This window comes from Eumetopias jubatus, unplaced genomic scaffold (assembly GCF_037043125.1).
Source record: "Eumetopias jubatus isolate StellerSeaLion01/CBP00866 unplaced genomic scaffold, mEumJub1_p1.0 scaffold_1, whole genome shotgun sequence".
Taxonomy (NCBI): domain Eukaryota; kingdom Metazoa; phylum Chordata; class Mammalia; order Carnivora; family Otariidae; genus Eumetopias; species Eumetopias jubatus.
In genome coordinates, this window is record NW_028274807.1 from 208,105,357 (window position 1) to 208,167,113 (window position 61,757).

At 39.9% G+C, this 61,757-nt stretch overlaps 1 protein-coding gene across 1 annotated transcript; it reads left to right on the top strand.

Moving 5' to 3' along the window:
- Window positions 1-19,983: 19,983 nt before the first annotated feature.
- Window positions 19,984-59,281, top strand: LOC114197730 (adhesion G protein-coupled receptor E2-like). The gene is made up of 16 exons (XM_028088864.2): window positions 19,984-20,102; window positions 21,124-21,174; window positions 21,437-21,559; window positions 23,449-23,604; window positions 29,216-29,262; window positions 29,385-29,462; window positions 29,888-30,065; window positions 36,275-36,382; window positions 36,573-36,796; window positions 36,999-37,178; window positions 46,319-46,554; window positions 52,270-52,336; window positions 52,746-52,837; window positions 53,805-53,973; window positions 54,058-54,168; window positions 59,093-59,281. The coding sequence occupies exons 1-16, from the start codon at window positions 20,072-20,074 to the stop codon at window positions 59,132-59,134; spliced, it is 1,893 nt and encodes a 630-aa protein (XP_027944665.1). The 5' UTR covers window positions 19,984-20,071; the 3' UTR covers window positions 59,135-59,281.
- The last annotated feature ends 2,476 nt before the right edge of the window (window positions 59,282-61,757 follow it).

A 61,757-nucleotide genomic window follows, 5' to 3' on the forward strand; every position in this document is an offset into this window, starting at 1 on the left:
TGGAACATTACATCAAAAACTAATGATGTAAAATAAATAAATAAATAAATAAATAAATAAATAAATAAGGTATCAATTTCTTTATTTCTTTTTCAGAAATTTTACTGTTGGTGTATAGAAATCCTACTGATTTTTGTATGTTAATTTTATATCTTGTAACTTTACTGAATTTGCCGATTAGATCTAACAGGTTTTTGGTTGGGCCTAGGATTTTCTATATATAAATTATGCCATCTGCAAATAGAGACAGTTTTACTTCTTCTTTTCCAATTCTGATATACCTCTTATTTCTTTTTTTGCCTGATTTTTCTAGCTAGAACTTCCAGTACTATGTTGAATAGGAGTGGTGATAGTGGACAACCTTGTCTTATTCTTGATTTTAGAAGAAAAGCTTTCAACCTTTCACCACTGAATATAATATTAGCTGTGGACTAGTCATATATGGCCTTTATAATATTGAGATATGTTCCTTCTATGCCCAATTTGTTAAGAGTTTTTATCATAAATGGATGTTGAATTTTGTCAAATCCTTTTTCTGTCTATTGAGATTATCAATGATTCTTTTCTTTCATTTTATTAATGTGTTGTATCACATTGATTTGTGAATGTTGAAACATTCTTTTTTTAAGATTTTATTTATTTATTTTTTTGAGACAGAGCATGAGTGAGGGAGGAGCAGAGGGGAAGAGAGAGAGAGGGAGAAAGAATCTCAAACAGACTCCATGCTGAGCATGGAACCCAATATGGGGCTCGATCTCAGGACCCTGAGATCATGATATGAACTGAAACCAAGAGTCAGATGCTTAACCCACTGAGCCACACAAGTGCCCCTAATGTTGAACCATTCAGGCATCCCAGGAAAAAAATACCACTTGGTTATGTGAATAATCCTTTTAAATGTGCTACTGAATTCAGTGTGCCAGTATTTTTTTAAATTTAATTTTATTTTATTATGTTATGTTAGTCACCATACATCATTAGTTTTTGTTTTGTTTTTTAAGATTTTATTTATTTGACAGAGAGAGACACAGCGAGAGAGGAAACAGTCGGGGGGCGGTGGGAGAGAGAGAAGCAGGCTTCCCGTGGAGCAGGGAGCCCGATGTGGGGCTCGATCCCAGGACCCTGGGATCATGACCTGAGCCCAAAGCAAATGCTTAACTACTGAGCCACCCAGGTGCCCTGCATCATTAGTTTTTGATGTAGTGATCCACGACTCATTGTTTTCTCATGCAGCACTCGGTGTTATATGAAAACAATGTTTGCCAGTATTTTTTAATGCAACTTTATTTTTTTATTTTCTTATTTTAATTTAATTAGCCAACATATAGTACATCATTAGTTTCAGATGTAGAGTTCAGAATTCATCAGTTGCGTATAACATCCAGTGCTCATCACATCACATGCCCTCCTTAATGCTCATCACCCAGTTACCTTATCCTCCCACCCTTTCCCCTCCAACAACCCTCATTGTTTCCTTTAGTTAAGAGTCTCTCATGGTTTGTCTCCTTCTCTGATTTCTTTCCAATCTGTTTTCCCTCCCTTCCCCTATGATTCTCTGCACTATTCCTTATATTCCACATATGGGTGAAACCATATAATAATTGTCTTTCTCTGATTGACTTATTTTGCTCAGCATAATATCCTCCAGTTCCATCCATCTCGATGTCAATGGTAAGTATTCACCCTTTTTGATGGCTGAGTAATATTCCACGGTGTGTGTGTGTGTGTGTGTGTGTGTGTGTGTGTACACCACATCTTCTTTATCCATTCATCTGTCAATGAATATCTGGGCTTTTCCACAGTTTGGCTATTGTGGACATTGCTGCTATAAACATTGTGGTACAGGTGCCCCTTCATATCACTACATTTGTATCTTTGGGGTAAATACCTAGTAGTGCAATTGCTAGGTCATAGGGTAGCTCTATTTTTAACTTTTGAGGAGTCTCCCTACTGTTTTCCAGAGTGGCTGTACCAGCTTGCATTCCACCGACAGTGTAAGAGGGTTCCCCTTTCTCCACAACCTCTCCAATATTTCTCGTTTTCTGACTTGTTCATTTTAGTCATTGTGACTGGTGTTAAGTGGTATCTCATTGTGGTTTTGATTTTTAATTCCCTGATGCCAAGTGATGTGGAGCATTTTTTTTTCATGTGTCCATTGGCTATTTGGATGTCTTCCTTGGAGAGGTGTCTGTTCATGTCTTCTGCCCATTTCTTGATTGGATTATTTGTTTTTTGGGGTGTTGAGTTTGATAAGTTCTTTATAGATCTTGGATACTAGCCCTTTATCTGATATGTCATTTGCAAATATCTTCTCCCATTCTGTAGGTTGCCTTATAGTTTCATTTACAGTTTCTTTTGCTGTGCAAAAGCTTTTTGTCTTGATAAAGTCCCAATAGTTCATTTTTGTTTTTGTTTCCCTTGCCTTTGGAGATGTGTCTTGAAAGAAGTTGCTGTGGCCAAGGTCGAAGAGGTTGCTGCCTGGGTTCTCCTCTAAGATGTTGATGGATTCCTGTCTCACATTGAGGTCTTTCATCCATTTTGAGTTTATCTTTGTGTATGGTGTAAGGAAATGGTCCAGTTTCATTCTTCTACATGTGGCTGTCCAATTTTCCCAGCACCATTTGTTGAAGAGACTGTCTTTTTTCCATTGGACATTCTTTCCTGCTTTGTCAAAGATTAATTGACCACAGAGTTGAGGGTACATTTCTGGACTTTTTTTATTGAGAACTTTTGCATTTACATTCATCAGGAATATTGACCTATAGTTATAACAAATATTTTTAACAATCAAATGTGTGGGATGCCTGGGTGGCTCAATGGTTAAGCATCTGCCTTCGGCTCAGGTCATGATCCCAGGGTCCTGGGACCAAGCCCCACATCGGGCTCTCTGCTCTGCGGGAAACCTGCTTATCCCTCTCCCACTCCCGCTGCTTGTGTTTCCTCTCTCACTGTGTCTCTCTTTGTCAAATAAATAAATAAAATCTTTTAAAAAAAAATCAGGGAAATTCAAATCAAAACCACATTGAGATACCACCTTACACCAGTTAGAATGGCAAAAATGGATAGGAAAAGAAACAACAAATGCTGGAGAGGTTGTGAAGAAAGGGCAACCCTCTTACACTGTTGGTGGGAATGCAAGTTGGTACAGCCGCTTTGGAAAACAGTGTGGAGCTGCCTCAAAAAATTAAAAATAGAGATACCCTATGACTCAGCAATTGCACTCCTGGGTATTTACCCCAAAGACACAGATGTAGTGAAAAGAAGGGCCACATGCACCCCAATATTCATAGCAGCAATGTCCACAATAGCCAAACTGTGGAAAGAGTTGAGATGCCCTTCAACAGATGAATGGATAAAGAAGATGTGGTCCATATATACAATGGCATATTACTCAACCAGCAGAAAGGATGAATACCCAACTTTTACATCAACATGGATGGGACTGGAGGAGATTATGCTAAGTGAAATAAGTCAAGCAGAGAAGGTCAATTATCATATGGTTTCACTTATTTGTGGAACATAAGGAATAGCAGGGAGGACATTAGGAGAAGGAAGGGAAAAATGAAGGGGGCGGATTTGAGGGAGAGATGAACCAGGAGAGACTATGGACTCTGAGACACAAACTGAGGGTTCTAGAGGGGAGGGGGGAGGGGGATGTGTTAGCCCAGTGATGGGTATTAAGGAGGGCACGTACTGCATGGAGCACTGGGTGTTATACAAATACAATGGATCGTGGATCACCACATCAAAAACTAATGATGTATTGTATCGTGGCTAACATAACATAATAAAATTAAAAAAATAAAAAACTAATGATGTATGGTGACTAACATAATAAAATAAAATTTAAAAAAATCAAATGTGTAGTTATATAATTTGTCAATGAAAAACTATCTTAGGGGCACTTGGGTGGCTCAGTCGTTAAGCATCTGCTTTCGGCTCGGGTCATGATCCCAGTGTCCTGGAATCGAGCCCTGCATCGGGCTCCCTGCTTGGCAGGAAGCCTGCTTCTCCCTCTCCCATTCTCCCTGCTTGTGTTCCCTCTCTCGCTGTGTCTCTATCAAATAAATAAATAAAATCTTTTAAAAAAAACTATTTTAAATAAATCTTTTAAGTCATTTAAGTGGAATATCAATACCAGGTCTATTTATCTTGGGATTATAATTTGGGGACAACTGAAAAATTTTAAAGAACTTCAGAAAAAAGCAAAAATTAATAAAGGTAATGTAGTCTTGGTGACATAATGAAAATAACTAATATTTGCATGATTAACTTTCACAAAGGAAGATATGAAGAATGTTGTTTGTTAGGTATTTCCAGTAGACCATGTAATGGGTTACGTGCTTTATCTGTTTTATCTCATTGAATTCTCCCAACACCCTGGTAAGAATAAGTATTTCCTACATACAATAATCTTTTTTTTTAATTTTATTATGTTATGTTAATCACCATACATTACATCATTAGTTTTTGATGTAGTGTTCCATGATTCATTGTTTGCGTATAACACCCAGTGCTCCATTCAATACATGCCCTCTTTAATACCCACAATAATCTTAAGCAGTGTATGTGCTTGAAATCATATAACTAGTAGCTATAAATTTGTTAGCCTTCCCACCTCAACACATTCTTTTTTGATTGGCGTCACTAGAGTGAAAGCAATGGGGAAAATTAAGAATGAAGATAGCAGGAGGGGAAGAATGAAGGGGAGTAAGTCGGAGGGGGAGACGAACCATGAGAGACGATGGACTCTGAAAAACAAACTGAGGGTTCTAGAGGGGAGGGGGGTGGGGGGATGGGTTAGCCTGGTGATGAGTATTAAAGAGGGCACATTCTGCGTGGAGCACTGGGTGTTATGCACAAACAATGAATCATGGAACACTACATCAAAAACTAATGATGTAATGTATGGTGATTAACATAATAAAAAATTATTTAAAAAAAATGAAGAACATTAAAACATATGGCTCAAATCTCGGGATGTAGAAGGTACTCAGTGATATTAGCCAGGCAGTGATCTTATTCAACAATATGGAACTGCATTATTGGCCAGGGACCAGGAGATTTACTCCTTTTTTTTTCTGGTTCCAAATTCAGTGTTCTTTTTTTTAATTATAATTTTTTATTATGTTATGTTAGTCACAATACAGTACATTATTAGTTTTGATGTAGTGTTCCATGATTCATTGTTTGTGTATAACACCCAGCGCTCCATGCAATACGTGCCCTCCTTAATACCCATCACCGTGCTCACCCACCCCCCACCCCTCTCTAAAACCGTCAGTTAGATTCCCGGAGTTCATAGTCTTCATGGTTCGTCTCCCCGCTGATTCTCCCCTTCCTTTTCCCCTTCCTTCTAATATCCTCCACCCTATTCCTTATATTCCACAAATAACTGAAACTATATGATAATTGTCTTTCTCTGCTTGACTTATTTCGCTTAGCATAATCTGCTCCAGTTCCATTCATGTTGATGCAAATGTTGGGTATTCATCCTTTCTGTTGGCTGAGTAATATTCCACTGTATATATGAACCACATCTTCTTTATTCATTTGTCTGTTGAAGGGCATCTCGGCTCCTTCCACAGTTTGGCTATTGTGGACATTGCTGCTAGGAACACTGAGGTACATACAGCCCTTGTTGTCACTACATCTGTATCTTTGGTGTAAATATCCAATAGTGCAATTGCTGGGTCATACGGTAGTTCTGTTTTTAACTTTTTGAGGAACCTCCACTTAGAAAGACCCTCTAGGAGGCGGAGCAAGATGGCAGAGGAGTAGGAGACCTGGATTTCATCTGGTCCCAGGAATTCAGCTGAATAGGGATCAAACTATTCTGAACACCTACGAACGCAACAGGAGATCAAAGAAAAGAATAGCAACAACTCTCTGAACAGAAAAGCGACCACTTTCTGGAAGGTAGGACGTGTGGAGAAGTGAATCCGAGGTGATATTCGGGAGGATAGACGGCGGCAGAGGGGCCCTCCATCTGCCGCTTCTGGCAAGTGATAGAGCCCTGGAGCACAACATTGGAAATTTTAGAAGTCGGCTCCGCTGAGGGACGTCACTCCAGTGGCTAAGCGGGGGGTGGAAACCTCAAGGGACAGTGTGGCCTCAGGACCCTTGGGGTCGCAGAAAGACTGGGGGTGCCTGAGTGCGGCAGGGCTCCCGGGTATCAGAGCAGGGAAGCCGGCTGCAGAGACGGAGCCGAGGCATGGGCTCTCAGCTTGGGGTTGCCATAAACTGTGATCCGCGGCACAGTTGGGCCACTGCTCCTCCAGCAGGGACCCAAAACGTGGTAGATCCGGGAAGACTCCCCTTCCTCCCCCGGGAGGAGTGGCGCAGGAGCACACCACAGGGATCTGCTGGGTTTAGAGACTCCACACGGGGTTGGGTGCCAGAGATAGAAACGCTCGGTCACAGGCTGTGTGAGCACGGAGTGCGGCCGGAGACCGGGGACACGGGAGTGATTGACTGCTTTTCTCTGGGGGCGCACTGAGGAGCGGGGCCCTGAGTTCCCAGCTCCTCCAGGCGGAGATTGGGAGGCCGCCATTTTCATTCTCATTCTCCAAAACTGTATGGAAAGCTTGCAGGGAACAAAAGCTCCCGAGAGCAAACCCGAGCAGATGATTTAACGCGGCCCCCAACAAGGGCGGGGCAATTCCGCCTCCAGCAAAGGCATTTGGGAACCATGGCAACACGCCCCTCCCCCAGAAGACCAGCAAGAATGGCCTGCCAAGACCAAGTTTACTGAACAATGAGAACGGCAGAACTCCAGAGCTAGGGGAATACTGCACATAGAATTCATGGCTTCTTTACTAAGATTCTTTAGTCTTTCATAGTTAATTTTTTTAACTGTCTTTTTTTTTTGAATTATTCCTTTTTCCCTTTTTAAACCAACATCTTATCAATCCCTTTTTAAAAAAGCTTTTTTATTTTTCATTTTTAGAGTCATATTCTATCCCTTCATAGTAGTTAGCCTTATTTTTGGCAAATATATATAAGTTGTTCTCTCTTTAAAATTTTGAGATACGGTTTCTTCTAACAGATCAAAATATACCCTAAATCTCTAGTGTATGGCTTTGTTCTAGTCTCCTGCCACTTCTTATCTTATCAATTCCTTTTATAAAATCTTTTATATTTCATCTTTACAGTCATATTCCATCGCTTCATTGTATTAACCCTTATTTTTGTACATATATAAGATTTTTCGTCCTTTAAAATTTTAGGAGAAACTTTCTTCTAACAGACAAAAATACACCCCAAATCTAGTGTGTGGCACTGACCTATGCACCAGCCTGACCATATTTGATCATATTCTGTTTTTTTTGTTTTGTTCTGTTTTTGTTTGTTTTTATCTTTTTCTTTCTTCTTTCTTTCCCTTTCTTTTCCCCTGGTTTCAACTCTTCTCTGATTTGTTTAGAGCATATTTTCTGAGGACGTTGTTACCCTGTTAGCATTTTGTTCTCTCATTCATCTACTCTCCTCTGGACAAAATGACAAGAGGGAAAAAATCACATCAACAAAAAGAACAAGAGGCATTACCGACTGCCAGGGACCTACTGAATACGGACATTAGTACAATGTCGGAAATAGATTTCAGAATGATGATTTTAAAGATACTAGCTGGGCTTGAAAAAAGCATGGAGGGGGCAGAGCAAGATGGCAGAGGAGTAGGAGACCTGGCTTTCATCTGGTCTCAGGAATTCAGCTGAATAGGGATCAAACCATTCTGAACACCTACGAACTCAACAGGAGATTGAAGAGGAGAGTAGCAACAACTATCTGAACAGAGAAGCGACCACTTTCTGGAAGGTAGGACGTGCAGAGAAGTGAATCCGAGGCGATATTCGGGAGGATAGACGGCGGGGGAGGGGCATCCACCGGCCGCTTCTGGCAAGTGATAGAGTCGCGCAGCACAAAATCGGAACTGTTAGAAGTCGACTCCGCTGAGGGACGTCACTCCAGTGGCTAAGCAGTGGGTGGAATCCTCCCGGGACAGTGTGGTCTCAGGACCCTCGGGGGCACAGAAAGACCGGGGGTGCCTGAGTGCAGCAGAGCTCCCAGGTATCGGAGCAGGGAAGCCGGCTGCAGAGACGGAGCTGAGGCGCGGGCTCTCAGCTCGGGGTGGTCATAAACTGTGATCCGTGGCCCAGTCGGGCCACTGCTCCTACAGCAGGGACCCAACAGGCGGCAGATCCGGGGAGACTCCCCTTCCTTCCTGGGGAGGAGCGGCGCGGGAACGCACCACAGGGATCTGCTGGGTTTGGAGACTCCACACGGGGTCGGGTGCCAGAGATAGCAACGCTCGGTCACAGGCCGGGTGAGCACGGAGTCCAGCCAGAGACCGGGGAGACGGGATTGACTGCTTTTCTCTGGGGGCACACTGAGGAGCGGGGCCCCGAGTTCTCAGCTCCTCTGGGTGGAGATTGGGAGACCACCATTTTTGCCCTGGTCCTCCAAGGCTGTACGGACAGCTTGCAGGGAACAAAAGCTCCTGAGATCAAACCCGAGCAGCTTGCTTAGCCGGGACCGACAAGGGCGGGGCAATTCAGCCTCCTGGCAAAGACATTTGGAAACCACGGCAACAGGCCCCTCCCCCAGAAGATCAGCACGAACAGCCAGCAAGCCAAGACCAACTTTCCCGATCAAGGAGAACGGGGGAACTCCAGCACTAGGGGAATACTGCATATAGAATTCATGGCTTTTTTTTTACCATGATTCATTAGTTGATCAAAGTTAATTTTTGTTAACTGTTTTTTTTCTTTTTCCCTTTTTCAACCAACATCTTATCAATCTCTTTTTTTAAAAAAAAAAAACATTTTTTATTTTTCATTTTTAGAGTCATAATTTATCCCTTCATAGTAGTTACCCTTATTTTTGGCATGTATATATAAGTTGTTCTCTCTTTAAAATTTTGAGATACAGTTTCTTCTAACAGATCAAAATATACCCTAAATCACTAGTGTATGGCTCTGTTCTAGTCTCCTGCCTGATCACATTCTCTCCCTTTTTTCTTTTTTTTTTTAAATCTACTTTCTTTTTTCAAACAACTTCTTATCTTATCAACTCCTGTTAAAAAATCTTTTATAATTTTCATCTTTACAGTCATCTTCTATCCCTTCATTATATCAACCCTTATTTTGTAGATATATGTCTTTCTTCCTTTAAAATTTTAGGAGGCACTTTTTTCTAACAGACCAAAATACGCCCAAAATCTAGTGTGTGGCACTGATCTATGCACTAGCCTGATCATATTTGATCACATTCTGCTTTTTTTGCATTATTGTGTTTTTGTTTTTATCTTTTTTTCTTTTTTTTTTCTCTTTCTTTTTTCTTTCTTTCCCTTTCTCTTCCCCTGGTTTCAGGTCTTTTCTGATTTGTATGCAGTATATTTGCTGGGGACATTGTAAACCTGTTAGCATTTTGTTCTCATTCATCTATTCTCCTCTGGACAAAAGGACAAGACGAAAAAAATCACCTCAGCAAAAAGAACAAGAGGTAGTACCATCAGCCAGGGACCTACTCAATATGGACATTACTACGATGTCGGACCTAGAGTTCAGAATCATGACTTTAAAGATACTAGCTGGGCTTGAAAAAAGCGTGGAAGTTATTAGAGAAACCCTTTCTGGAGAAATAAAAGAACTAAAATCTAACCAAGTCAAAATCAAAAAGGCTATTGATGAGGTGCAATAAAAAATGGGGGCACTAACTGCTAGGATAAATGAGGCAGAAGAGAGAATCAGTGATATAGAAGACCAAATGATGGAAAGTAAAGAGGCTGAGAAAAAGAGGGAGAAACAACTACAGGATCACGAGGGCAGACTTCGAGAGATAAGTGATACGGTAAGATGAAAGAACATTAGAATAATTGGGATCCCAGAAGAAGAAGAAAGAGCGAGGGGGGCAGAAGGTACATTGGAGCAAATAATAGCAGAGAACTTCCCTAATGTGAGGAAGGAAACAGACATCAAAATCCAGGAGGCACAGAGAACCCCTTTCAAAATCAATAATAATAGGTCAACACCCCGACATCTAATAGTAAAACTTACGAGTCTCAGAGACAAAGAGAAAATCCTGAAAGCAGCTCGGGAGAAGAGATATGTAACCTACAATGTTAAAAATGTTAGATTGGCAAAAGACCTATCCACATAGACCTGGCAGGCCAGAAAGGACTGGCAAGATATCTTCAGAGCACTAAATGAGAAAAATATGCAGCCAAGAATACTATATCCAGCTAGGCTGTCATTGAAAATAGAAGGAGAGATAAAAAGCTTCCAAGACAAACAAAAACTAAAGGAATTTGCAAACACGAAACCAGCCCTCCAAGAAATATTGAAAGGGGTCCTCTAAGCAAAGAGAGAACCTAAAAGCAGCAAAGATCAGAAAGGAATACAGACAACATACAGTAACAGTCACCTTACAGGCATCACACTGGCACTAAATGCATAACTTTCAATAGTTACCCTGAATGTAAATGGGCTCAATGCCCCAATCAAAAGACACAGGCTATCAGATTGGATAAAAAAACAAGACCCATCCATATGCTGTCTGCAAGAGACTCATTTTAGACCCAAAGACACCCCCAGATTGAAAGTGAGGGGGTGGAAAACCATTTACATGCTAATGGACACCAAAAGAAAGCTGAGGTGGCAATCCTTATATCAGACACACTAGATTTTAAAACAAAGACTGTAATAAGAGATGAGGAAGGACACTCTATCCTACTGAAAGGGTCTATCCAACAAGAAGATCTAACAATTGTAAATATCTATGCCCCTAACATGGGAGCAGCCAATTATATAAGGCAATTAATAACAAAAGCAAAGAAACACATTGACAACAATACAATAATAGTGGGGGACTTTAACAACCCCTGACTGAAATGGACAGATCATCTAAGCAAAAGATCAACAAGGAAATAAAGACTTTAAATGACACACTGGACCAAATGGACTTCACAGACATATTCAGAACATTCCATCCCAAAGCAACGGAATACACATTCTTCTCTAGTGCCCATGGAACATTCTCCAGAATAGATCACATCCTAGGTCACAAATCAGGTCTCAACGTGTACCAAAAGATTGGGATCATTCCCTCCATATTTTCAGACCACAGTGCTTTGAAACTAGAACTCAATCACAAGAAGAAAGTCGGAAAGAACTCAAATACATGGAGGCTAAAGAGCATCCTACTAAAGAATGAATGGGTCAACCAGGAAATTAAAGAAGAATTAAAAAAATTCATGGAAAACAATGAAAATGAAAACACAACTGTTCAAAATCTTTGGGATACAGCAAAGGCAGTCCTGAGAGGAAAGTATAGGGCAATACAAGCCTTTCTCAAGAAACAAGAGAGGTCTCAAATACACAACCTAACCCTACACCTAAAGGAGCTGGAGAAGGAACAGCAAATAAAGCCTAAACCCAGAAGGAGAAGAGAAATAATAAAGATCAGAGCAGAAATCAAGGAACTAGAAGCCAAAAGAACAGTAGAACAGATCAACGAAACTAGGAGCTGGTTCTTTGAAAGAATTCACAACATTGATAAACCCCTAGCCAGACTGATGAAAAAGAAAAGAGAAATGACCCAAATCAACAAAATCATGAATGAAAGAGGAGAGATCACAACCAACACCAAAGAAATACAAACAATTCTAAGAACATATTATGAGCAACATTATGCCAGCAAATTGGATAACCTGGAAGAAATGGATGCATTCCTAGAGATTTATCAACTAGCAAAACTGAACCAGGAAGAAATAGAAAACCTGAACAGACCTATAACCACTAAGGAAATTGAAGCAGTCATCAAAAATCTCCCAACAAACAAAAGCCCAGGGCCAGATGGCTTCACAGGGGAATTCTATCAGACTTTTAAAAAAGAATTAATACCTATTCTCCTGAAAGTGTTCCAAAAAATAGAAATGGAAGCAAAACTTACAAATTCATTTTATGAGGCCACCATTACCTTCATCTCAAAACCAGACAAAGACCGCATCAAAAAGGAGAATTACAGACCAATATCCTTGATGAACACGGATGCAAAAATTCTCACGAAAATACTAGCCAATAGGATCCAACAGTACATTAAAAGGATTATTCACCACGACCAAGTGGGATTTATCCCTGGGCTGCAAGGCTCCTTCAACATCTGCAAATCAATCAACGTGATACAATACATTAACAAAAGAAAGAACAAGAATCATATGATCCTCTCAATAGATGCAGAAAAAGCATTTGACAAAGTCAGCATCCTTTCTTGTTCAAAACTCTTCAGAGTATAGGGATAGAGGGTACATACCTCAATATCATAAAAGCCATCTACGAAAAACCTACAGCGAATATCATTCTCAATGGGGAAAAGCTGAGAGCTTTTCCCCTAAGGTCAGGAACGCGGCAAGGATGTCCGCTCTCACCACTGCTATTCAACATACTATTAGAAGTCCTAGCCACAGCAATCAGACAACAAAACGAAATCAAAGGCATCCAAATCGGCAAAGAGGAAGTCAAACTCTCACTCTTTGCAGATGATATGATAGTGTATGTGGAAAACCCAAAAGACTCCACCCCAAAACTGCTGGAACTCATAAAGGAATTCAGTCAAGTAGCAGGCTATAAAATCAATGCACAGAAATCAGTGGCATTCCTATACACCAACAACAAGACAGAAGAGAGACAAATCAAGGAGTCGATCCCATTCACAATTGCACCCAAAATCATAAGATGCCTAGGAATAAATTTAACCAAAGTGGAAAATGATCTGTACTCAGAAAACTATAAAATACTCAGGAAAGAAATTGAAGAAGACACAAAGAAATGGAAAAACCTTCCATGCTCATGGATTGAGAGAACCAACATTGTGAAGATGTCAATGCTACCTAGAGCCATCTACACATTCAATGCAATCCCCATCAAAATACCATCCACTTTTTTCAAAGAAATAGAACAAATAATCCTAAAATTTGCATGGAACCAGCAGAGACCCCGAATAGCCAGAGGAATGTTGAAAAAGAAAAGCAAAGCTGGCGGCATCACAATTCCGGACTTCCAGCTCTATTAGAAAGCTGTCATCATCAAGACAGTATGGTACTGGCACAAAAACAGACACATAGATCAATGGAACAGAATCGAGAGCCCAGAAATGGACCCTCCACTCTATGGTCAACTTTGACAAAGCAGGAAAGAATGTCCAATGGAAAAAAGACAGTCTCTCCAACAAATGGTGTTGGAACAATTGGACAGCCACATGCAGAAGAATGAAACTGGACCATTTCCTTACACCACACACAAAAATAGACTCCAAATGGTTGAAAGACCTAAACGTGAGACAGGAGTCCATCCAAATCCTAAAGGAGAACACAGGTAGCAACCTCTTCGACCTCAGCCGCAGCAACTTCTTCCTAGAAACATCACCAAAGGCACGGGAAGCCAGGGCAAAAATGAACTATTGAGATTTCATCAAGATAAAAAGCTTTTGCACAGCAAAAGAAACAGTCCACAAAACCAAAAAACAACCGACAGAATGGGAGAAAATATTTGCAAATGACATATCAGATAAAGGGCTAGTATCCAAAATCTATAAAGAACTTATCAAACTCAACACCCAAAGAACAAATAATCCAATCAAGAAATGGGCAGAAGACATGAACAGACATTTTTCCAAAGAAGACATCCAAATGGCCAACAGGCACATGAAAAAGTGCTCAACATCGCTCGGCATCAGGGAAATCCAAGTCAAAACCTCAATGAGATACCACCTCACACCAGTCAGATTGGCTAAAATTAACAAGTCAGGGAACGACAGATGTTGGCGGGGATGTGGAGAAAGGGGAACCCTCCTACACTGTTGGTGGGAATGCAAGCTGGTGCAACCCCTCTGGAAAACAGTATGGAAGTTCCTCAAATAGTTGAAATTAGAGCTACCATTCGATCCAGCAATTGCACTACTGGGTATTTACCCCAAAGATACAAATGTAGGGACCCGAAGGGGTACGTGCACCCCAATGTTTATAGCAGCAATGTCCACAATAGCCAAACTGTGGAAAGAGCCCAGATGTCCATCGACAGATGAATGGATAAAGAAGAGGTGGTATATATACACAATGGAATATTATGCAGCCATCAAAAGGAATGAGATCTTGCCATTTGCAACGACGTGGATGGAACTGGAAGGTGTTATGCTTAGTGAAATAAGTCAATCAGAGAAAGACATGTATCATATGACCTCACTAATATGAGGAATTCTTAATCTCAGGACCAAACTGAGGGTTGCTGGAGTGGTCGGTGGTGGGAGGGATGGGGTGGCTGGGTGATAGACATTGGGGAGGGTATGTGCTACGGTGAGCGCTGTGAATTGTGCAAGACTGTTGAATCACAGATCTGTACCTCTGAAAGAAATAACACAACATATTTCAAGAAAAAAAAAAGAAGAAGATAGCAGGAGAGGAAGAATGAAGGAGAGTAAGTCAGAGGGGGAGACGAACCAGGAGAGATGATGCTCTCTGAAAAACAAACTGAGGGTTCTAGAGGGGAGGAGGGTAGGGGGATGGGTTAGCCTGGTGATGGGTATTAAAGAGGGCACATTCTGCATGGAGCACTGGGTGTTATGAACAAACAATGAATCATGGAACACTACACCAAAACAAATGATGTAATATATGGTGATTAACATAACAATAAAAAGTTAAAAAAAATGGGGGCACTAACTGCTAGGATAAATGAGGCAGAAGAGAGAATCAGTGATATAGAAGACCAATTGATGGAAAATAAAGAAGCTGAGAAAAAGAGAGATAAACAACTACTGGATCACGAGGGCAGAATTCGAGAGATAAGCGATACGATAAGAAGAAACAACATTAGAATAATTGGGATCCCAAAGAAGAGAGAGAGAGGGGCAGAAGGTATATTGAAGCAAATTATAGGAGAGAACTTCCCTAATGTGGGGAAGGAAACAGACGTCAAAATCCAGGAGGCACAGCGAACCCCTCTCAAAATCAATAAAAATAGGTCAACACCCCGACATCTAATAGTAAAACTTATGAGTCTCGGAGACAAAGAGAAAATCCTGAAAGCAGCTCGGAGGAAGAGATATGTAACCTACAATGGTAGAAACATTAGACTGGCAACAGAGCTATGCACAGAGATCTGGCAGGCCAGAAAGGACTGGTATGATATCTTCAGAGCACTAAATGAGAAAAATATGCAGCCAAGAATACTATATCCAGCTGGGCTCTCACTGAAAATAGAAGGAGAGAAATAAAAATCTTCCAGGACAAACAAAAACTAAAGGAATTTGCAAACACGAAACCAGCCCTACAAGAGATATTGAAAGAGGTCCTCTAAGCAAAGAGAGAGCCTGAAAGCATAGACCAGAAAGGAACACAGACAATTTCCAGTAACTGGAAATTACAGGCAATACAATGGCACTAAATTCATATCTTTCGATAGTTACCCTGAATGTAATTGGGCTAAATGCCCCAATCAAAAGACACAGGCTATCAGATTGGATTAAAAAACAAGACCCATCCATATGCTGTCTGCAAGAGACTCATTTTAGACCCAAAGACACCCCCAGATTGAAAGTGAGGGGGTGGAAAACCATTTACCATGCTAATGGACACCAAAAGAAAGCTGGGGTGGCAATCCTTATATCAGACAAATTAGATTTTAAACCAAAGGCTGTAATAAGAGATGAGGAACGACACTCCGTCCTACTTAAAGGGTCTATCCATCAGGAAGATCTAACAATTGTAAATATCTATACCCCTAACATAGGAGCAGCCAATTACATAAAGCAATTAATAACAAAAGCGAAGAAACACATCGACAACAATAAAATAAGAGTGGGGGACTTTAACACCGCCCTGACTGAAATGGACAGATCATCTAAGCAAAAGATCAACAAGGAAATAAAGACTTTAAATGACACACTGGACCAAATGGACTTCACAGACATATTCAGAACATTCCATCCCAAAGCAACGGAATACACATTCTTCTCTAGTGCCCATGGAACATGCTCCAGAAAAGATCACATCCTAGGTCTCTAATCATGTCTCAACCGCCACGAAAAGTTTGGGATCATTCCCTGCATATTTTCAGACCACAATGCTTTGAAACTAGAACTTAATCACAAGAGGAAAGTCGGAAAGAACTCAAATACATGGAGGCTAAAGAGCATCCTACTAAAGAATGAATGGGTCAACCAGGCAATTAAAGAAGAATTAAAAAAATTTATGGAAACGAACGAAAATGAAAACACAACCATTCAAAATCTTTGGGATGCAGCAAAGGCAGTCCTAAGAGGAAAGTATATAGCAATACAAGCCTTTCTCAAGAAAAAGGAGAGGTCTCAAATACACAACCTAACCCTACACCTAAAGGAGCTTGAGAAAGAACTGCAAATAAAGCCTAAACCCAGCAGGAGAAGAGAAATAATAAAGAACAGAGCAGAAATCAATGAAATAGAAACCAAAGGAACAGTAGAACAGATCAACAAAACTAGGAACTGGTTCTTTGGAAGAATTAACAAGATTGATAAACCCCTGGCCAGACTGATCAAAAAGAAAAGAGAAATGACCCAAATCAACAAAACCATGAATGAAAGAGGAGAGATCACAACCAATACCAAAGAAATACAATTATAAGAACATGTTGTGAGCAAATATATGCCAGCAAATTAGATAGTCTGGAAGAAATGGATGCATTCCTAGAGATGTATCAACTACCAAAACTGAACCAGGAAGTCATAGAAAACCTGAACAGACCTATAGCCACTAAGGAAATTGAAGCAGTCATCAAATATCTCCCAATGAACAAGAGCCCAGGGCTAGATGGCTTCCCAGGGGAATTCTACCAAACATTTCAAGAAGAATTAATACCTATTCTTCTGAAACTGTTTCAAAAAAATAGAAATGGAAGGAAAACTTCCAAACTCATTTTATGAGGCCACCATTACCTTGATCCCCAAACCAGACACAGACCCCATCAAAAAGGAGAATTACAGACCAATATCCTTGATGAACACGGATGCAAAAACTCTCACCAAAATCCTAGCCAATAGGATCCAACAGTACATTAAAAGGATTATTCACCATGACCAAGTGAGATTTATCCCTGGGCTGCAAGGTTGGTTCAACATCTGCAAATCAATCAATGTGTTACAATACATTAATAAAAGAAAGAACAAGAACCATATGATACTCTCAATAGATGCAAAAAAAGCATTTGACAAAGTACAGCATCCTTTCTTGATCAAAACTCTTCAGAGTATAGGCATAGAGGGTACATACCTCAATATCATAAAAGCCATCTATGAAAAACCCACAGCAAATATCATTCTCAATGGGGAAAAACTGAGAGCTTTCCTCCTAAGGTCAGGAACACGGCAGGGATGTCCACTATCACCCTGGTATTCAACATAGTATTAGAAGTCCTAGCTACAGCAATCAGACAACAAAAAGAAATAAAAGGACCCAAATTGGCAAAGAAGTCAAACTCTCATTCTTTGTGGATGATATGATACTTTATGTGGACAACCCAAAAGACTCCACCCCAAAACTGCTAAAACTCATACAGGAATTCAGTAAAGTGGCAGGATATAAAATCAATGCACAGAAATCAGTGGCATTCCTATACACCAACGACAAGACAGAAGAAAGAGTAATTAAGTAGTTTATCCCATTTACAATGCACTCAAAACGATTAGGTTCCTAGGAATAAATCTAACCAATGAGGCAAAGGATCTGTGCTCAGAAAACTATAAAATACTCATGAAAGAAATTGAGGAAGACACAAAGAAATAGAAAAACGTTCCATGCTCATGGATTGGAAGAACAAATATTGGGAAAATGTCAATGCTACCTAGAGCAATCTACACATTCAATGCAATCCCCATCAAAATATCATCCACTTTTTTCAAAGAAATGGAACAAATAATCCTAAAATTTGTATGGAACCAAAAAGATCTCGAATAGCCAGAGGAATGTTGAAAAAGAAAAGCAAAGCTGGCGGCATCACAATTCCGGTCTTCAAGCAATATTACAAAGCTGTCATCATCAAGACAGTATGATACTGGCACAAAAACAGACACATAGATCAATGGAACAGAATAGAGAGCCCAAAAATGGACCCTCAACTCTATGGTCAACTAACCCTCAACAAAGCAGGAAAGAATGTCCATTGGAAAAAAAGACGATCTCTTCAACAAGTGGTATTGGCCATGGACAGCCACATGCCGAAGAATGAAATTGGACCATTTCCTTACACCACACACAAAAATAGATCAAAATATTTAAAAGACCTAAATGTGAGACAGGAGTCCATCAAAATCCTAGAGGAGAACACAGGTAGCAACCTCTTTGACCTCAGCCGCAGCAACTTCTTCCTAGAAACGTTACCAAAGGCAAGGGAAGCAAGGGCAAAAATGAAGTATTGGGACTTCATCAAGATAAAAAGCTTTTGCACAGCAAAAGAAACAGTCAACAAAACCAAAAGACAGCCAAAAGAATGGGAGAAGCTATTTGCAAATGACATATCAGATAAAGGGCTAGTATCCAAAATCTATAAAGAACTTATCAACCTCAACACCCAAAGAACAAATAATCCAATCAAGAAATGGGCAGAAGTCATGAACAGACTTTTTTCCAAAGAAGACACTCAAATGGCCAATAGATACATGAAAAAGTGCTCAACATCGCTCAGCATCAGGGAAATCCAAATCAAAACCTCCATGAGGTACCACCTCACACCCGTCAGAATGGCTAAAATTAACAAGTCAGGAAATGACAGATGTTGGTGGGGATCCGGAGAAAGGGGAACCCTCCTAGGCACTGTTGGTGGGAGTGCAAGCTGGTGTAGCCACTCTGGAAAACAGTATGGAGGTTTTTTAAAAAGTTGAAAATAGAGCTACCATATGGTCCAGCAATTGCACTAGTGGGTATTTACCCCAAAGATACAAATGTAGGGATCCGAAGAGGTATGTGCACCCCAATGTTTATAGCAGCAATGTCCACAGTAGCCAAACTGTGTAAAGAGCCCAGATGTCCATCGACAGATGAATGGATAAAGAAGATTGGTATATATACACAATGGAATATTATGCAGCCATCAAAAGGAATGATATCTTGCCATTTGCAACAACGTGGATGGAATTGGGGGGTATTATGCTGAGTGAAATAAGTCAATCAGAGAAAGACATGTATCATATGAGCTCACTGATATGAGGAATTCTTAATCTCAGGAAACAAACTGAGGGTTGCTGGAGTGGTGGGGGTGCGAGGGTTTGGGTGGCTGGGTTATGGGCACATATGTGCCCACTGTGGTATGGTGGTATGGTTGGTGAGCACTGTGAAGTGTGCAAGACTATTGAATCACAGATCTGTACCTCTGAAGCAAATAATACATTGTATGTTAAAAGAAGAAGAAGAAGTAGAAGATGAAGACGAAGAAGAAGAAGAAGAAGATTGCAGCAGGGGAAGAATGAAGGGGGGAAATCGGAGGGGAAGACGAAGCATGAGAGACTATGGACTCTGAGAAACAAACTGAGTGTTCTAGAGGGGAGGGCGGTGGGAGAATGGGTTAGCCTCCTGATGGGTATCAAAGAGGGCACATACTGCATGGAGCACTGTGTGTTATATGCAAACAATGAATCATGGAACACTACATCAAAAACTAATGATGTATGGTGATTAACATAACAATAAAAATTTTAAAAAAAACTAATGATGTAATGTATGGTGATTAATATAAAAAAAATTCCAGAATTTGGGGGGGGGAAGACCATCTAAATAGATTTACCATCACTCACTCTTTCATCATTCAAAATTAACAAACATCAGCAACTAGGCTGGCAGTGCAAAGAGTAGTAATGCCAGGCAAAGAATAAAAAGCAGAACAGGGATTCTGGTAAGTTCAAATTGGTGGGGAAAGGGGAAGAAAGCATTCAGGCTAGCTGTTTGCCAGCTCAGGTCTTCTAGGGTACATATTTGCTTCAACAGGAAATATTATTAGCCCACAGCTCAAGATCGAATTCCCCCACTGCTGAGGCTTCATGTTTCCGCACCATGAGGGGCAGATATTTTGCATTTTATTCAGGTAGGTAGAATTGTGAGAATCTTCAATTGAAACCATTTTAGTGTTCTCTGTGCCTTTGGAGAAACGTCTTTTTCCTCTGCTTGATTCACTGCTTGTTCTTGCACTATTCTCCAGAAGGATAATAACAAAAAAAGGCATTTTTTTCCAAGAAGGAAGTGGTTTGAATTTGCAACAAAGGGAAAATGTGGGGCTTATTTTGGGGTTTCTCAATTTATGATTTGTATATTTTTGTTATTAATACCTATAAATAATTTTGCTCTTAGAATAAATCATGTGAAATAATATGGTGCCTGGAATTTGCCTCCAAATTATCCAGTGGGGGCAGGGACTGAGTAAAGGTGTAGATGAAATAAAAGTGACCATAAGTTTATGGTTATTGTAGCAGGGTAATTAATACACACAGGTTGAGTTGACTGTTTTTCTACATTTTACTATGTTTGGAATTTTTTATTAAATGGAAAAAATTTTTAAAATAAAGATCAAGTTGCACAAAGTCACAGAGCCAGTGAGTGGCAGAGCTAAAATTCTAATTTAATTGCATTAACTCCACGACCAGTGGTGTAATCTCAGGCCAGCCTAGGAAGTGAAAATGGATTTAAGTCACTTCAAAAGAAGAAAGATCCTGACTGTAAAAAACTAGTATTAGTAGTTTTCAGTAGTCTGAATAAAGACAGGCAGATCTGAAATTTTCTTCATAAGGGGTATGTTGTAAAATGGGTGGGAAAAGATGTTCTAATACATATGCCTATTACCTTCCATCTGTGTAGATTGTGATCCGTATATTAAAAGCCTGCTGCTCTCAATTCCTCAGGAGACTTCTGGAAGAAAAAAGGGAGAGAGAACATGTGCCCCCCTAGGTCCTGTGGGAAAGTCTAGGAGTCTGTCCAGAAGAAAACACTGGGATGTTCTAGAAGCCATAATGCCATAGGGGAGAGTCGCCTTAACCAGCTTGTAGTAGCTATTTCTGTGGATGGTATGAAGTTCATTCTTCATCCCTATTTACCTTCTCTCTCTGTTCTAGGGCTTTGTGTCCTGCTAACATCACTGGAAACTATTGCCCACAAGAACAGAGGTGAGTATGTGTAATAAACCCCATCCATCACCCGAAGCTGAGGAAAGGGACTTCACACTAGCAAGGGCCATTTCTTGGGAATAGTCTTCTTAGGATTTGAGAATTTGACCCTGATTCTCCCCCAAACTTCTAGTCCATTACCAAGGACAATTCCTTGTATGAAGACAAGCACCACTCCCTTCTCTTCCTTTCAGCTCCTTGTTCCCATCTGGGAGTTGGCATCTTCTGAGGGCCTTCAAACCTATATATTCATTCCCCACAGCTCCCTGTGCTCGATGTCCACGGAATGCCCACTGTACCAATGCCACTTCCTGCCACTGTGATCCTGGATTCACTTCTCTGTCTGGAGAGGTCATCTTTAGCAACCCCTTGGAGGTCTGCACAGGTAAAGAGGCTGAGAAACCATAGAGGGGGTCATCAAAGAGGGGTCACCTGAGGGTATCCAGATTCCTCAGTCCTTGAAGCAACACTGAAGTTCTTTGCCAAGGGCAGGAGAGGAAAATCAAGAGATGGGCAATCATGTCTTATGGTCAAGGAGTACTGTTAAAAGCTTAGAATTTGGAGCTGGGCTATCTGAATTCCAGCATGCAAGTCCAGGCAAATTGTTTCATCTCCCAGTGCCTCAATTTCCTTATCTGTAAATTGGGGATAATGATATCAACCCATTTAGTTATTGTGTGCTTTAAATCAATGAATACATATAAATGGAATCCACAGAAACAGAAAGCAAACTGATGGTTGCTGGGTGCTGGGGCAGAGAGGAATGTGGATTGACTACTTAATTGGGTAAGGGGTTTTCTTTTTTTTAATTGAGTTTTTAATTTTAATTCCAGTATAGTTAATATACAGTATTATATTAGTTTCCAGTGTACAATGTAGTGATTCAACAATTCTCAGTGATTCACAATTACTCAGTGCTCATAAGAACTGTACTCTTAATCCCCTTCACCTAAGGGGGTTTTCTTTTGGAGTGATAAAAATGTTCTGGAACTAGAGAGAGGTGGTGGTTGCACAACATTGTAATGTAATAAATGCCAGTGAGTTGTTCACTTTAAAAGAGTTGCTATTTTTTCTAAATCCTTTTTTTATTTAAATTCAATTAGCCAACCCATGGTACATCATTAGTTTCAGATGTCGTGTTCTTTTGTTATGTGAATGTTACCTCAATAAAAAACTACATAAATGATAAATTAATATGTGTAAAACACTTAGAACAGTGCATTGCACTTGATAAGAAGCCCATACATTTTGTTGTTGTTGTTGGCTGTTAATTGGTCAAAGACAGAGGGAGCATGTTGAAGGAGGCAGTCAGGGAGGGCCATGCAGCCAGCCGAGATTCAGAATGTTCTAACAACCCTAGCACTAACTTGCCGGGAACTCCCTATAATCTCAGTTCCTCCATCCAAAAATACCCACATGCAACCTTATGCCAGGATGGCCATTTGAACTTTGTAAAACACTATTTCCAAAGTTAAAATTAATTTAAACTACCTAACAACCAGATGAATGCATACTGTTATTATCCCTGGTTTATAGGTAAGGGAACCAAGACTTTGAGAGGTGGTTTGCTCACACTCACACAGCTGGTCATACAGCTGGAACTCAGACAGGGATAATTTGAAGTCCACAAATCTCTCAAACACTGTCCCTGAAGAAATTCAGATCAGCCCCTTGAGAAAGTCAATGTTGGTGCCATATTGTAAATAAGGAAACTGAGCGTGGAGAGGGGAAGCCATTTGTCCAAAGTCACATAGCTAGGAAGTGGAAGAATCTGGACCCATGGTTCAAACTGTAGCATTCTGATGTCTGTCCAGGTGTTCATGAGTTGGATAAAATATGAAATATTCCTACTATGGAATATCTATAGGCATTAAAATTATTTTTTATTTTGATGTGGAAAAGTAGTCATAAAATATTCTAAAATCCTGGGAGAATTTGTATATACTAAAAGTTGTGGGAAAAAATTTTTTTAAAGCTATGGTCTGATGCTATGGGAAATCAATGAAAAAGTAATAGTGTTATCTTCGTAATTGGTAATGCTGCGTGACAGGTACATGTGGAGTTATTATACTATTCTCCATTATTAAAAAATTGTTGTAAACTCAGTGGTTGGATATTTATGTGTTCTTTGCATTTTCTGATTTCCCAGTTTTCTCCTGTAAACACATTATTTTGTTTGGAAAGAAAATGCAAGGGGTAAAATCATTTGAATCTCGTTGCTACCTATCCTACCAGAATTTTGGGTGTTCCTAGCAGTTCCCACTTATGTTCCAGATATCAACGAGTGTGGCCCACCTCTATACGTGTCTTGTGGAAGCTTTGCACATTGTCACAATGTTGAGGGGAGTCACTACTGTGAATGTGCCTCTGGGCATGAACTCCTTTCAGGGGGCACCAAATTCCAAAGTGAGAAGGAGAACACTTGTCAAGGTAAGTAGCTTCCCATGCCACACATTTCTCCAACTCCCATGACCAACCTCATCCTGTCAGTTTCGAGGACCATCTTGGAATCATTATCTCTTATGTCTGAGAGTCCAAGAGAGAGCATCCTTGGTCTAGCAGGGGCTCATTCCTTCATTTCTTGTTCTTGTTCAGACCTACAGTGCCATGTTAAGGTATATCTAGATGATTCTTTACTGCAACATCATATGCAATAGTTAAAGACTGGAAACAGATGACTTCCATTAAAGGAGAATAGTTTAACATATTATGGTACCGCCATACAATGATAAGTTTCAGAGGCTTTTTATCAACTTGTTTTTCTCTTTGATGGACAGCTCTATGATTTTTTAAAAGATTTTATTTATTTATTTGACAGAGAGAGACACAGCAAGAGAGGGAACACAAACAGGGGGAGTGGGAGAGGGAGAAGCAGGCTTCCCGCAGAGCAGGGAGCCCAATGCGGGGCTCCATCCCAGGATCCTGGGATCATGACCTGAGCCAAAGGCAGACACCTAATGATTGAGCCACCCAGGCACCCAAATTTTTTTAAAGATTTTATTTTAAAGTAATCTCTACACGCAACGTGGGAGTCAAACTTACAACCTCAAGATCAAGAGTCATGTGTTTTGACTGAGCCAGCCAGGTGCCCCTAACAGTTCTAAGAATTTTCACACACGTACAGATTTGGGTTACCACCACTACATTCAGGATCCAGGCCAATTAGTTCCATTATCCCAAAACATTCCTTCCTTCTGTTCCTTTATAGTCACCCCACCCCTCTGCCCTGGCAACCCCTAACCTACAGATGTTTTCTTTCACCTGTAGCATTCTTTTGAAAATGTCATATAGATGGAATACTATAATATGTAGCCTTTTCAGTCAGATTCCTTTCACTCAGTGTGACATTTTTGAAGTTCACCCATATTGTTTTGTGTATCAATAGTTCATGCCTTTTTCCCCCCATTTTTGACATTTTTATTTTCCAGAAAGAAAATTGGCTACACTTAGCTTGGATTTACAATGACTGCTTTCTTCTCCTATTTATCTGGATCTTGGGTTTGGCTAATAGTAAAATAGCATAAAGTTACCTCCCCTATGTGGGCTGCAAAATTCTAATCTGTTGCTAGATACACACGTCACATTAGTCCACAGATCACTGTTTTAGAGAGATGGGTATAGTAACCTTCATTTCTGGCTCTCTGGTAGAATCACCCTATATATATATATATTTTACAATGTTATAACATCCATATTTTATTGAAAAGGTTAATGTGGAACAAGAAGCTAATTTTTACTCTAAGGAAATAATAATATTTACAATGGCTGGCTCTCCACTGATCCTTTTTTTTTCTTTGTAAGTTTGCTTCTTAGACTGGAGTCTGGTTCCAAGTCTTTGATATGAAAAGATCACTTCTTGGGGAAAAGAAACAAAATAAAACTATCCCGAACTAGCCTTTTAGTTACAGTTGTTTGCCTGCTGTGTCCTGGTGTTCTGGTCCTTAAAAGCATATGGAATGATTTTTCTTTTTTTGTCTTTTGTTTATTTTTAATTTTATTATGTTAGTCACCATACAATACATCATTAGTTTTTGATGTGGTGATCCATGATTCATTGTTTTCGTATAACACCCAGTGCTCCATGCAGTACGTGCCCTCCTTAATACCCATCACCAGGCTAACCAATCCCCCCTCCCCATGCCCCTCTAAAACCCTGTTTGTTTCTCAGAGTCCATAGTCTCTCATGGTTCATCTCCCCCTCCGATTCCCCCCCTTCATTTTTCCCTTCCTTCTCCTAATGTCCTCCATGCTGTTCCTATGTTCCACAAATAAATGAAACCATATGATAATTGACTTCCTCTGCTTGACTTATTTCACTTAGCATAATCTCCTCCAGTCCCAACCATGTTGATGTAAAAGTTGGGTATTCATCCTTTCTGATGGCTGAGTCATATTCCATTGTATATATGGACCACATCTTCTTTATCCAATCATCTGTTGAAGGGCCATATATTTTTTTTAAATATAGATGCCTGGGCCCTCCCTACCTGAGATGTACTAAACCATGCCCAGACATGGAGCCCAGATATGTATATTTCTTTAAAGTTTCAATGGTAATTTTGAAGACTAGTTCATTTCTTTTTATTGCTAAGTAGTATTCCATTGTACAGCTGTACGACAGTTGGTTTATCCATTCATCCATTGAGGGACATTTGGGTTGTTTCCAGTTTGGAGTGATTAAGAATAGAGCTAAATGAGATATCTCTTGGTGAATTAAATTGGAATGCTTTCCAAGCTGTTTTAAACAGAAAAGCATGCTGCAGGCTTGTACTTATAGTATGCCAATGGCTTTTTCTTCTCCCTTATCTTCCTTTTTTATTAATCTCAAGCATGTTTCCATAAGTATATTTTAATCTTAAAACTTTTCAAGTAGTATTCCAAAAAATAAATACTACTTTTTAGTAGTTTTCAGACAATAATTCCATCATAGGCATGATTTGATTGTCTACCACTGCTCTGAGCTCTATGCCAGGCACTATGACTCCAACACTAAATAATGCATTGGCTCTGTCTCCTGGAGATTTTACTCCAGTGTGCAGACAGACCTGTAGACAAATGCAATATAAAAATAGTCACTCTTCCCAAACCATCCAGTTCATGGGTAAACAATGTCTTTCTCACCACTGTACCTAAGTGCCTAGCACATACAAGGCAATCTGGAAATAGGCAGAAGTGAATAACTAGAAAGAGCTCTGTCATCACAGTGATCAGAGCTGTGGTCACATCTTGGCCTGACAGTTGTCCTTGATTTGGGCTGAGTTTTTACAATCTCTGGTCTTGGTTTCCTCATCTCTAATTCAGGAGCAATAATACCTACTTTTGAAGAGATTAAGTTTTTGTTTAAACCTGAATATTAAGTTGTTTATCTTATAAAGCAAAGCACAATACATTTTTAAGAAAAACTTCACAGACTTACCTTAATTGAGGACTTTTCAATCCATTATTCATTTCCACACTAACCATTTTTTATTTACACAGTTTTTTGACTGATGTTTGAAAGTATTCAAAATGGCTAAGAGACAAGGGGTGTTTAGTATCCACAAAGAGAAAAGTAAAATATTAAATCTTTCAACATTAAAAAATGTGACAGCAATGTATTTGCTTTTGAAATGGGCTCACTGTTTTAAAGATTTTATTTATTTATTTGAGAGAGAGAGAGAAAGCTAGTGCCTGAGTGACATGGGGGGCAGAGGGAGAGGAAGAAGCAGACTCTGCACTGAGCAGGGAGGCCGATGTGGGACTCAATCCCAGACCCTGAGATCATGACCTGAGCCGAAGGCAGATGCTTAACCACCTGAGCCACCCAGGTGCCAAAATGGGTTCACTTTTAAACATCAGTCTTACTGGGAGCATGCTGCTGTTTATAAGCTACTCACAATCCCTAAAGGAGAAAAATTTCTGATCTTAAGAGAGGCATCTCCTATCCCACTCTCTAGGTTAGAAACAGAAAAAAAAAAAAAAACCAAACTATAGCAAGGATTGTCCAAACTCCACTCTCCTGGTTTCTAGGTCAACAAAAGAGAATCAAATTTCTCTTCTAATTAGAAAAGAGGGAAAGATAAGTTGGGAGCCAAGTGGATGTGAAGACACCCACACTTATTCAATGCTGTGACCACAATCACATGCCTTCCTCATTTTTCACTCACAAACTATTCAGAGGAGGAACTTCATTTGGGTGGGGAGATAGCAGGGATGCCAGAGACATTCTGGGGCCAAAACAAGTTTCCTTTGTGTGTGGCACTTAGAACAGACCTACCATCCACCCCACAGGCTATAGGCATTACAGAGGGCTGTGTGAGCCCAGAGCCCTAAAGGGTAGAGCTGTGGATGGAGCCATAGAAAATTGAGGGGTGACATTAGGCAGTTGGGGTAAGAGGCTTTGTGAGCTGGCTAAGCATACCTCCAGATTATCCATCAGACTCCTGCAGCAACATGAGGGGCTGATACCAATACCACTTGGCTGGAAGCAATTCCCAGGCTCCTCAATGGACCATTGTATTAGTTTCCTATTGCTGATATAACAAACTTAATAGTTCAAAACAGTATAAATATATTCTCTTACAGTGTTGAAGGTCAGAAGTTTTAAATATTTCCTTCTAGAGGCTCTAAGGGAGAATCTGTTTCCTTGCCTTTTCTGGCTTCTAGAAGCTGCCTTCCTTCCTTGGTACAGGGTTCCTTTCCCCATCTTCAAAGCCAACATCATATGTATCATCCATCTCTTCTCTTCTCTCATCTCCCTTCCTTTTGTAATAACCCTTGTGATTACATTAGGTACACTCAGATCATCAGAATAATCCCCCAACAAGGTTCTTAATCACCAAGTTCAAAATTCCTTTTGGATGAAAGCTAATGTAATCACAGGCTCCAGGCATAAGGACTTGAACATTTTGAAGGGACCATTATTCTTTTTTTAAAGATTTTATTTATTTATTTATTTGTTTGTTTGTTTGTTTATTTATTTATTATTTATTTACTTATTTATTTATTTGAGAGAGAGAATGAGATAGAGAGAGCATGAGAGCGGGGAGGGTCAGAGGGAGAAACAGACTCCCTGCTCAGCAGGGAGCCCGATGTGGGACTCAATCCCGGGACTCCAGGATCATGACCCGAGCCAAAGGCAGTCGCTTAACCAACTGAGCCACCCAGGCACCCTGAAGGGGCCATTATTCTGTCTACCATACTCACCATTCACCAAGCAGCTCTGACCTGAAATATCACACACTCACACATATATACAGAGTTCTCATCTTGCCAACCTTGCTTGAATGTAGAGGCCAGCCAACTCCTCATGCAAAGGACCACATAAGAAATACCTTAGGTTTTATGGGCCAGAAGGTCACTGTCACAACTGCTAAACCCACCATTATAGTGTGAAAGCAGACAGAGACAACACATAAATGAATAGGAGTGACTGTGTTCCAATACAATTTTATTTATGGATACTAAAATTTGAATTTCATATAATTTTCATGTGTCACAAAAGATGGCTCTTTCTTCTATGTTTTTTTAGCCACTTAAAAATATAAAACCTATTCTTTACAGAAACAGGCAACATCTGGGTTTGGCTGTGGGCCATAGTTTGCCAATCCCTGCTCTGAGGTGGTTGACGAGTTGGGAGTGCTATCACCAGATGGTATCCATCCATTTCAACTATGATGGACTCCTTGATGCCTGACCTTGAGGAAGGTGGAGGGCTGGAGTTAATGAGTAGAGGAAAGACCTGAGCTGAGATAGGGGACTGATCCTCTCTTCTATGTCTTCAGATGTGGATGAGTGCAGCTCTGGAAAACACCAATGCCACAACTCTACCCATTGCATCAATGTATATAGTCCTGACACACATACATGCATGCATGCACATATAAGTATGACATGCCTGTGTATGTATGTGCACATACACTCTTGCACATGAACATGCATGTGCATACGTGCATTCACAAAACAAAAAGCAAGCATACACATGCATTCAGCATGTGCACACACACACACACACACACACACACACACACACCAGTGGTGCTCCTGCCTCTTTTCCCTGCAGAAGTCCCCTTCTCCTCATGGACATCACCTTCTGGAGTCAGCAGCCAGGTGAGTGAAACTTCAGCAGAAGACCAGAAGCAGAAAGACCTTCACCAACCATCTTGTGTCCACCCTCTCCCCAAACTCCCTCTTCAGGCTCTCTGACTCACTCCCATGTCTCCTTTCCCCAGAGTGTCTCTCATTTCTTTGACAAAGTCCAGCAATTATCCCAAGACTTCATGCCAGCCTTGGCCAAGAACACCATCCAGGTAAATTTGGAACCAAGAAAGAGGCAAGATACGGGAATCCCATAAAGACCTTTGGTAGGCATGAAGACAAGGCCCCATGTAGTGGGCACTGCAACTGGTCCTTCACCCATGGCGGTGAGAAGACTAGGGCACTCAGCTATCTGGAAGCACTTTTAAAGACACCGACGTGCACTAATTTATTTCTCTATTTCCCTATTGCTTATTCTGGGCTTCAGGCTTATGTCAGCCTTGGCCTTTCTGACCCAATTTGACCACTCTGTAGCTGAAATCTAAGCAGCAGGGACCATCCTGGGAATTTAATTCAGTGCCATTGTTACCCTCCAAATACCCAGTCTCTAGGGTTTGTTCTCTAGGGCTGAATGGTCAGGACTTTGTGGAACCCCTTTGATCCACTGCCCACTGGCTCTGTGTCCACATCCCCCCAGGACCTCATGAGGGAAGTAAGTGAGCTGCTGGAGACCCCAGGGGACCTGAAGACCCTGCCTCCCTCAGATGAGCACTGTGTGGCCACTCACCTGCTTGTTGGCCTGGAGAATGTCCTGAAAGTGCTAAGCAAGTTCCTGCCCAATGGGCCATTGACTGTTCATGCTCCTGTAGGCACAGGTAAGTCTGCATCAGACTCCTGCTCCTCCTGTTCACCTTTTCGCTCTTCCTTCCTAGAGACTGCCCCACTGGAACCAAGTGACCACATGCACATCCCAGGATTTTTTTTATTATGTTATGTTAGTCACCACACAGTACATCATCAGTTTTTGATGTAGTGTTCCATGATTCATTTTTTGTGTATAACACCCAGTGCTCCATGCAATACATGCCCTCCTTAATACCCATAACCAGGATTTTATTTAAAGGAACTCATTTCATAAAATAAACCGTGAAACTGTCTTTTATTTGTTTTAAGCACAAAAGATTAAGATTTTTTAAATGATAAGCAAAAATAAACATATACAAATATCAATAAGTCTATCATTATGTCATTTATGTAAAAAAATTGCAACAATTGTATTCATAAAAATAAGGTATTCAAAAATAAATTCAATACTACTTGGAAATGAAGAAAATGCAATGAATCTTGAAAAGTTGAAAATTACATAATGTGATTTAATCTATTTTAGTACAATCTTAAATAACATTGTATCAGTGGGTTTTTTTATTCAATTTTATTTTATTGTGTTATATTAGTCACCATACAGTACATCATTAGTTTTTGATGTAGTGTTCCATGATTCGTTGTTTGCGTATAACACTCAGTGCTCCATGAAGCTCGTGCACTCCTTAATACCCATCACCAGGCTAACCCATCCCCCCAACCCCCTCCCCTCTAGAACCCTCAGTTTGTTTCTTGGAGTCCATAGTCTCTCATGGTTTGTCTCCCCCTCTGATTTCCCCCCTTCATTTTTCCCTTCCTTCTCCTAATGTCCTCCACGCTATTCCTTATGTTCCACAAATAAGTGAAACCATATGCTAATTGACTTTCTCTGCTTGATTTATTTTACTTAGCATAATCCCCCCAGTCCCATCCATGTTGATGTAAAAGTTGGGTATTCATCCTTTCTGATGGCTGAGTAATATTCCACCATATACATGGATCACATCTTCTTTATCCACTCATCTGTTGAAGGGCATCTTGGCTTGTTCCATAGTCTGGCTATTGTGGACATTGCTGCTATGAACATTGGGGTGCACATGGCCCTTCTTTTCACTACATCAGTGTCTTTGGGGTAAATATCCAGGAGTGCAATTGCTGGGTCATAAGGTAGCTCTATTTTTAATTTTTTGAGGCAGCTCCACACTGTTTTCCAAAGTGGCTGTACCAACTTGCATTCCCACCAGCAGTATAACAGGATTTCCCTTTCTCTACAACCTCTCCAACATTTGTTGTTTCTTGCCCTGTCCATTTTTGCCATTCTAACTGGTGTAATGTGGTATCTCAATGTGGTTTTTATCTGAATTTCCCTGATAGTAATGATGATGAACATTTTTTCATGTGTCTGTTAGCCATTTGTATGTCTTCTTTTGAGAAGTGTCTGTTCATGTCTTCTGCCCATTTTTTGACTTGATTATTTGTTTTTTGGGGTGTTGAGTTTGAGAAGTTCTTTATAGATCTTAGAAATCAGCACTTTGTCTGTAGTGTCAATTGCAAATATCTTCTCCCATTCTGTGGGTTGCCTCTTTGTTTTGTTGACTGTTGCCTTTGCTATGCCAAAGCTTTTTCTCTTGATGAAGTCCCAAAAGTTCATTTTTGCTTTTGTTTCACTAGCTTTTGGAGATGTATCTTGAAAGAAGTTGCTGTGGCCAATGTCAAAGAGATTACTGCCTATGTTCTTCTCTAGGATTTTGATGGATTCCTGTCTCACATGGAGGTCTTTCATCCATTTTGAGTTTATCTTTGGGTATGGTGTTAGAGAATGGTCGAGTTTCATTCTTCTGCATGTGGCTGTCCAATTTTCCCAGGACCATTTATTGAAGAGACTGTCTTTTTTCCATTGCATGTTTTTTCCTGCTTTGTCAAACATTATTTGACCATAGAGTTGAGGGTCCATATCTGGGCTCTCTATTCTGTTCCAGTGGTCTATATGTCTGTTTTTGTGCCAGTACCATGCTGTCTTGGTGATCACAGCTTTGTAATACAGCTTGAAATCAGGAAACGCGATGCCCCCAGCTTTGTTTTTCTTTTTCAACATTTCCTTGGCGATTCGGGGTCTTTTCTGATTCCATACAAATTTTGGGATTGTTTGTTCCAGCACTTTCAAAAATGTCATTGGAATTTTGATCGGGATGGCGATGAAGGTATAGATTGCTCTGGGTAGCATAGACATTTTCACAATGTTTATTCTTCCGATCCATGAGCATGGAATATTTTTCCTACTTTTTGTGTCTTCTTCAATTTCTTTCATGACTGTTCTGTAGTTCCTAGAGTATAGATCCTTTACCTCTTTGGTTAGGTTTATTCCGAGGTATCTTATGGTTTTTGGTGCTATTGTAAACGGAATCGTTTCTTTAATTTCTCTCTCTACAGTTGCATTGTTAGTGTATAAGAAAGCAACTGATTTCTTTGCATTGATTTTGTATCCTGCCACATTACTGAATTGCTGTATGAGTTCTAGTAATTTGGGGGTGGAGTCTTTTGGGTTTTCCACATAAAGTAGCATGTCATCTGTGAAGAGAGAGAGTTTGACTTCTTCTTTGCCAATTTGAATACCTCTTATTTCTTTTTGTCATCTGATTGCTGTTGCTAGGACTTCTAGTACTATGTTGAACAATAGTGGCGAGAGTGGGCATCCTTGACGTGTTCCTGATCTTAAGGGAAAGGCTCTCAGCTTTTCCCCATTGAGGATGATATTTGTTGTGGGTTTTTCATAGATGGACTTTATGAACTTGAGGAATGTTCGCGCTATCCCTATACTCTGAAGAGTTTTAATCAGGAAAGGATGCTGTATCTTGTCAAATGCTTTTTCTGCATCAGTTGAGAGGACCATATGATTCTTCTCTCTCCTCTTATTAATGTGTTCTATCACATTGATTGATTTGTGAATGTTGAACCATGCTTGCATCCCGGGGGTAAATCCCACTTGGTCATGGTGGATAATCCTTTTAATGTATTGTTGTATCCTATTAGCTAAGATTTTGTAGAGGACTTTGGAATCCATATTCATCAGGGATATCAGCCTGAAATACTCCTTTTTGACGGGGTCTTTGCCTGGCTTGGGGATTAAGGTAATGCTGGCCTCATAGAATGAGTCTGGAAGCTTTCCTTCTGTTTCTATTTTTTGAAACAGCTTCAGGAAAATAGGTATTATTTCTTCTTTGAATGTTTGGTAGAATTCCCCAGGGAATCCATTAGGCCCTTGATTTTCAGTGGTTTTATTGTTGAAACACTCCTGATTTCTCCGTACAGTTTTCCCAGCTCTTTCAGCACCCATGTTACCCAGGAGATGGTGAAGAGAGAATTAAAAACTGGTCACTAATATTTTCCTCTGATTTCTACATCCTTAAATAATCCTGTCATTGTTTGATATTTTTTCCTCTTTGTGGACTCCTTTGCATGTGTTTTGAAAGAATTGCAATCAATTTGTTAATGGTTTTATTTTTATCTCAAAAAATTTCCCTTCCTTCTCCTAATGTCCTCCCTGCTATTCCTTATGTTCCACAAATAAATGAAACCATATGATAATTGACTTTCTCTGCTCGACTTATTTCACTTAGCATAATCTCCTCCAGTCCCATCCATGTTGATGTAAAAGCTGGGTATTCATCCTTTCTGATGGCTGAGTAATATTCCTTTGTATATATGGACTATATCTTCTTTATCCATTCATGGTGACTAACATAACATAATAAAATTAAATTAAAATTAAAAAAAAGAAAGAAAGCATTCCAGACTAACTTTTTTAAAGATTTATTTACTTATTTGAGAGAGAGAGCAGGGAGAGGGAGAGAGAATCCCAAGATCTGCACTGAGTGCAGAGCTTATATCAGAACTTCATTCCTTTTGATTGACAAATAGCATGCCTTCATGAGGTTATACACATTTGATTTATCCATTCATTGGTTCATGGACATTTAGGTTGTTTCTGCTTTGAGGCTATTATGAATAATACAGCAGTTAACATTCATGTACAGATTGTGCAGATATATGTTTTCATTTCTTTTGGGTAGATACCTAAGAGTGGAATTGCTGGGTCATATCGTAACCCTACGTTTAAATTTTTGAGAAATTGCCAGACTGTTTTCCAAAGTGGTTGGACCATTTACATTCCCACCAGCAATGGATAAGCATTCCAATTTCTCCATATCATTGTAAACACTTGTTACTTGGGGGAGTTTTGATATTATACTCATCCTCATAAGTATACAGTGGTATCTCGTTCTGGTTTTAATTTTCGTTTACCTAATAACTAATGATGTTAATGATATTTTCATGTGCTTATCAGCATTTTGTATATCTTCTCTGGAGAAATGTCTATTCAGATCTATTGCCCATTTTTAAAAGTTTTTTTTTATTTAAATTCAACTAGCCAACATATAGTACATCATTAGCTTCAGATGTAGAGTTCAATAATTCGTCAGTTGCATATAACACCCAGAGTCCATCACATCATGTGCCCTCCTTAATGCCCATCACCCAGTTACCCTATTCCCCCACCCACCTCCCCTCCAGCAACCTTCGGTTTGTTTCCTATAGTTAAGAGTCTCTCATGGTTTTTCTCCCTTTCTGATGACTTCCCATTCAGTTTTCCCTCCCTTCCCCTATGATCCTCTGCACTGTTTCTTATATTCCACATATGAGTGAAACCATATGATAATTGTCTTTCTCTGATTGACTTATTTTGCTTAACAAAATACCTTCGAATTCCATCCACATCAATGTCAATGGTAAGTATTCATCCTTTCTGATGACTGAGTAATCTAAATACTCCACATCACTTGGCATCAGAGAAATACAAATCAAAACCACAATGAGATACCACCTCACACCAGTCACAATGGCTAAAATGAACAAGTCAGGAAACAACAAATGTTGGCAAGGATGTGGAGAAAGGGGAATCTTCTTACACTGTTGGTGGGAATGCAAGCTGGTACAGCCACTCTGGAAAACAGTATGGAGGTTCCTCAAGAAGTTAAAAACAGAGCTACCCTATGACCCAGCAATTGCACTACTAGGTATGTACCCCAAAGATACAAATGCAATGATCCCCAATGTTTATAGCAGCAATGTCCACAATAGCCAAACTGTGGAAAGAGCCCAGATGTCCATTGACAGATGAATGGATAAAGCAGATGTGGGATATATATATATGTATATATATATATGTATATATATATATATATATGAATATTTTTTATTTAAACTCTGCTTAGTTAACATACTGTGTAATATGAGTTTCAGGTGTACAATATAGTGATTCAACACTTCCATACATCACCTGGTGCTCATTACAACAAGTGCCCTCCTTAATCCCCATCACCTATTTCACCCATTCCCCCACCTCCCTTCTGGTAACCATCAGTTTGTTCTCTATAGTTGAGTCTATTTCTTGGTTTTCCTCTCTTTTTTTCCCCCTATGATCATTGGTTTTATTTCTTAAATTCCACATATGAGTGAAATCCTATCGTATTGGCTTTCTCTGACTGATTTATTTCACTTAGCATAATACTCTCTAGCTCCATCCATGTCATTGCAAATGTAAGATTTCATCCTTTTGATGGCTGAGTAATATTCCATTGTATATATAAATCACATCTTCTTTATCCATTCATCAGTTGATGGACATTTTGTCTCTTTCCATAATTTGACTATTGTTGATAATGCTGCTATAAACATTGGGGTGCATGTAGCCCTTTAAATTAGTATTTTGTATTCTTTGGGTTTTTAATTGGGTTATTTGTCCTATTATTGGGTTGTAAGAATTCTTTATATAGTCCAGATACCAGACCTTGTGAGACTTTGAGCTGCAAATACCTACATCATCTTTAACAGTAGTGTTGTATATATTCAAATTTAGAAAATCTTTGAACTAGAATTAGAATTGTCATAGCAACAGAAGCCTTGACTTGTCCATTAGCATTTTCTCCCTTTTCTTCAGATTATGCAAGTTTAGTAGAAAATTTTCTAAATAAGTACAATCTTTGGAGACCCTTTGGTTTTCAGCTTTCAAAAATGCTCAAATAACAGTATTAAACCAACCACATTACTCTCACATCAGTATTTAAAATTCCTGTGGTTTATCAGCATATCAAAAAATCTAATCCCAATACTACAAGTGATAACCTGACTTCTCCTGTCTCTCCTGTCATTGCCACCACCATAGAACTGTCCCTGAAGGTGCAAGAGCAAGGAATCAGGGATGTCACCTTGAGCCAGAGCCATGCAAAGATGCATCTGAACTGGGATGTGGCACATGAATCCAGTGACTTTGGTAATGACTAAAATGGGGAACAGAAGGCCACTGAGACCTTGCGATGGGACAAGACAGCCAGGATGGGCCATGCACAGAATTAAAGATTAAAGGAAATTGTAGGGTGGGTGGGGCTACAGGGGAGAGTCCGTCTGAGGAGGAAGGGCCCTTTTGGGCACCCCAAAGTATCAACATTGGCCTCTTCCTACAGGCCCTTCTGTGGTGGGCCTTGTCTCCATTCCAGGGATGGGCAGGTTGCTGGCTGAGGCCCCCCTCATCCTGGAGCCTGAGAAGCAGGCAGTTCTGCATGATGCACACAAGGGCATGCTGCGAGGCGTCTCCTCTGTCCTGTTCTCAGATGTCATCTCTGCCTTTATGAGCAACAGGGACACCCAGAACCTAAGCTCCCCCATCACCTTCATCTTCTCCCATGGTGTGAGTGCTGGTGAGATGGGAATGTGGGTGTGGAAGGAGCCTGGGTCCTGAGCAGCCTCACTGCTCAGCTCAGCCTTGAGGCTCTGGGGAGCTCCCCTGCCAGTGATTCCCTCCCCAGTATAGTCAGCTGAGTCAGCTCTGAATCAGCCTCTCTGAGCACCAGAAACACCAACCAGCTCACACCTACGCCCTGTTCCTACAGTCAGTGACCCCTGGGCCAAGGGAGGAGGTGTTCTGCGTCTTCTGGAAACATGGTCAGAATGGATATGGTCACTGGTCCACCATGGGATGCAGGATGGTGGCCACCAGAGACACCAGCACCACCTGCCAGTGCACCCACCTCAGCAGCTTTGCCATCCTCATGGCCCACTACAATGTGCAGGTGAGAGCCCTAAGAGGGGCCATGGAGACAGGGATGTTAGGGACTGCAGGCACCAGAAAGGAACAGATGTGATGAGAGAGGTCATAAGGGAGACAGGGAGAGTGGCAGCATCGAGGGCCAAACCATCATCCTCTCCTGGCCAGGTGACAGGATTACTTCTTTAGGGGGAACCAAGAACTGAGATTCACCCAGGTGACAGCAAGTAAGGATCCACATGGAGATAAGAATGAGAACTCTTTTAGTTAAATTGCCAGGCCTCATAGGAATCCAGACAAATTCAAACAGCACCCCAAAACAGTGTGCTTCCTCCTGCCACTTTGCTAAAGAATAAAATACATTGTACAGGTTTTCCCAGTTAAATTTTTGAAGAGATGAAAACTATGGTTTAAAACTCAAAAGGAACAAAAGGAGTAACATTGAAAAGTCTCTTTGCCACCCATGGCCCCCAGTGATCAGAGTCCTTGGAAGAAATCTCAGTTTCTTTTTGAGCCCTTTTATTTATTTTTTAAATGTTTAAAAGTTAGGTTGCTTTTATTTATTTTATTTATTTTATTTTATTATGTTACATTAGTCACCATATAATATATCATTAGTTTTTGATGTGGTGATCCACAATTCATTGTTTTCATATAACACCCAGTGCTCCATACAGTACATGCCCTCCTTAATACCCATCACCAGGCTAACCCAACCCCCCACCCCCCTTCCCTCTAAAACCCTCAGTTTGTTTCTCAGGGTCCATAGTCTCTCATGGTTCATCTCTCCCTCTGATTCCCCCCCTTCATTTTTCCCTTCCTTCTCCTAATGTCCTCCATGCTGTTCCTTATGTTCCACAAATAAGTGAAACCATATGATAATTGACTTTCTCTGCTTGACTTATTTCACATAACATAATCTCCTCCAGTCCCATCCATGTTTGAGCCCTTTTAGAGATATTTTATGTATAAACAAACTAATACATATAATATACAGTTTTATTTTCACTCAAGCCATTGCCTACCATATTCACTCTTATGCATTTTTTCCATTTAAAATACTTGTGACATTCAATATTGATACATAGAGAACTTTATCATTCATTTTTACATCTGCATAACTTTCCATTCTGTGGATGTTCCATACTTTAACCAATCTCAAATGATAAACATTTTCTTTGTAATATTTGGTTTCTACAATGTTGCAGTAACAATGCTAGATCATTTGTAGTTCTAAAATATATATTATATCTATACGTATGTGTATCTCTATCTCTATCTCCACATTTCAACACATTTCTGTAACCATCCAATGGATTCTTTTAAATTTTAAAGTAGGATAACTATATTGTCATTCTTGGCTATTTCCCCACCATTCATGCAAGGTGTTTAAGTGGATAGATTTGACTTTTCTTTCACTTTTGAAAATGTCCTGAAATCTCTTTTTCAACATTTGTTCTCTTCATTGGTTGGGTTTTCTTCATTGAATGCATATAGCGGCTCTCATTTGCCTGGTTCCCATATTTCCTTCTCCTCTGATTTCCTTTTACTTCTCTCCTTATATTAATATTCTCTTATTATGTTCAATTAGCCAATATATAGTATATTATTAGTTTTTGATGTAGTGTTCAATGATTCATCAGTTACATATAACACCCAGGGCTCATCACAACACATGCCCTTCTTAATACACATCAGCTTGTTACCCCATACCCCCATCCTTCTCCCTTCTGTAACCCTCAGTTTGTTTCCCGGATTTGTTTGACAAGCATCTTTCAACTAACATCTTCTTTCATGAAGATAGAAGTGTTTTCTTTTTTTAATTTAAATTCAAGTCAGTTAACATATAGTGCATTATTAGTTTAAGGGGTAAAGTGTAGTGACTCATCAGTTGCATATAACACCCAATGCTCATTACATCACATGCTGTCCTTAAAGCCCATCACCCAGTTACCCCATCCCCCCACCCACCACCCCTCCAGCAACCCTCAGTTTATTTCCTAGAGTTAAGAGTCTCTTATGGTTTGCCTCCCCTCTCTGTTTTCATCTTACTTTATTTTTCCTTCCTTTCCCTGAGTTCTTCTATTTTGTTTCTTAAATTCCACTTATGAGTGAAATTATATGGTAGTCTTTCTCTGACTGACTTATTTCACTTAGCATAACACCCTCTAGCTCCATCCACGTCATCACAAATGGCAAGATTTCATTCTTTTTGATGGCTAATAGTCCATTGTATATATTAACATAATTTTGCCCATTTTTTCATTCCTGTTCTCTATATCTCTTTTTTTTTTTTTGGTTTTGGTTTTTGTTTGTTTGATTGTTTAATTTAATTTTATTATGTTATGTTAGTCACCATACATTACATCATTAGTTTTTGATGTAGGGTTCCATGATTCATTGTTTGAGTATAACACCCAGTGCTCCACGCAATACATGCCCTCCTTAATACCTACCACCAGGCTAACCCATCCCCACATCCCCCTCCCCTCTAAAACCCTCAGTTTGTTTCTCGGAGTCCATAGTCTCTCATGATTCATCTCCCCTTCCTATCCTCCCCCTTCATTTTTCCCTTCCTACTACCTTTCCTTTTAACATACAATGTATTATTTGTTTCAGAGGTACAGGTCTGTGATTCATCGTTTTACACAATTCACAGCGCTCACCATAGCACATACCCTCCCCAATGTCCATCACCCAGCCACCTCATCCCTCCCACCTCCCAATACTCCAGCAACCCTCAGTTTGTTTCCTGAGATTAAGAGTCACTTGTGGTTTGTCTCCCTCTCTGGTTTCATCTTGTGTCATTTTTTCCTCCCTTCCCCTATGGTCCTCTGTCTCGTTTCTCAAATTTCTCATATCGGTGAGATCATATGGTATTTGTATATCTCTGATTGACTTATTTTGCTTAGCATAATACTCTCTAGTTCCATCAACGTCATTGCAAATGGCAAGATTTTGGTTTTTTTGATGGCTGCATAATATTCCAGTGTGTGTGTGTGTGTGTGTGTGTGTGTGTGTGTGTGTGTGTGTGTGTGATATATATATATATATTACCACATCTTCTTTATCCATTCATCTGTTGATGGACATCTTGGCTCTTTCCATGGTTTGGCTATTGTGGACATTGCTGCTATAAACGTTGGGGTGCACATACTCCTTCAGATCACTACATTTGTATCTTTGAGGTAAATACCTAGTAGTGCAAATGCTGGGTCATGGGGTAACTCTATTTTCAACTGTTTGAGGAACCTCCATACTGTTTTCCAGAGTGGCTGCACCAGCTTGCACTCCCACCAACAGTGTAGGAGGGTTCCCCTTTCTCCACATCCCCGCCAACATCTGTCATTTCCTAACTTGTTAATTTTAGTCATTCTGACTGGTGTGAGGTGGTATCTCATTGAGGTTTTGATTTGGATTTCCCTGATGCCGAGTGATGTTGAGCAATTTTGCATGTGTGTGTTAGCCATTTGGATGTCTTTGCAGAAATGTCTGTTCATGTCTTCTGCCAACTTCTGGATTGGATTATTTGTTCTTTGGGTGTTGAGTTTGATAAGTTCTTTATAGGTCTTGGATACTAGCCTTTTATCTGATATGTCATTTGCAAATATCTTCTCCTGTTCTGTCGGTTGTCTTTTGGTTTTGTTGACTGTTTCCTTTGCTGTGCAAAAGCTTTTTATCTTGATGAAATCCCAATAGTTCATTTTTGCCCTTGCTTCCCTTGCCTTTGATGATGTTTCTAGGAAGAAGTTGCTATGGCTGAGGTCGAAGAGGTTGCTGCCTGTGTTCTCCACTAGGTTTGTTTTTTTTTTAAGAAAGAAGCATTTTGTTTTTATGTTATTTTTTTTGTTATGTTATGTTAATCACCATACATTACATCATTTGTTTTTGATTTAGTGTTCCATGATTCATTGTTTGCGTATAATACCCAGTGCTCCATTCAGTACGTGCCCTCTTTAATACCCATCACCAGGCTAAGCCAACCTCCACTCCCCTTCCCTCTAGAACCCTCAGTTTGTTTCTCAGGATTCCTGTATGACATTAATGTCTTTCATCCATTTTGAGTCTATTTTTGTGTGTGGTGTAAGGAAATGGCCCAGTTTCATTCTTTTGCACGTAGCTGTCCAATTTTCCCAATACCATTTGTTGAAGAGACTCTCTTTTTTCCATTGGACATTCTTTCCTGCTTTGTTGAAGATTAGTTGACCATAGAATTGAGGGTCCATTTCTGGGCTCTCTATTCTGTTCCATTGATCTATGTGTTCGTTTTTGTGCCAATACCATACTGTCTTGATGATTACAGCTTTGTAATAGAGCTTGAAGTCCGGAATTGTGATGCCACCAGCTTTGCTTTTCTTTTTCAATATTCCTCTGGCTTTTCAGGGTCTCTTCTGGTTCCATACAAATTTTAGGATTATCTGTTCCACTTCTTTGAAAAAAGTGGATGGTATTTTGATAGGGATTGCATTAAATGTGTAGATTGCTCTAGGTAGCATTGACATTTTCACAATGTTTGTTCTTCCAATCCATGAGCATGGAACGTTTTTCCATTTCTTTGTGTCTTCTTCAATTTCTTTCATGAGTATTTTATAGTTTTTTGAGTACAGATTCTTTGCCTCTTCCGTTAGATTTATTCCTGGGTATCTTACGGTTTTGGGTGCAATTGTAAATGGGATTGACTCCTTAATTTCTCTTTCTTCTGTCTTGTTGTTGGTGTATAGGAATGCCACTGATTTCTGTGCATTGATTTTATATCCTGCCACTTTACTGAATTCCTGTATGAGTTCTAGCAGTTTTGGGGTGAAGTCTTTTGGCTTTTCCACATAAAGTGTCATATCATCTGCAAAGAGTGAGGCTTTGACTTCTTCTTTGCCAATTTGGATGCCTTTGATTTCTTTTTGTTGTCTGATTGCTGTGGCTAGGACTCCTAGTACTATGTTGAATAGCAGTGGTGAGAGTGGACATCCCTGCTGTGTTCCTGACCTTAGGGGGAAAACTCTCAGTTTTTCCCCATTGAGAATGATATTTGCTGTGGGGTTTTCATAGATGGCTTTTATGATATTAAGTTATGTACCCTCTATCCCTACATTCTGAAGAGTTTTAATCAAGAAAGGATGCCTTACTTTGTCAAATGCTTTTTTTGCATCTATTGAGAGAATCATATGGTTCTTGTTCTTTCTTTTATTAATGTAGTGTATCACATTGATTGATTTGCGGATGTTGAACCAACCTTGCAGCCCAGGAATAAATCCCATTTGCTCATGGTGAATAATCCTTTTAATGTATTGTTGGATCCTATTGGCTAGTATTTTGGTGAGAATTTTTGCATCCATGTTCATCAGGGATATCAGTCTGTAGTTCTCCTTTTTGATGGGGTCTTTATTTGATTTTGGCATCAAGGTAATGCTGGCCTCATAAAATGAGTTTGGAAGTTTTTCTTCCATTTCTATTTTTTGGAACAGTTTCAGAAGAATACGTATTAATTCTTCTTGAAATGTTTGGTAGAATTCCCCTGGGAAGCAATCTGGCCTTGGGCTCTTGTTTATTGAGAGATTTTTTTATTACTGCTTCAATTTCCTTACTGGTTATGGGTCTGTTCAGGTTTTCTCTTTCTTCCTGGTTCCGTTTTGGTGGTTTATACGTCTCTAGGAATGCATCCACTTCTTCCAGACCGTCTAATTTGCTAGCACATGTTTCTCATAATATATTCTTATAATTGTATTTCTTTGGTGTTGATTGTGATCTCTCCTCTTTCATTCATGATTTTATTTATTTGGGTCATTTCTCTTTTCTTTTTGATAAGCCTGGCCAGGGGTTTATCAATCTTATTAATTCTTTTAAGAACCAGCTCCTAGTTTTGTTGATCTGTTCTACTGTTCTTTTGGTTTCTACTTCATTGATTTCTGCTCTGTTCTTTATTATTTCTCTTCCCTGCTGGGTTTAGGCTTTATTTGCTGTTCTTTTTCCAGCTCCTTTAGGTGTAGGGTTAGGTTGTGTATTTGAGACCTTTCTTGTTTCTTGAGAAAGACTGGTATTGCTATATACTTTCCTTTTAGGACTGCCTTTGCTGCATCCCAAAGATTTTGAACATTTGTGTTTTCATTTTCATTTGTGTCCATGAATTTTTTAAATTCTTCTTTAATTTCCTGGTTGACCCATTCTCCTGTTTCATTTGTAGGTGTTCAGAATGGTTTGATACCTATCTAGCTGAATTCCTGGGACCAGATGAAATTTAGGTGTCCTAGTCCTCTGCCATCTTGCTCCTCATCCTTGTTCTCTGTATATTTTAAACTGTGCTTCAAAAGGGTCCATTTTTAATATGACCTCTTTAAATCTTGCCTTCATTTCCCGAGGGTTTTTTCCTTCTATTTATTTACTGGGCTTTTGTAACACACAACTTCTTAAGATTTCTCTTCTCTGATGCCTTATATCTCTGCTTTCATTACTTACTTATAAAGGCAAGTGCTTCCTTGCCTTTTTCAGGGTAAATAATTCAGGGTAAATTCAGGGTAAATAATGTCACAACTTTCTTCTGCTCCAAGTTAACAATTATTTCATGAGTAATCCTTACTAACATTTTTTTTCTCTCTTCTTCCTTTATTTCTGGTGATATTTTGTATAATATTCTGTATAGATCTGTGTTCCTTTTGATCCCTTATCTTTAAGGCAGATGGTGTTTCCTGGAGGAGTGATTTCCAAGATATGTATGTAAAAACATGTTCAGGGCTATATTACAGGTTTTCATGGTTTTTATGTGAGTTTAAAAAATTTATCTAAGCAAAATTAGAAGTCAGCAGTGGGGCTTTCACATGCAAAACCAGTTTTCCTCCACAACTAGAGCCAAACTTCTTCCTGCAAATATGGTTCTTTTGTATAATTAAACACTTAGCTTCAGCTCCTCTGAATCTTTAAACAAACTGGTATAAGGAGACTCCTGCCCACATCATTCCCACTGTTGTAATCGTGAAACAGATTATTCAGGTTTCCTCTGATGTGCATTTCCAGTCAATCTTCTCTGATTTTAACATCTCTTCCAATTATTCTCTATTTTCACAGAAAGTAGAAATGATGTTTTTGGTTTTCATTACACTTGTGACATTTGAAGCATTTCCAAGAACAGGTGTGTGTGTGTGTGTGTGTGTGTACGTGCAACCTTTGGGCCACCTTTTTCAATACCAAAATAATTAACCTTTTCTTGCAAACAAGGATTTTATTTAAAGCTTGATAAGTACTTGAGTTTGGAGTGAATCATTAGCAATGGGGAGATATGAGAGGGGAGTAGGGGAAACAGATAAGTGCATGTGCTTTTGGGGTCCATGTTATTTTTCCCAGCCCAAGAATATTATTATTTTTTAGCTGAGCTGGTACAAATACTCATGAAGGTGATCTCAGGTCATTGTGATGGGTAGGACTGAAGTATCACTTCCAGAAGAGCAACATGTAAAACTAAAAAACTTAGTTTCAGCATCAAAATACAACCCTAATATTCAAAGTCTTGATATCTTGAAGGAGAATTATCCTGTCACACAGATACTGCTGAGTTTATATGAGCTCTACTTCTCTTCTAGACATCAGACCCTCAAGTAATTCATTTTTTAAAAAATTGATTTTATTGGGGTACAATGTTATTGCAATAAAAATCAGATTATAAGTGTACACATCATAAGTTTTCCCAATTCTAAACACCCTGTACTGCAACTCTCACTGAGCTATAGAACCCTTCTATCACCTCAGAAAACCCCTCAGTACACTCTCAGTGTTCCCATCCCTACCCACAGGAAACCACAGATCTAATTTTATCACTATAGTTTACTTTTGACTACCTCAGAGTCATTCAATAGAGTAGAATTATTCTCCTTTGTGTCTGGCTTCTTTACTCAACATTCTATGAGATTCTACCATGTTACTGTGTGTAACAGTAGTTCATTCCTTTTTACTGCTATATAGCATCCTAATATATGATTATTCCACAAATTGTTTATCTGTCCTCCAGTTAATGGGCATTTGCATCACTTGCAGTTTGGGCTATTATGAATAAAGCTGATATAGAAGGTTGTCTTTTTTTTATGTTATGTTAATCACCATACATCATTAGTTTTTGATGTAGTGTTCCATGATTCATTGTTTGTGCACAACACCCAGTGCTCCTTTCAGTATGTGCCCTCTTTAAGACCCATCACCAGGCTCACCCATCTTAAACATTGTTTTTGTGGACATTTGTTTTCATTTCTCTTGGGTAAATACCCAGAAATGGAATTGCTAAATCCTATGATAGGTGTATTTTAGCATTAGTGTATGTTTAACTTTATAAAAAATACTCCCAAACTCCATTTCAAAACAGTTGTTACCTTTTATATTCTCAAAGAGCAGTGTATGAGAGTTCCAGCTGCTCCATTTTGCTGGCATTTGGTACTATCAGGGTTTTTAAGTTTTGCTATTCTAGTCTGTGCTTTTAAAAATGTGACTGTGGGGCACCTGAGTGGCTCAGTTGGTTAAGTGACTGCCTTTAACTCAGGTCATGATCCTGGAGTCCCAGGATCGAGTCCCACATCGGGCTCCCTGCTCAGCAGGGAGTCTGCTTCCCCCTCTGACCCTTCCGCCCTCTCATGCTTGCTTTCTCTCTCATTCTCTCTCTCTTAAATAAATAAATAAAATATTTTTTCTTTAAATGTGACTGTGATCTCCTCGTTGACGGGTCCCAGGAGGAGGATCCCGTGCTGGCTGTGATCACCTACCTGGGGCTGGGCCTCTCTCTCCTGTGCCTCCTCCTGGCAGCCCTCACCTTCCTGCTGTGCAAAACCATCCAGAACACCAGCACCTTGATCCACCTGCAGCTCTCAATCTGCCTTTTTCTGGCCCACCTGCTCTTCCTCATGGCCATTGACCGGACTGAGATCAATGTACTGACACTGCCACAGAGGACTCCCTGCCTTGTCCTATGTGGTGATCATTTCGTGGAGCATTGATAAAATAGCCCTGGGTCCTGGGGAGGTTAAAGGGGTAAGTAGCCTATTTCACACTGACTAATGAACTAGAAGACAAACCCTCTCCTGACAACTCGACCATATACATGAAAGTTCTCTTCAATGGCAAAGTATGGTACAGGTCCTGGGGCCACCCTCCTCCCCGATAGTCCCTCCTGGTGACACCTTTCTCCTCCCCCAGGTGCTGTGCGCCATCATTGCCGGTGCCCTACACTATCTCTACCTGGCGTCCTTCACCTGGATGCTGCTGGAGGGTCTGCACCTCTTCCTCACTGCACGCAACCTGATGGTGGTCAACTACTCCAGCGTGAGCAGGGTCATGAAGAAGCTCATGTTCCCCGTGGGCTATGGAGTCCCGGCTATAATTGTGGCCATTTCCGCTGCATCCAGGCCTCACCTTTATGGAACACCCACCCGGTAAATGCAAATTCCCACTGTCCTTATCTTCTCCAGCACAACCATGGCCATCATAGAACTAAGAGCAATTTAATTCCACCAGAACATGATAGGCAGAGAAAAGTCAGTGACCACTCCGAGGACATCTACCTGGTGGAAAATTGCGTTCATTGAAGTGACTGTTTTTATTTAAGTTCTTAAGATTTAATTATTTTTAATTTATTAATTTCCATCTCATTTTTTACTTTTTTTAAATTCAATTAGCCAACTTATACTACATCATTAGTGTCATCCCATTTTTTCTTTTTCAATTTTTTATTTAAATTCCAATTAGTTAACATACATTACTATTAGTTTCAGATGTAGAATTCAGTGATTAATCACTTACATACAATACCCGTTGCTCATCACAACAAGTGCACTCCTTAACCCCCATCACCCATTTAAACCGTCCCCTTACCTACCTCCCTCATCAACCCTCACTTTGTTCTCAGCAGACTCTAGGAGTCCACTTTCTGGTTTGCCCCTCTTTTTTCTTTTCCCCCCTCTGTTCATTTGTTTTGTTTCTTTTTTGTATTATGTTATGTTAATCACCATACATTACATCATTAGTTTTTGATGTAGTGTTCCATGATTCATTGTTTGCGTATAACACCCAGTGCTCCATTCAGTATGTGCCCTCTTTAATACCCATCACCAGGCTAACGCATCCCCCCCCACCCTCCCCTCAGAAACCTCAGTTTGTTTCTCAGAATCCATAGTCTCTCATGGTTCATCTCCCTCACCAATTCCTCCCCTTCATTTCTCCCCTCCTACTATCTTTTTTTTTTATAACATATAATGTATTATTTGTTTCAGAGGTACAGGTCTGTGATTCAACAGTGCTACACAATTCACAGTGCTTACCATAGCACATACCCTCCCCAATGTCTATCACCCAGCCATCCCATCCCTCCCACCCCGCACCACTCCAGCAACCCTCCGTTTGTTTCCTGAGATTAAGAATTCCTCATATCAGTGAGATCATATGATACATGTCTTTCTCTGATTGACTTATTTCACCCAGCATAACACCCTCCAGTTCCAACCACGTCGTTGCAAATGGCAAGATCTCATTCCTTTTGATGGCTGCATAATATTCCATTGTGTATATATACACCTCATCTTCTTTATCCATTCATCTGTCGATGGACATCTTGGCTCTTTCCATAGTTTGGCTATTGTGGACATTTGCTTTGTTTCTTAAATTCCACACATGAGTGAAATAATATGCTATTTGTCTTTTTTGGATAAGATTTGATTATTTAATATTAACTATGAAGTATGTTAATAATTACATAGTATAAATTATGTTTTATATTAATACTGATATATAAAATATTGATAATTATAAATTAACATATAGTGAACATAGATGAGGTGACTATTTTCTATCTTTTAGATTTAATTATTTCATTTTTTGTGGGGTAGAGAAGCTTATATTTTTTTTATTAGGTTCAGGGGCAGAATTTAGTGATTCTTCAGTTGCATACAACATCCAGTGCTCATTACATCAAGTGTCCTCCTTAATGCACATCACATAATTACCCCAATCCTCCTCTCCTCCTGCAACCTTCAGTTTGTTTCCTATAGTTAAGAGTCTCTTATGGTTTGTATCCCTCTCTGATTCATTTTATTTCTCTTTTCCTTCCCCTATGTTCATCTGTTTTGTTTCTTAAATTCCACATATGAGTGAAATCATATGGTATTTGTCTTTCTCTGACTGACTGATTTCATTTAGTATAATACCCTCTAGTTACATCCACGTTGTTGTGTATGACAAGATTTCATTCTTCTCAATGGCTGAGTAATATTCTGTGCATATATATACCACCTCTTCTTTATCCATTCATCCTTTGATGGATATTTGGGCTCTTTCCATTGTTTGGCTATTGTGGACATTGCTGCTATAAACATTGGGGTACACGTGCCCCTTTGAATCATTATGTTCATATACTTTGGATAAATACTTAGAAGTACAATTGCTGAGTCATAGGGTAGGTCTCTTTTTAACTTTTTGCAGAACTTCCATACTGTTTTCCAGAGTGGCTGCACCAGTTTCCATTCCCACCAACAGTGTAAAAGGGTTCTCATTTCTCCTCATCCTCACCATCATCTGTTGTTTCCTGAATTGTTAATTTTAGCCATTCTGACCAGTGTGAGGTGGTTTCTCATTGTGGTTTTGATTTTTATTTCCCTGATGCCAAGTGATGTGAGCATTTTCATTATGTGTCTGCCGGCCATTTGTATGTCTTCTTTGGAGAAATGCCTGTTCATTTCTTCTACCCATTTCTTGACTGGATTATTTGTTTTTTGGGTGTTGAGTTTGATAAATTCTTTATAGATTTTGGATACTAGCCCATTATATGATAAGACATTTGAAAATATCTTCTCCCATTCCATAGTTTGCTTTTCATTTTTGTTGATTGTTTCCTTTGCTGTGCAACAGCTTTTTATCTTGATGAAGTCCCAATAGTTCATTTTTGCTTTTGTTTCCCTTGACTTTGGAGATGAGTCTAACAAGAAGTTGCTATGGCTGAGGTCAAAAAACTTGCTACTTGTGTTCTCCTCTAAGATTTTAATAGATTCTTATTTAACATTTAGGTCTATCATCCATTTTGAGTTTATTTTTGTGTATGGTGTAAGAAACTGGTCCAGGTTCATTCTTCTGCATGTGGCTGTCCAATTTTCCCAACACCATTTGTTAAAGAGACTGTCTCTTTTCCATTGGATATTCTTTCCCACTTCGTTGAATATTAGGTGACCATAGAGTTAAGGGTCCATTTCTGGGTTCTCTATTCTTCAATTATTTTAAATAGTCAGTGCATATTATATAAATGACTATGTATTAGTATAATATTAATTGCATCTCATATATTAGTAAATGTCTATTAATAAAATATTCATTGCATTAATTGAGGGGGTTCTTTTAAAATCTAGAAAACAAAAGTGACATAAAGGCAGGCATTGATTTGTGTAAACTCCTTCTCTATCTTAATTTTAAAAGAAACGAAGGGTCATTTGGATGACAAAATAACTGTGACCACAGCTAAGATTTAGAAATCAATTCTGATGTACAATCACCGTTCTAAATATTTTTCACGTGTCAGCTCAAATCATCCCCCCAACAACCTGTGCAGTAGAAACTAGTATTGGGCCATATTACAGATGAGTAACTGAGGCACAAGGAGATTAACTAACATGGCCAAGGTCACACAGCTGATTGGTGGCAGAGCTGGGGTCACTTCTGGTCTGGTGCTCACACTATGTGCTTATCCTGATGACAGGAGTTACTCAGCTGCATCAGGGAGCCATGACCAGCTGGCCTCCCTAGGGAGTTGAGCAGAAAGGTCAATGAACTTTTTCCATAAAGGGCCAGATAATCAATAAATTCCAGCTTTGTGGGTCTTATGGTCTCTGCGGCAACTACTCAGCCCTGTCCTCAGAGCACAAACAGAACCACAGACAATTCAGGAGGGAATGAGAGTGTGTTCCTGTAAAACCCACTTATAAGAGCAAGCGGCAGCTGCCTGCTTTGCCAATGCCTACCTTCAAAGCTTCCCTTTGATGCTTCCCGCTGGGTCCATCTGACCCTCTCCCCAGTCCTCACACCTCCCACCTCACTCACAGCCCCCCTCCCTGGGGATAAAGTCCAGCTCTGTCATTGCTCACAGTGTGGCCTTGAGATGCCTGACCTGTGAGTGTGTGAGTACCTGTGTCCTCATGAGGAATAAGTTATGTAATGCACGTGAGCCTTACTGCTGGGGTAGGTCACTGTTTTGCTTCATTTGAGGTTTTTTTTTGTACTCACTTCTTGGATGGTCCAAAATTTTCACCTTGTCTACACATACTCATCCTTCACATCTCAGCTTTAAAACAATTCAGTTCTTATGATTTGCCTCCCTCTCAATTTTCAAATTATTTTATTTTTGCTTCCCTTCCCCTATGCTCATCTGTTACACAGTGTTGCTTCAAAGTATAGGGCATTTTCTTTATGCCTCCACACACATATTTGAAAATGCTTCTATCTTCATGAAAGAAGATATTAGCTGAGAGATACATTCTACACAGAGTTGTTTCATTAGGTATATGTCACTTTTTTTATGCTTCCACACTTACATTATGGAAAGAGTCCAGATACCCATCAATAGATGAATAGATAAAAAAAGAGGTGGCACTTATATTTACAATGGAATATTACTCAGCCACCAAAAAGAATGAAATCTTGCCATTGGCAATGACATGGATGGAACTACAGGGTACTATGCTCATGAAATAAGTCAGTAAGAGAAAGACAAATATCATATGACTTTGCTTATATGTGGAATTTAAGAAACAAAATGGATGTAGTGAAAAGAAGGGCCATATCCACCCCAATGTTCATAGCAACAATGTCCGCAATAGCCAAACTATGGAAAGAGCCGAGATGCTCTTCAACAGATGAATGGATAAAGATGTGGTCCATATATACAATGGAATATTACTCAGCCATCAGAAAGGATGAATACCCAACTTTTACATCAACATGGATGGGACTGGAGGAGATTATGCTAAGTGAAGTAAGTCAAGCAGAGAAAGTCAATTATCATATGGTTTCACTTATTTGTGGAACATAAGGAATAGAATGGAGGACGTTAGGAGAAGGAAGGGAAAAATGAAGGGGGGTGGAATTTGGAGGGAGAGATGAACCATGAGAGACTATGGACTCTGAGAAACAGACTGAGGGTTTTAGAGGGGAGGGTGTGGGAGGGTTGGGTTAGCCCGGTGATGGGTATTAAGGATGGCATGTACTGCATGGAGCACTGGGTGTTATACGAAAACAATGAACCGTGGACCACCACATCAAAAGCTAATGATGTATTTTATGGTGACTAACATAACATAATAAAATTAAATTAAAAAAAAACAATTCAGTTTTTTCAGGGAAACCCTTTCCAACTATTGGGATCTCCTATACCCTGGACTAGATTATGAATCCAGCTACATATCCTCATAGCTCCTCATACTTGATAATAAAATTCATCATCTTGATTTTGTCTATTGTCTAATTGTTGATTCTCCAACTTCATCTCTGTCTCCCTGAGAACTGAGACCACTCTACCGTAATCCCAACTGGGTCTTCAGGGTCAAGCACAGATCCTGACACAGAGGATACACTTGACATTTGTCTGAAAAAAATATATATATATATATAATTTATTTTACTGATTGATTCTTTTTTCCTTTAAAAAAATTTATATTTATTTCTGCAAGCATTTCTAGAAGCCAAAACTTAAAAGAGCTCTTTGAAAGGAATTTATGTTTCTTAAAAACAACTTTATTACAGAATGCTTCACATGGAATAAGCTGAACATACTGAATGTATAAACCTAATGGGTTTGGGAATAAGTATACACCCATGTAACCGTGACCACTGACAAGAGCATATACAAAGTTTTGGTAATATAAGATAAATAGGATCAAGATATCAATTATAAACCATTGTGACTATAGATGACAGTGTTGTAGGCTGAAAATTAGTTATGAAGTTAGATCTTATGTTCAATGTTCTTACACAAGAACAGCAACAGTAAAATAATAATAATAATAATGAAGGAGGAAGGAAGAAACATTGGGAAGGGAGGGGTATGTTTATTTATCAGTCCTTTGTCCATAAAAGCCAATATTTTCTTGAATCTCTTCCCATCTCTCTCTAAGATGCTGGCTCCACACAGACAAAGGATTCATATGGACCTTTCTTGGCCCTGTCTGCACCATTTTCTCCGTGAGTAATGGATGACATCAGAGCAGCCCGCCTGTCCAGCTGAGGGTTATTCAAAGACCAGGTGTATCAGGAGAGTGACAGGCAGGGTGAGCAGTCATTCCAGTTGGTCCAGGACTGATGAGGGGCTCCCAGGAGGTGAGAATTCCCATTGTTAAACCAGGAATAAAGTGTTTCCTGAGATGTGGTTCTTTCAGTGCTAAAATTTGGAATTCCCATGCAAACTAAATTGAAGCGGTCGCCGAAGTTACAGGACAAACATGGGCCTGAGTTACTGGGTGTTTGGTTTGCTTTTCTAGAACAGTTAACAAAACACAAAAGCTTCTTTCCTGCCAGGTTAGGAGCTGGATGAGCTAGGACGAAGGTTTGCCAGATGTGGAGTGTAGTTAATATACCTGTGGGTTTTCTGCAGATTAATTTGGTTTTCTTTCTGATGACCTTCTGGATTGTGAAAAACAAGCTCTCCTCCATCAACGGAGATGTGTCCACCCTCCAGAACACAAGGTGAGGATGGGTCACAGGTGCACACCACCCCCTACACAGAACATTATCCTCATGCTTCCAAGGCTCTGCTGTCCTTTCATGGGGCTCCTGGGGGGATGGGAAGAGAGAGGTGCAGCCACCCTCCTTGGCAGCCAGCTCAGATTCCGGGGTTTGCTGCTGACACCCATGCCAAAAACATCTCATCCATGCACAACCATAACAACCAACTGCTTCAGCTGCAGAGAGAATGGACTTTGTTCTGATAAGCAGGGATTGCTACCATGGCCCAATGAAAAAGGTCCTGAGAACTTTCACATACTTATAACACACTCAGGAAATCATAGTTTCCAGAACCAGCATACCCCATCATGCCCATGCCTTCATGCATGCTCTGCCCTCTGCCTTCCCCTTCCCTTGCACCTGGTGAATTCAGCTTCAACATCCACATATCACAACATCTAAGAGTTTGGGGATGTCCTCTGCTTTCCTCAATTTTGCACAGAATCAATGGCCTCTATTCTGGGCAAAGCATGTCCTGGTTCAGTTCATGGAGAGGGTGAGGAAAGGAACAGCCCTGGATGGAGAGAAGTACCTCACTTCACAAAAAAAAAAAAAAAAAAAAAATCATTTGTTCTTGTCTTTCCACTAGACTTTAAGGTCTGTAAAAACAGAAGTCTTGTTTTTGTTGTTTTGAATGCCCTAGCCCCAGGTGCACAGAACATTCTTAGTAATGTCAGTTGAACAAAATTGAGGATCTTCATGAAACATCATGATCTGTTTGAAATTCACATTGTCAGGTGTCACCTTTATCCTCAGTCCTAGTCAAAATGCCATCCTGGACCCAAATAGTGTTTCTCTTTAGGGAATCATTGACAATAAAGATCAAAGTTGATCACAACTCAATCAGAAGCATCATGGAGTGGACTTGAAACCAGCCCTGGTTGTGTTGCTCTGGGTGTATCATGATCTCCTTTCTCCTCCTACCCAGGATGCTGACATTTAAAGCCACAGCTCAGCTGCTCATCTTGGGCTGCACGTGGTGCCTGGGCATCCTGCAGGTGGGTCCAGCTGCCCATGTCATGGCTTACCTCTTCACCGTCATCAACAGCCTGCAGGGCTTCTTCATCTTCCTGGTGTACTGCCTCCTCAGCCAGCAGGTACAACTGCCCAACTCCCACCCGGGCCTCCTCCCATCCTCACTCCCTTCGGTGAGCTGACCCAAGCATGCTTTACCTCTGCAGGTCCAGGAACAATATAAGAAATGGTTCAAAGGGGTCAGCAAAACCAAAGCCGAGTCAGAAAAGTACATGCTCTCAAGTGGGACCATGTCTGATGCCTCCAAACACAGTGTGGTAAGATTATGCGGTGCTCCCAGAGCACTTCACTAACCAATCCTCTTGAGAAGCTTATGCCTATCTCACTGGAAAACCTGGGATATATAGCAGGCAATACTCTTGGATGGTTCACACCAAGTTTACCCCTGGACTCCCTTGAAGGCACTTCCCTGTCTGGAAATGAGGTCTTCCTATACTTACACTCACTGAGGTTCTATGCTCACATTGACCCTTGCACGACTGTCCTCCTTCCCCACAATTGTAGAGCACCCCCTTTGTGTGACATGTTGCATATGGTTTCCATTTGTACTTGGGGAGAAGATACAAAAGGTAGATACTTATAAGCAGAGAGGGAAACTTGCTCAGCTAAATAACTAGGAATTAATGATCTGGAGCAATGATGCACAAAACTGCACAGTCACTGCCCATCCTTTACCCCAAGTCATTCTGGAAAGAAAATGAGACTCATAGGGCTTATGTCAATTATGCATGGTCTTCAGCCTCCTCTACTTTCCCCCAACTTCAGTGACCCCCCACCCTGCCTGCCAAGTCATCTGCACATCTCTCCCCAACTTGCTTGTCCTCCTTCTAAAGCTGTTCCTTCCCAAATGCTCTACTCATCAAAATCTCATCCTTCGAACTTTTTCCTCTTCCCAGCAGATGTTCTTACTGAATTCTTCATATAGAAAACATGAGTCAGCAGGAAGAAACAAGGTTAATTTTGCACTCTCAAAACACCAACCATTTGGCGTCCTGTTCATTGTCTCCTCATTCCACCTTGTCACCACAGATAGACAAAATATGCTTCCTACCTTTTACAGCTAATCCCTCCACCTGCACACCTCCTGAATTCTCAGTAACTTCACATTACTGATCATATATTTTCTCTCTAATATATTTGGTCTCATGTCCTCAATAGCATCCTTTCCACCCGCTTTGCAACATGTTAAATCTCTCTCTGACACTGAAGTATTGTTATATATTTGATTCCTCCCTCTTCTTCCTCCAGGTATTCAAACCTGGATTTTGCCTCCATCATTCTACCAAAAGAGCTCTCCCTTAGGCCTCCAATGTTCTCCACCTATAAATATCTTTTGGTCCCCTTAGCTTTCTTGACTGCACTTGGTACTCTTGGCAGTACTGGATGCTGTGCTTGCCTCCTCCATTTTGAAATACTCCTCTTGTGTGTCTGGCTTCTATGTCTCAACAGTCCCTGGAAAACTTGCTATCTTTCTACTTGAGCTTTCTTCATCTCCTTTATATTTCAACTATGAACCACTTCTATTCTCATAGTTTGGTACAAGATTTTATGATGTATGTAGATTAATGTTTAGGAAAGTTAATAAGTACATTTCGAAGTGTACATCTTGCTTGTGTGTTGGAGGAGGCAGCCATGGGATGTAGGGGAGATTTTTCCTATTTTGCTGTATATATACATTGTTAACATTATTTAAAAAGAGAATATTCACATATTTGTGATCTGAAAAATAAAAAGAAAATTCTAAGTTGCTACAAAGAACAAAGAAAGAAATTCACATGATATGGATAACTATCTACTTTTCACTTTAAACTGTTCACATCTACCCTCCAGGAGGGTATGTGCTATGGTAAGCGCTGTGAATTGTGTAAGACTGATGAATCACAGACCTGTACCTGTGAAACCAATAATACATTATATGTTAAAAAAAAAAAGAAGAAGAAGAAGAAGAAGAAGATAGCAGAAGGGGAAGAATGAAGGGGGGGAATCGGAGGGGGAGATGAACCATGAGAGACTAGGGACTCTGAAAAACTGAGGGTTCTAGAGGGGAGGGTGGTGGGGGATGGGTTAGCCTGGTGATGGGTATTAAAGAGGGCACATTCTGCTTGGAGCACTGGGTGTTATATGCAAACAATGAATCATGGAACACTACATCAAAAACTAATGGTGTAATGTGTGATGATTAACGTAATAAAAAAAAGTGTTCATATCTAGAAGGACCTTCTCCAGATTATGGGAGCAATGCACAACTTTTGTTGGTGTGTTTATATTTTCCATGCCAGTTACTCTCCCAGCAACCTCTTTCCCTAAAAACCATTAATCCTCCACAAGACGTAGACTATCCTTTGAATCTGGGTAAGGAGGAGGAGTGAACAACATCCAGTCACCCACAATATGATCTCCTCACTTCACTATGTGGAAGTGCCTAGCTGCTTCCTAAAGCAGACAGTATACAGTACTTTTCCCAACATGCAAACCCCCCTGGAAATAAAGCCCTCCCCACAAAAAAACCTACAAAACAGAGTCCCAAGCAGAAATCCCAGACTGACCTTCTAGCACATTCTCAGGGTGTTTTACAGCTGGGAAATTCAGTCTGTGCTGGCCTGAGCTCAAATACTGGCTCAGCTATTTGCTCTTTATTACACTGTAAAACAAACTTTTATATCAGATCTCTTAGCTTCCTCATTTCAGAACCTTCTCACTATCCTCCCCGACTCGTCTTAGCTTCCTCATTTCAAAACCCTCTCACTGTCCTCCCTGACTCTTTCCAGCACCACTCCAGATTCCTCCCACCTAGCTCCTCCAGGACCCCACCCCTCTTCCCACCATCAGGCACTCACATTCCCTCATCAGGACCCCTCAATGACTCTAGCCCATCCCTCTGGCCCACAACAGTCTCCCCCATTCTCTGACTCTCTCCAATTCCTTTCTAGGCTCATTCTTCCAATTCCTCACATCTCCCACATGCAGAATTCCTACTTCTCAGCTTCACAGAATCCCCAACACCCAAGCCTTGGATTACTGATCATGTTTCTGGATTCCTGACCACCCAATACTGAAATTTCAATTCCACTTACTGCAGATCCATGACCTCGGATCTCCAGGTACAAGAGGCAGGGGTTTCTGGTACCCAGGCTCCTCTAGTCACAAAGTTCCAATTCCCATATTCTGAGGATTCCAACTTCCAGGAATCAGCCTCAAAGTCCTCTTCATTCAGGGGAGTGCATGCTGTCTTCTCTGCCCTTAAAAGCCTCTGAAGTAGGGAGCCCAGGGGGCATGATGACCTCAGTGTATTCACTGCAGCATTGGAAGGCAGAAAAACACAAACCACTCAAGTGAACCATCAATAAGAAATGGCAAGATGAAAAGTTACTTTGGTTTTAAGGAATGCCAGTCCACAGACACAAAGGCTGAAACACTTCTTCCTATGTTGACATGGAAAAATCTCCATGTACAAGTTGTTGGGTGTCCATAGCACAATACCATATAATTCTAAAAGCTTAGATTTATTAACATTGTAATATTTACACAGCCATACTCTTATCTAACTTTTCATAATTAAGTTATAGATTCTATGTTTGGCAGAACAAATTATAATTTGTTGATAATAGAGAATACTTATTCAAGGGAGGTTAGGTCAAGGTGAGGATCAATCAGATATGTCTTGTGTTTGTGGCGTTATATTTTTACAACAAAATGTATTCATGTTTTTACTTGTTATCAAAAGTAAACTTTTAAGTGTTTTAAATAAGGTGCCCTCTCCTGGTAAAGGCAAGAATACCATTGCTAGAAAGCGAAGTATACAATGGAATATTACTCAGCCATCAGAAAGGATGAATACCCAACATTTGCATCGACATGGATGGAACTGGAGAAGATTATGCTAAGTGAAATAAGTCAAGCAGAGAAAGACAATTATCATATGGTTTCACTTATATGTGGAACATAGGGAATAGCATGGAAGACGTTAGGAGAAGGAAGGGAAAATCAGAGGGGGAGACGAACCATGAGAGACTATGGACTAAAGAGACTATGGACTAAACCAAGAGTTTTAGAGGGGAGGGGGGGTGGGGGAGTGGGTTAGCCTGGTGATGGGTATTAAGGAGGGCATGTATTGCATGGAGCACTGGGTGTTATATGCAAACAATGAATCATGGAACACTACATCAAAAACTAATGATGTACTGTATGGTGACTAAAATAACATAATAATTATATATATATGTATATACATATATATGTAGAGAGAGAGAGAGAGCAAAGTATAAGGCATGACATATTCCAACTCTAATTCTTAATTAGTTCTCTGCCCACAATGCTTCTTGAAATTCCTTGTGTATATGGAACATCTGGTATCTCTTGTTAAGCTGCAGATTCTGAGTGAGTAGCCATTGGGCCTCTACCTTTGCTTAGGAAGCAGGACTTGTGGAGCAATCTCATGGTACCCATGTTAAATACTCATTTCAAAAGACTTTGAAAATCCATAACTGAATAGGCTCACAATTCTTTATGCTACCTCCAAGCTCAACCCCATGGGTTGGAAACAAAAAAGAAGCGGTACCCGTACTTGAAAGAAAGACATAAAGCAATCATTATTTAGAGAAGGCATGATTGTTTGCTGAGAAAGCTTCAGAGCATTCACTGGAAAATACTGACAGTCCAATCACATCCCAATAGCAAGGTCAACATTCAAGATGCATTGGTTTTCCTGTCAAAGGAAAAACAAATTTTAAAATGCAAAGAGGTGTTTGAACATAATAATAAAAAAATTAATTAATTAAATTTAATTTTTAAAAAATAAAATAAAATTTACAACTAAAACTTCTACAGTACCTGAGAACAATCCTACAAGAAATGCATGAAGTTTGTCAAGGAGAAAACTGTCAAATGTAACATAAGAAGAACTCATAACCTAGAGAAAGAGAGAGGTTGGTGGGGGTGAGGAAGTCTTAATATTATAAAGAAGCTATTATTTCCAAATTCATCTACATAGTCAATGCAATGACAATCTAAGTCCCAAGATATTTTTGTGAAATTTAGTAAACTAGCCATCAAGTGTATATAGAAGAAAAAATGTGACAGAGGAGACAGTTCACTTGAAGAGTAAGCAAACAAGTGCTCACAATGGTCCATTTCCTACTTTTTCTTGACCAAACTTTAATCAGACCTCTCTCTTTCCTACAGGCCCCTGGATTCTGCTTACCCTCAAGTCTGAGCAAGTACTAAAAAAGTGGAACATGCCTTCCCCAACAGCCTCTCCTGGGAACTGGCTGACCACAGCAAGATCCTTTTTGTCACAACACACTGACAATTTCCCCTTATTTGTCCAGCTTTCCCTCCAAAGATGCTGCTTATTTCTGTCTGCTTCCTCCTTTACCCTATGAAATAAAAATATTTTTCCATATGATTTTGAGATGCTCATGGGTTTCTGAGATCAGAACCTTCTCCCTGCTGCAATAGTCCTTCTAAGTAATGTGTCTCTTTATTCAAGCCCAGATTTAAATTTATTTGACATAAAATACAGGGATTTGCCTCATAACAGCTATAAAAACCAAACCATGACATTTCTTAATGTGCGTTTTCCATGAATAGAAAATGAGTCAATGAAATCAAATAAAGGATACATCATGTATAGCAATGCAATGATTCATAAAAATGACATTTCAAATCAGTGTGTGAAACATTACATGTGAAGTCAAGGAAGTCACAGATTTTTCTCAACAAATGGTGTCAGGACAACAGGCTATTCATTTAGGACAAATTATTTACTGGACAAATTCCAGGTATACTAAAATCTACCAAAATTATCAGAACATTAGAAAATCAAGGGCAAGGTCCTAGGCAAGATTAAAGAAGAATTCATATAGTCAATAATTGAAAACGTGGACCAAAATGAAATTGTAAGTTTATGGTGGTGACACCACACTCAATTTCATCTTTATTACAACTGTAATAGGATTGATATTTACCCTGTTTTTTATCAGTGTGAGTGTGGATATGCAGAATCATCAAGTGACATGGGTTTTCCAAGATGCCCCTGCCCATGGTGGCCCAAAATGGTACAATGAACAGGGTGTGCAAGTCATCCAGGACCCAGTACAGAGGGTGACTATTTGACTGGTGCATCCTCAGTGTCTGTCCCGCCTGCCAACTTGTTTAGAGAGTCCCATCCCTGGGGGCAGTCATGAACTAGGCCAGTCTATTAGTGGTCAAATTCCAGTTTGGAAGGGGCAGCTGGATTGTATCTGGTTAATAATGCATGTGCTCTTCGGGTTCCTGGGGTTCCTGTTAAGGATGAGACAAGGGTTGAATCAAGAGGGACTATGACTAGTGACTACAGGCACTTGGCTGGCTCAATTGGTCAAGCATGTGACACTTGATCTTGGGGTGGTCACTTCAAGCACCACATTGGGTATAGAGGTTACTTTAAAAATACATTTTTTAAAGAGGAGTGCAAGAACAAATCTTGTGAAAATATCAATGCTATCTACAGCAATCTACACATTTAATGCAATCCCTAACAAAATACCATCAAGTTTTTTCAAAGAAATGCAACAGATAATCCTAAAATTTGTATGGAACCAGAAAAGAACCCGAATAGCCAGAGGAATGTTGAAAAAGAAAAACATCACAATTCCAGACTTCAAGCTCTATTACAAAGCTGTCATCATCAAGACAGTATGGTACTGGCACAAAAACAGAAACATAGATCAATGGAACAGAATCGAGAGCACAGAAATGGACCCTCAACTCTATGGTCAACTTCGACAAAGCAGGAAAGAATGTCTAATGGAAAAAAGACAGTCTCTTCAACAAATTGTATTGGGAAAATTGGACAGCCACATGCAGAAGAATGAAACTGGACCATTTCCTTACACCACACACAAAAATAGACTCAAAACCGTTGAAAGACCTAAATGTGAGACAGGAGTCCATCAAAATCCTAAAGGAGAACACAGGAGCAACCTCTTCAACCTCAGCTGCAGCAACTTCTTCCTAGAAACATCGCCAAAGGCAAGGGAAGCCAGGGCAAAAATGAACTATTGGGACTTCATCAAGATAAAAGGCTTTTGCACAGCAAAGGAAACAGTCAACAAAACCAAAAGACAACCTACAGAATGGGAGAAGTGCAAATGACATATCAGATAAAGGGTTAGTATCCAGAATCTGTAAAGAACTTATCAAACTCAACACCCAAAGAACAAATAATCCAATCAAGAAATGGGCAGAAGACATGAACAGACATTTTTCCAAAGAAGACATCCAAATGGCCAATAGACACATGAAAAAGTGCTCAACATCGCTTGGCTAAAGGGAAATCCAAATGAAAACCTCAATGAGATACCACCTCACACCAGTCAGAATGGCTAAAATTAACAAGTCAGGAATCAAAGATGTTGGCGGGGATGCAGAGAAAGGGGAACCCTCCTACACTGTTGGTGGGAATGCAAGCTGGTGCAACCCCTCTGGAAAACAGTATGGAGGTTCCTCAAAAAGTTGAAAATAGAGCTACCGTATGACCCAGCAATTGCACTACTGGGTATTTACCCCAAAGATACAAATGTAGTTATCTGAAGGGGTACGTGCACCCCAATGTTTATAGCAGCAATGTCCACAATAGCCAAACTATGGAAAGAGCCAAGATGTCCATCGACAGATAAATGGATAAAGAAGATGTGGTATATATATATATATATATATATATATATATATATATATATATATACAATGGAATATTATGCAGCCATCAAAAAATGAAATCTTGCCATTTGCAATGACGTGGATGGAACTAGAGGGTATTATGCTAAGTGAAATAAGTCAATCAGAGAAAGACATGTATCATATGACC

What these genes read in the sequence shown, in the direction of transcription:
- LOC114197730 (XM_028088864.2), top strand. Translation starts at nt 20,072, where the DNA reads ATGAGGGGCAGATATTTTGCATTTTATTCAG. An exon ending in TGGCCAAGAACACCATCCAG is followed by an intron (nt 29,463 to 29,887) that starts GTAAATTTGGAA and finishes ACATCCCCCCAG; the next exon opens with GACCTCATGAGGGAAGTAAG. An exon ending in TCCACCCTCCAGAACACAAG is followed by an intron (nt 52,838 to 53,804) that starts GTGAGGATGGGT and finishes CCTCCTACCCAG; the next exon opens with GATGCTGACATTTAAAGCCA.